General features: G+C 39.9%; 1 pseudogene; it reads right to left on the reverse strand.

Moving 5' to 3' along the window:
* Positions 1-28,787: 28,787 nt before the first annotated feature.
* On the reverse strand, positions 28,788-39,928 carry LOC123464576 (annotated as a pseudogene).
* Between the last annotated feature and the right edge of the window lie 32,161 nt (positions 39,929-72,089).

Genomic DNA, 72,089 nt, shown 5'->3' on the forward strand with positions numbered 1-72,089 from the left:
AGCATGAGAGAAGGATGAAAGACATTCACTTAAATTGTGGTGTAGTATCTTGTTCTTTGTTTATTCTTTTTAAGTGAAATTTAAGATGGAGCCTCAATATTTTAAACGAACAAAAATGAATGGGGTCCTCAGGCAATTTAAATTTTGACAGAGGCTAAAAATAAACCATTGTTTATGCATTCTATGAAGTATCTTCTTTGAACCTCTGAGGGCATCCTAAGCAAATCTGAAAACTATTTTTGGAGGACCTAATGGAAGGACAGTAGACAAGTGATAATTAGCATGAACTCAGCAATGGACGGACTAGATCCAAATTCTGGTTTTTTTTTTCAGAGATAAATTAGATAAACCATTAAATGTAAATAACAAAGTGCTAACAGATGGCAACCCATATATTTTTTAAAAACTGTTTAGGAATGCTGATTACAAGCTCAGGAATTCTAATTTTACCCAATCCAAGCTCAGTCTGCTTGCCACATGACAGACCAATAATAGAGAGATGAGGTGTTGAGGCAAGGAATAGTGACTTAACTTAGAAAGCCCGGCATTCACAAAGATGGTAGACTAGTGTCCGAGAGTACCTCTTATCAGGGTCTGGATGCCAGTTTCTTTTATAGAAAAGAGAGGGGAAGGAAGTAAGGAAGTAAAGTAAAAAGGCCATAATTCTTGCAGAATACCTTCCTTTTGGCCAGCCTCAGGGAGGGAATGTGTTGATTTCTTCTTTTCTGCAGCCTTCAAAAGTGGGCAGGGTCAGAATTTCTCCCTGTGAGCTAAACAAAGGCACTCTGGTGTAACATTCAGGCAGTGGGGCAAGGTTCATGGAGGAAGGCCAGTATGTATACTTATAGCTTATAGACAGCATCGTTTCAGTGATTATACTGACAGCAATGGAGAGCAAAGGTTAAAGTAAAAGAAACAGATCCAACATGCAGTGAGATTCTATTATTCCTTCTTACAAAATTAGGCTCTTCCATTTAGCAGCTGGGAAACTTATGGCATGTCATTTAACTTCAGAGTATCAGTTTTATCTTCTGGAAAGTAGGAATCATAACAGAATATGCCTCATGGATTGATGTGAGGATTAAATGAGATAGGTGTAAGCTTTTAGCCTAAGACAGTAAGCACCCAATAAATGGCTGCCATTTGAGTAAGTATTATTCTATAACTGTTGCAGGAAGGGGAATCTCTTTCAGGGCCTAGAGTAGGCGCTTGTCTAACACTCAGAAATGAATTGTCCAAGGAGACACATGCACTGACAAAGCCAGAAACTTTAATGGGAAGGGGCGCCCGGGGGAAAAGCAGTAGGGTAAGGGAACCCAGGAGAACTGCTCTGCCATGTGATTTACAGTCTTGGGTTTTATGGTGATGGGATTCGTTTCCAGGTTGTCTTTGGCCAATCATTCTGACTCAGAGTCCTTCCTGGTGGCGCCCACATTGCTCAGCCAAGATGGATGCCAGCCAGAAGAATTCTGGGAGGTGGTCAGACATGTGGCGTCTCCTTTTAACCTTTCCTGAACTCTTCTGATTGGTGGTGGCTTGTTAGTTTCTTGTTCCTTACCAGGACCTCTTGTCATAAAATAGCTCACACAAATGGTTACTATAGTGCCTGGCCAGGGAGGGCAGTTTCAGTCAGTGTGCTTCCTCTAACCTAACCACTGCAGTTACTTGTACCCATGAGTCTACCCAGGAGTCTAACTTCTGACAGCAACCATTCTCACCTGTTCCTCCTCCTCTTTCTCCTTCTTCTTCTGCCCTTTTCTCTCTTCCTTCTACTCCTCCTTCCAACATGATTTAAATTGAATTAACATCAAAGTTCTAGAACACACATCTTTTCACCGTGAGCATGAAAAATGAGAGTTTCTCCATCTTTGTCTAAATTCTCTTAGAGGAAAAGCTCAGATCTGGAGGAGAATGACTCATTATTATTCACAGCTCTATAAAAACTGGAAAGTAAATATTGGTCTTCTAGATGCAAAGCATTACATTTCCTCTAAAATTCGTGTGAAGTGGTTTCCCACTAAGAATTTAAAATAGATGATTTTGTTTTGAGAGCAGTTATTATTATGTAGATTAGAGATTAAACACCCAAATATCTTATTTGCTAATTCGCTATTCATGAGAAAATTAAACATGCTAAAAGAGTTCCCATTTTAGAGCAAAGAATCCTCTAAATTCTCAACTCAAAAGGAGGACTACCATTTAAAAAAGATATTTAAATGCATGCAGATCTTTCTCAAAATCTTCAAACTAGATGAAGAGTGTAATTCAGACTGCACTGCTGCTGCTTTTTGACAAAGCATTATGATTTCTTTCTTGTTTCTTTTTTTTAATACGTATATACAGACAGTCACAGTGAAAGCAGTAATTAATTTGTAAGAAAGATGAATTGAAAGTTCAGCGTTCTAAAGAGCTATTTCAATGTATCAGAGCAATGACAGCATTGTGTTTCCTTCTTATTCTTAATGGGTCTCAACTTCCTGTGGCCTTTGTTGCTAGGAAACTAACCTCTACTGAAAGCCACATTTTTGATATTACTGTTGACTCTGTGGAGTCTGAAATGAATGAGGCAGATCTTGACTCCTTCGGGATTAACCATCAGTGCCTGTGGATAATGTGAAAAACCCTGAGCTCAATATCATCTCTGGAGCCATTGCTGACAACCCCAGGAGTTATCTAGTACCCTTATAACTTCCCTTTAGAAATCTCCATTAACCTATCCTATGTGAAGTTAAACTTCCCAGAAGTAGAAAGATAAGAATCTGTGGTCCATTTTCATTTATTTCCATATTGCATTAAGGTCTAGGCCACCTTAGGAACAATGCTGACTGATGTTTATCAAGGTAAAGTTTCAAAGGAATGACGCATTCCTGTGCAAATTGCATACTTTCAATGTAGTCTTTTTGGTATTCACAGTTCAAATTCAGAATCTGAATGTATACTGGAGGCCTTTCAGCTTTTTCAGTGTTATTGAAATTACTAAAGTACATTTTCAAGATGAATAACAGTGTTTTAGACGACGTCTTGGTCAGAGGAAGAATATGATGAATAAGACTCATTTGCTCCCCAGTCCAGCTCAAAAATAGAGATTCTCTTTAATAGCATTTTAATTTTGGTGGAATTTGAAGAGTGTACATTCAGAGGCAGAGGTCATGTCTGTAAGATGCAAATCATCTGATGGCAGGAATAAAGATTCAAGGTAGTGCATTAAAATAACTCTGAAGTCCAATCGGACCAGAAATGGACCATCAGCCAGTGGCAGGATGGGGTAAGAAGCTCCTTGAAGAGCTTAAAGACTGGTTGACTCTATTCTTTGAAGCTTTTCTGATTTATTCTCAGTTCAGTTATGGTCATGCGTGTGTGTCTGTGGGTAAGACTCCACTATATTTCAAGCTTTAATTGAGCTAATGTCAGAATTTTAGAGGTCACATCTTTTCAGCATGAGCATGGAAAATGGGAATTTCCAAATCTTTGCCTAAATTTACTTGGAGAAAAAGCTCTTTCCACTCTGCCTTGATCTCCTATTGCCTTAAATAGATGGCATACAGATGGCATGCACCAATAGTTATTAGATTTACTCCAGTGGTTCCTCATAGATGACTCTAGTATGTCTAAATTATGCCCCAAGTTATGCATATCTGTTTTTAGATGAAATCAGTCAGATCAGTTGAAAGAAAACCAAATATCAGTTCAGTTTAGTTCAGTTCAGTCACTCAGTCGTGTCCCACTCTTTGCGACCTCATGAATCGCAGGACGCCAGGCCTCCCTGTCCATCACCAACTCCTGGAGTTCACCCAAACTCATGTCCATCGAGTCAGTGATGCCATCCAGCCATCTCATCCTCTGTCGTCCCCTTCTCCTCCTGCCCCCAATCCCTCCCAGCATCAGAGTCTTCTCGCATGAGGTGGCCAAATATAGACACAAATAGCTGATTATGGAACAAGCCATTTTAATATGATTGCATCAGCAGTATTTTCATTCCTGTTGTCATCAGAACATACCCTCAGTTTAGGAAGCTGGAAACAGAATAAGGACATGTCATCTTCAACTGTGACTATGAGGGATGTGCTGGCAGCTGGGTGCAGTAGCAGAACTGAAAAGACAGTGTGTATCTTCTATTCTGGCTTCTGTCATAGATGGTAGTGCTGGCTCATTTCTAGCATTCTGAATAGCCCTTGTTAGCCAAGCCACCAGCCAGTTCCTAGGTGCTGGACTCAGACAGATTAGCTCAGGATTCCTGCAATCTCATGGATCAAGAGCCCCATCAATTTTCCTTTCCCCCAATCCCTTCCCAGGGGACTGAGTAGAGTCTCTTTTTCCACCCTCAGACACAAAAGCTGTGATGTTGCTGCCTTTCCTTGTCAGTGGAGCCATTTGCTCATCCTCCTGGTACACCCACACTTTTGAGTTCTGCCCTCAATGACTCAAAGGAAACTTACTCTCCTAAAGGCAATAAGTGCTTCCAAAGAAGCTTTCTGAGATGTATCTTGTGGGTAGAAAAACAGAACTCTGGCAGGGCATCAGTCCATACTAAATAAAGGATAAAACCATTCTGACATTTCAGAAGTTATATCTGCCTTTTCATAGTGGGATATTCACAATAAGGCAATATTTCTTAGTGCCCTGAGAACTTGGGCTTTGGAAAAAAGCCAACCTGGTTCAGTCTATACCCTCCTGGGGACCATGGGCATTTACTTTTCCTCTCTAAGCCTCAATTTCCTCACTCATACAAATTATAGCAATATTTGTCTTATAAAGATTATTATGAGGATTCCATGACATAATGCATATTCTTAGCAGAGAACCTAGCATAGAGTAAGTGTGTGTGTGTGTTAGTTGCTCAGTTGTGTCCAACTCTTTGTGAGCCCATGGACTGTAGCCCACCAGCCTCTTCTGTCAATGGAATTCTCCAGGCAAAAATACTAGAGTGGGTAGCCATTCTCTTCTCCAGGGGATCTTCCCCACCCAGGGATTGAACTCAGGTTGCCCACATTGCAGACAGATTCTTTACCATCTGAGCCACCAGGGAAGCCCATAGAGTCAATTGTACAATAAACAGTTTCCATTATTATATCATCATTACATCTCACAATAGTATCCTAGGAGCACTTCTCATGCATTCACCAAGCATTCCTGGATACTAGGGAGGGAAGATGAATAAGAATAGTCACCCTTTTCTCAAGAAACTCTCGGTCCAGTGAAGAAAACAGATATGTACAAAGTAGTTACAGAGGGAAAAATACACTATCATGAGAGTCTTGAGGAAGTATAGAAGTAGAGATTCAGTAAGTTTTCACAAAGGAGAGACATGATCTGGCTATTGAAAGGAGAATAATTCGGGGAGAAAAAAACATTTTTCAAGCAATGGAGCTCCTATCTAAAGATAAAAGACTCCTACTGTGTTTGGGCAAATTATATCAGCTTGGCACTAACCTCGAGCTTGAGGGTGTATATGAGTAGGGAGTGGTTTAGAAGTGTGAGAGCCTAGACAAAGAGTCAGATCTTGGTCTATTTCCTTCTTCCAGTGGGCATTTATGGAACTTTCTGGGCTGTCTTACCTGTACTAAGACTGTCAGCTAAATAGCATAATCCAAACTTAGTAATTCATTGGTCTTCACTACTAGTGGTTCAGCCAAAGAATTGATAGGCTTTCATTGGGGTTGCTTATATTCTCAGATATTTCCAATGAATCGGCTGTTTGCATCAGATGACCAAAATACTGTAGCTTCAGCTTCAACATTAGTCCTTCTAATGAGTATTCAGGGTTGATTTCCTTTAAGATTGCCTGGTTTGATCTCCTCACTGTCCAAGACACTCAGGAATCTTCTCCAGCACCACAGTTCAAAGGCATCACTTCTTTGGTGCTTTGCCTTCTTTACAGTCCAGCTCTCACAACCATATGTGACCACTTGGGAAAACCATAGCCTTGACTAGACGGACCTTCGTTGGCAGAATAATGTCTCTGCTTTTCAAAACACTGTCTGGGTTTGTCATAGCTTTCCTGTCAAGAAGCAACCGTCTTCTGATTCCATGGCTGTAGTCACCATCTGCAGTGATTTTAAAGCCCAAGAAGAGGAAATCTGTCTCTGCTTCCACCTTTTCCTCTTCTATTTGCCATAAAGTGGTGGGGCCAGATGGAGCAAGCAATGGCACCCAACTCCAGTACTCTTGCCTGGAAAATCCCATGGACAGAGGAGCCTGGTAGGCTACAGTCCATGGGGTCGCGAAGAGTCAGACACGACTGAGCAACTTCACTTTGACTTTTCACTTTCATGCATTGGAGAAGGAAATGGCAACCCACTCCAGTGTTCTTGCCTGGAGAATCCCAGGGACTGGGGAGCCTGGTGGGCTGCCATCTCTGGGGTCGCACAGAGTCAGACATGACTGAAGCAACTTAGCAGCAGGAGCAGCAGCAGTGGGGCCAGATGCCATGATCTTAGTTTTTTAATATTTAGTTTTAAGCTGGCTTTTTCACTCTGCTCCTTCACCCTTATCAAGAAGCTCTTTAGTTCCCATTCACGTTCTTCCATTAGAGTGGTATCATCCACGTATCTGAGGTTGTTGATGTTTATCCTTCCTATCTTGATTTCATCTTGTAACTCCTCCAGCCTGGCATTTCTCGTGATGTGCTCAGTGTATAAGTTAAGCAAATGGGGTGACAACAGGCAGCTCTGTCATACTTTCTCAAGCCTGAACCCATCAGTTGTTCCATACAAGGTTCTAACTGTTGCTTCTTTACCCACGTTTAGGTTTTTCAGGAGACAGGTAAGATTGTCTGGTATTCCCATCTCTTTAAGAGCTTTCCACAGTTTGTTATGATCCACACAGTCAAAGGTTGTAGTGTAGTCAGTGAAGCAGAGGTAGATGTTTTTTCTGGAATCCCCTTGCTTTCTCTGTGATCTGGCGAATGTCAGCAATTTGATCTCTATTTCCTCTGCTGTTTCTAAACGCAGCTTGGACGTCTGGAAGTTCCTGGTTCGTGTAATGCTGAAGCCTAGCTCGCAAGATTTTAAGCATGATCTTGCTAGCATGGGAGATAAGTGCAGTTGTCTGATGGCTTGAACATTTTTTAGTACTGCCCTTCTTGGGAATTAGGATGAAGACTGACATTTTCCAGTCCTGTGGCAACTGCTGGGTCTTCCAGATTTGCTGACATATTGAGTGAAACACTTTGATAGCATCATCTTTTAGGGTTTTGAATAACTACTGGAATTCCATCACATCCATTAGTTTTATTGACAGCAGTGCTCCCTAAGGCCCACCTGACTTCACACTCTGGAATGTCTAGCTCTGGGTGACTGACCACACCATCCTGGTTATCCGATTCATTACAGTCATTTTTGTACAGTTCTTCAGTGTATTCTTTCCATCTCTTCTTGATCTCTTCAGCTTCTACTAGGTCTCTGCTGTTTCCGCATAATTATACCCCACCACCAACTCTTCACTTTTGAAAGATAATTTTGCTGGGAAAATAGAATTCTAGGCTGTTTTGTTTTTGTTTGTTTTTTTCTTTTTGCTTTCACCATTTAAAAAATTTCATTCCTCTATCTTCTTTGTTATATAGCTGTTAATGAGAAGTTTGCTATAATTCTTATCCTTTCTTCTCTATAGATAAGGTGGTTTTCCCATTCCACCTCCAGCTTTTCCCAAGGTTTTCTGTTTGTCCTTTTTTTTCAGTTTGAAAATGGTATGCCAAAGTACTATTTGTTTTTTTATTTTTCTTACTTGGTAATCTCTGAGCTTTTTATTTACGTTGTTTGGTGTCTGCCATTAATTTTCAAAGCTATCAGATATTATTGCTTCAAATAGTTCTTGTCCTCTATTCTCCTTCTTGAATTCCAATAATTTATATGTTAAAATTATCTGTTAGTTCTTGGGTGTTCTCATTTGTTTTGCTTTTTCTTTCCATTTTTTTTTTTCTGTTTGCATTTATATTTGGAAAGTTTCTGCTGACCTAGCTTAAAGCCCACTGATTGTTTCCTCAGCTGTGTTACATCTACTGAGGAGTCCATGAAAGGTATTCATTTATGTTGCAGTGGTTTTGAGTTCTACATTTCCTTTCAACTGTTCCTTAGAATTTTTATCTCTCTGCCTGTATTACCTATCTATGTTTGCATGTTGATTCCTTTTCCCATTAGATCCCTTAACATATTAATCATAGTTATTTTAAGTAATGCCAACATCTGTGTCATACTTGAGTCTGATTCTGATTATTGCTTTCTTTTTTGTACTGTATTTTTTTCTTGCCTTTTAGCATGCCTTGTAATTTCTGTTGTAAGTCAGATATGTTGTATCAGGTAGTAGAAACTTTAGATGGGGATTTTTATTAATCTACCCAGGAGTTAGGCTGTGTTTAATGTTTGCTGTTGTTACAGATGCCGGAGGCTTCAAATTCTTCTAGTGTCCTTGTTTTTGTCTCTTCTCTTGATTTTGGGCTCCCCTAAGTACTCCTTCTAAAGCTCTTTGAGCTTTAATCCACCATACCAGAGCCCTGTTATCATGGCAAGTTGCTGGAGAGGGAAAACATTCTACAATCTTACAATTAAATTAGCCTTTTGATAGGCTTATCCATCTGGGTTGTGACCTTCACATATTGGTACTTTCACACTGCCCCTACATTCTTCCTTGGCTGTGCGTTTTCAGTCTGCTTTTTTAAAGGGCTGACCTCAGTGACCGTGCTGTTCACTGCTCCGCATGCTCAGTTGTGTCCAATTCTTTGTGACCCTGTGGACTGTAGCCTGCCAGCTTCCTCTTTCCATGAGATTTCCCAGGCAAGAATACTGAAGTGGGTTGCCATTTTCTTCTCCAGGGGATCATATTGACCCAGGGATGGAACCTGCATCTTCTGCATTGCAGGAGGATTCTTTACCACTGAGCCACCTGGGAAATGCTGCCAGTGACTATGGTTTCTCCCTCCTCCCTCCCATTAAGTGAGATGAAAAGGCTGGAGGGGCCTGTCCTAGGAGGAAGGCCTTTCTTCATGCTGAGCTGATGCTGGCAAAGTCTTCCTTGGAAAGTGGGCCTTTGTTATGGAGACGGCTCTGTGATTATTTCACCATGATTACTCTTCCCTTCCCTCTGCCAAAGCCAGGAGAGGATGAGAACCTAGTGTGTTTCCTGGAGGTAAAAGTCATGAAAGTGTTGTTGTGACTCTAAGACTATAGCCCCCAACAAGACTGTTTCTTTCATGCTAATAAACATGCCGTCTTCATCTGTCCATCAAAATCACCACTAAGTGTTCCTTCCAATTTATTGTTCTAGTGGCTTCTGCTCCAGGTAAGTGGTCTGGCAGTGACTCTCTCTGTGTGCTTGTGTCTCTGTATGTTGTGGTAGCTGTTTGTCCTTCAACCTCAATTCTCTGACATTTCCAGGAAAATGATTGATCTTTAGATTGCCCAAATTTTTGTTGTGGTTGTTGTAAGGACAGGAGTGATAACTTACAAGCTCTTTGCACCTTGGCTGAACCAGAGGTCCAAGTTGGGAATAAAAATAGTTTGTGGGTCAGAGCTCTTTGGGGGAAGATCCAGTGGGATAGTACATGTGAAGTGCTTGGCACAGTTTCAAGCACAGAGTAAATGTTTAATAAATTTTAGCTTCTATTATCATCTCAGAGAAGGTTTACAATTTTATTCCTGTTAACATACAACAAAAGCAAAGTATTTTACTATGATACATTTATTTTTAAAAACCCTAAAATAAAAGAAACTATTTTAACCAGACTACATGAATCCAGCCAAGGAGTACAAGATTAAAACTGAACACCATCCAAATTCTAAATTATACCTCCAGCTCCAAATATACTCAACAAGTCAGTCTTGTTCTGCTTTACTTACCAAAGCACACTTATGATTGGAAATAAACACCTCAGTTTCTAAGATCTAATCATATTTTAATGTACATTTTATATGCCAGGTGCTAAGTGATATAAAATAGATTTTCCCTTTGCGCTTTCTCTGGAACTATTCGATATATAATGAGAGAAACAGCGAGATAAACAGCTAATTGTAATACTGTACAGTGAAAGTGAGGTAAAGATATAGGAGGAATGTCATGGAATGATTGAGGCAAAGCCTCTGAACTCAGTCTAACTGCATTCAAACCCCAGTTTTGTGATTTCACCTTGTGGTGAGATTTGGGCAAAGTATTTAGCCTCTCTTTGCCTTAGTTCATTCATACATAAAATGGGATTAATGAATCTCCTAGGTTTCAGTGCCTGTAGAATGTTTAGTATGGAGCCTGGAGCAAACAAAGTGCTCAGCAAATTTAGCTCCAACAGCTATCTACAAACAAAATGCTATGAGGAAGGGTGATGTAAGCTTGATGACAGAAACAAAATTTTGTTTTTCAAGCTCTCCCAAATGCCGAACACATAGTAAGTTCTCAGTATATCACTCAAGTCAATTAATAATTGAATGAATTAATGAGTCATGAATTCTGCAGAGTATTATGGAAGTTGTCCCAGGTCAGCATTTGAAACTGGTTTGTAGGATGAGGAGGGAATCACCAAGTGGAGAAAGAAGAAAAAAACAATTGTGGGGAAAGATACCTATCATGAGAGAGGAAATTGGGAATTATCCAGTGTGGTTAGAGCTTTGGGTACAGAGGGTGATGTTATCCATTTAGGAAACATGGAGGTTCCAGAAAAACTTTCTTAGAAGCTTTGCTCTAAATATGAGAAACAGGCTTTAAGTCAGTAGTCCCAAAGTCTTATTGTGTTTTCTTAAAATTGCCCCACCCGTTCCCCACCTTAAAGACTAGAAAACTAAACTAAAGGAACGGGGCAGTGGAATCAGCAATTAAGAACTGTGTTTAGGTTTTTATTTCCAAGATTTTTAGGAAATGGAGAATTTTAAAAAATAATAATGTCACTTAATTGTACTTCTCTGATTTTGCTGTCTCATATTCTACTTATGTGATTTTTTAATCTCAAGTAACCTAGGGAGCTGCTAAAATTCAGATCTCTGAATCTGGCCAAGATCTCTGCCAAACTTACTAAGTCAGGATTTCTGGGTATAAGGAACTAAGAACCTATGTTTCAAACATGTATCTCATCTGACATACATGTTCAGAACCTCCACAGATGTGATGAAAATGAAAATACAAGACCTGCCCACATTCTACTCTGTTTTCCCTTCTACCTTGTTGTGCTTAGCTATTCTGGGACACAGGGGACAAGGGGGAGAGGTTCTGGGGGTGGGGTGCCTGGAGGGACAGAGTATGAACTAAGATTATAGCAGAGGAAGTAGATGGAAGGATGGATGGGAAGGGCTTGTGGACATTCTATTTCTAGGACTTGTAGGTGTTCATAAATCATTTCTATTTGTTTAAAGCAATCCCATCAATATTTCCTTTTGATTTTTTAAGATCTGTTTTTTCCCTATGTCTGCAGATAAAAGAATCAAGCTTAATCAGTTCACTATGTGAATTCAGGTTCTCTTCCATGAACTTTTTCCCCAAATTCTAGAGATATGAAAAGTGTTTCTTCTTGAGACACTGAATTTCTTCCTCCTTCAGTTTGTCTTAGAATTTCTATAAATGAAGGCAGAGACTGCAAATGTGAGTATTTTCTCTTTGAAAAGATAAACTTCAAGGTTTGCAACATTTAGAATCTTACAGAAACCATTCTGACTTGTATTTATTATTGCTTAGAAAAAGGCCTTTTAGAAAATTGTCATTTTTTTCTTCTTTAATAACAAAGTGGAAGTCCTTGGCATAGGTACTGGAAATACCAAAGTGCTACCCAATTCCTATTTATGTATGTGTCTCAGTGCTTAAATAAATTCAGGCCCTGGCTCAGTGGTAAAGAATCCGCCTTCCAGTGCATGAGACGTGGGTTTGATCTGGGTCAAGAAGATCCCCTGGAGACAGAAATGACAACTGACTCTAGTATTCTTGCCTGGGAAGTCCCATGGACCGAGGAACCTGGTGGGCTACCGCCCATGGGATCACAAAAAGAGTCGGACATGACTTAGCTACTAAACAACAGCAACAAAGCACCTTATGGATGAATTCTTAGGTAGCTTTTAAAAATCAAGTTTACTTAAAATAATAAAGGGAAAAAATATTCTTCATTTTGAAAACTGGGATGCAAAACAATATGTGATGATCACAATTTTGTTAAATATTAATCACATGGGCACGCATGTACACACCCACAAACATAATATTCACACAAGAAGGAAAAAGACAGAAAGGAAATTTACCTGATTTTAATGACATTTCTCTTTCAGTAGGGTGATTATGTGTAAATTTATTATTTATGACTTTTTATTGCTATCGTTCTTTATCCTTCTCAATTTATTTTTACTATAATCCCATGGTAGTTTCCTAATCAGGAAAAATTATAGCATTTTATCTTTACACGATGAGCTTTTTTCAATCTTGTTATGAGTATATTAACTGATGGTACGATTCTGAGTTTCCTGAGATTTTTGTAGTTTTTACAGCTCACCCCTCAGTTAGCTTTCCGTGCCCTTAGGAAGATTCTTTGGAGAAGGCAATGCACCCCACTCCAGTACTCTTGCCTGGAAAATCCTATGGGCGGAGGAGCCTGGTAGGCTGCAGTCCAGGGGGTCGCTAAGAGTCGGACACGACTGAGTGACTTCACTTTCACTTTTCACTTTCATGCATTGGAGAAGGAAATGGCAACCCACTCCAGCCTGGTGGGCTGCCGTCTATGTGGTCGCACAGAGTCGGACAGGACTGAAGCGACTTAGCAGCAGCAGGAAGATTCTTGATCAGGACTCAGATACTGCCCTTAAATTTCTAGTTCTAATTCTGTTTTGCATTGGAGGACACCAAGTAGGGAAGTACTAGTTTATGGCATCTAAATGGAAGTAACCAAGCAAAGCTAACTCTTCAGGACACTAGACATCCCTGCATACAGCTGAGATAGGTGTTACTGTCTTAGATACTTCAATCTGAAGAGGGTTCATTTCAGGAATCATTAATATTTCACCTTGTAAAACAGTGTGTTTGCTGATCATGTTTCAGGAATTGGGAATTTAAATCTGTTTTGGAATGACAGCTGACTTTGAGGCATTTGTATTTTAGCATAGCACTCTAGGATCAAGCTTTTTTTCTGATAAGAAAAGAAAAACTAGATTCCTGGGTGTTGAAGCAGCTAGCCTAAACATAGAAATCCATTCAAATTACCTGGACACTCATTTCTCTGAACTCCTACTGTGGCCAGTGGATAATTGTAATCTCTCTGAGTCCCTGTGGCTAGACTTGCAGTGTTGCAAATTTTCCTAGGAAAAGCAGAAAGTCAGATCAATATTCCAGATGTTTCCAATGATCCCAACATCTGGTGTGGTGGCAAGGCCTATCCAGATGGTCACTGAATATTTAATCTTTTGTCTGGATGTTGGCTGCCATCTGTATACCCAGGCTTAGAACCTAACAGGGCATCAGTCAACACCACATTGTCTGTTAATTATAGACTTACTTGAGTACATTTTGTCCTCTGGGTGCCTGCTGTTTCAGTAATTGTCCAACCAGACACATTTACCCGAATATCCATGGTCACTTAGAAGGCACTTGGCACTCATACACTAATAGTTTAATTTCTCCCACTTATCCTTCAGCATGTGACCTTTCTGTCTATTCACCAGGCTTTTATTATTTCCTTTTTCAAATTCTGAAGATTGTTGGGAAGAATCCCATAAATGTGGCTTGGCGGTTGTACAAATTTAGGTATTACCCATCTGAGCAATTTCTGTTTGCTGGTGAATGAAGTCACCTGTTATACTATTGCTCCTATGCAGTATGGTGGCTTTTCCTGTTATCCATTCTTGGTTATCTGTCCTCCTTTGGCAGCAAGAGATCTTTTAAAATCCCCTTAGGATAACACTTGAAATCTTTACCATGGCTTAGAAGTCATCTAAGGTCTGATCCTTGATCTCTCTCTCTCTCACTTTGTTTTGTTTTACTTTTGTCACACTTCCTTTCTTTACTTCTAAAGTAGCATTTCTTCTCTAACATCTAAACTTTCTCACATTCCTGGATTCCAGCTTCCCTCTCTCTCTGACTCAGTAAATTTCACTTAGGTCTGAGATGAAACCTCCTTTGCTTAGAGAAGATGTCCTGAAAACCCCAAGCAAGGTCAGTGTGACTTGTCTATACATCATTAGTGTCCTGATTTCCCTTTATATATCCCATCCTGTCTGTAATTATTTCTTCACAGTCTTCCCTCTGGACTGCATGATCCTAAGGATCAGTAACTGTGTATATTTTAAAAATGTGCATCCTAGTATCTGGCATAGAGTAGCATTTGCAAATATTTGCAAATTAGTGAATGACAATAAAAGAGAGGTTTAAGTTGGCAAGTTTAGAATCAATGTAAGTATTGAATCAATGCTTCAATGAATCAATGATTTGATATCAACAAATATTTTCTTGAGTATTTCTCCTATTTGCCAGGCACTGTGTGAGATACAAAAAAGTAGTATTTAGTCCCTTTTGCCAAAAGATGTATCTAGTTAAAATACTTGCTATATGATGACCACTATAGGAGTATATAACTTTTGCAAATTTAATCTATAGGCATACAGTTATATTAATGACTGGATGAGTGATTTTTTTCCATTCTTTCTTTCTCCCTTGCTGGTTTCATCATGATTGTGGTTTAAATGGAGACTTATGATGTTGGGTTCTCAGACTTCTCTTCTAGGGTCTATGTATTCTCTCCATTTTAAGGAGTAATTTGGCACTTACTGGCCTTTATTGTCTCAGTCTAAGGTGCTATCTCCATGTAGTTCAGCTGTTCCACTCTCTTTATGAAGAGCTATGGGACAGGGAAGAAAAATTTCTACTGTTTTATGATACCTGGGTTACAGGCCTGCCTGCCACTTCCTCTTTGGATTGAAGATAAAGGAGGAATGGACTGAGATCAATCTATAATTGATTGATCTCCTGATGCTATAGACTGATCTCCTTATCAATCTATAATTGATAGCCTCCTGAAGCTAAGCACCTGCTAGAGACAGGAGAGAACAGTTTTACCTTGTGGTCAACCAGGCATGTGATATGGTGATAGAGGTTTTTAGAAGAACTTGACCAATCTGTTCTGCTGGCCTGGCACTTGCTTAAGGTTTTAGCTTTAAAATATTATTTCTTCACTCAAATCTAGTGTTAAATTCTGTTTTTCCAGATAGGTTAACATGACTTGATTTTTCAGGTTGATTTTTAACTGAAGACCAGTGTGAAGTTAGACCACACTAGAGGTGTTTGACTTAAGATGACCACACTTGAGGTGCTTATCTAAGATAGGGAAGTACAAAGAGAAATCAGTCAGAGGGTATCTATGGGGTGTCTGTGGTGGAGTGGGAAGGAGAATAAGGATGGGGTGGAGTCAGTTACTTGTAGCTGAAGAATCATAGCAAGAGCACTGTGCTTGAAGGTAGACAGACCTGCTTACTCTTGGCTTTGCTATAGATCAGCTGGGTGATCTTGAGTACATCCCATCTCTGAGGCTCAACTTCCTCCTTCATTGTATAAGAGGCATCCTCCTTGAAAGGATGGCAGTGAGGCTCCAAATAGAAAATATGAAAAATGTTTGTAGATGGTGGCAAACAAAACCATTCATGAGGTGTTCTACTGACAAACTGTGGCTGGACCACTTACAGCAGGCTGACCTTGAGTAAGGCACTTCCTTTCTTTGTCTATAAAATGAGGATGAAAAAAAAAAAAGGATGCTATGTTTATTTGTTTTATAAGAGTGTGAAAATTAAACACATTCATATACATAAAGCTCTTGAAGCAATCCTGAAAGGCTGTGTTTAGCTCAATAAAAGTTAGATGTGATAATAATAATAATGATGATGATCAGAAGGATGATGGTGTGGGTGGTGGTTAGCAGAAGCAGCAGCATCAAGAGGCACTGAGTGGTCAAGTGTGAAAACTCAGGAGATACCCAGCTGAGTTCAAATCCTGGTCCACCCCTTGTTAGTAAACAAGATGCTCCATGTCTCTGCTCCATTTCCTCATTTGTAAAGTGGGGATTTAATACTGACTATTCAACAAAATGTTTAGGAGATTAACATAATTCATACTTAGCTCACACAGTGCTTGGCACATATAAGTATTCAGTACATTTTGGCAATTATTAATGAAAGGTCAATGTTAACAAATAAATGAGACTTAACAAGACTGGGGAAAAATGAACATAAAACCATGAAAAATGAAAAAGACGTTAAGATAATTTCCCAGGGATACCAGCTTTCTCTAGTTTCTGGATCTTAACTCAGTATGTCTTGTGGCTGTTCCTGCTCTTTGCCACCTCTTCTATCCCCTTTTTGTCTATTTAGGTGACATAATTTGAATGTTTACCACATACCAGGCAGTGGGGCTCAACATTTTACAAGTGTTATCTCATTTTATCCTCTCAGTGTCTCTGTACCATTATCACAGTTTATGAATGAGAGGTGTGAAGCACAGAAAGGTTTAGTTACCTTGTCCAAGGACACAGAGCTAAGAAAAAGTTGAGCCTGGAGTAGAATCTGGCCCTAGCAACTCCTCATCATAAGGCCACACTGCCTTCCACTCCATATTCCCACAGAGCCTATGACCCTGTGGGGCCATCAGGCTGGCTTCTTCCAGCTCAAACTTCACTAGCAATATTTTCTGCTCATGCCCCAATATGGCTTGGAGCCTTTTCGAGGCTGTCTAGGCCTTGCCAAAAACCTAAGTAGGTGCTTGAGTTAACTAATGACTAAGGCACTCTGGGGTTACAGAACAATAGTCATTCTATTAGAAGTCAGAAGTGCACAGTTCTCAAAAGACTTCCAAAGTAGACCACCCTAAGATCTCTTTGACATTCTGAAAGTGAACTATACTGAGCCCCAATGTCTCATCTATAAAATGTGGATAAATATACTTGTTCAAGGGAGTTGCTGTGGTCATCAAATAGTCTAACATGAGTCAAGTGGTTAAGCCTAGTATTACCACCATTTATGAGGCACCCACTGCACAGCATGGCAAATCAGGTTAATTTATCTTGCTGCCAGATAGTGTCCAAGACTAGAAATCCAGAATTTGGCCTAGGTTTGGGTGTTAATATCTTCTTTGGGGGGAGGCATTGCAGAACTTGTGTCCCCAGTTTGTGCTTTCTAGCCTCTGAGCCTGTCTTCTGGTTCAGTGATAGGACTCTTGCATGCCCTCAGGAATGTTTCCAGATGTCCAAAACAGTCTGTCTAACACTGATTCAATGTGGCTTCCTGCAGGATTCATGCATGCTTCAGAGCCTTGTACAAGGTGAGGGGCAGAGGAAGAGATCAGCCTGGGAATCAGGAGTTGGGACAACCCCAGCTTGGCCACCACCAGCATTGTGTCCTTGTGCCCATTTCTCCATCTGTGAAATGGACAATGAGGAAGAAAAAAAACTTCCCAGAGTGACGGCAAGCAGTTAACTCTCAGCAAACATTTGCTGAGCACCTACTGTATGCCCAGGTACCATGCTGGGCTCTAGAGAGCCACACAGAAAGGAAGCATTCTCTGCACAGTGGACAGCAAGTGCCCTTCACTGGTAGGGAAGCCACGTGAAACACCACTCTTCCTGCCAGACCCACATGGTCACACCTGGAGTTGTAGTATTTTGGCTAAATCATTAAGTGCACAGGAAAATTAATCTGCTTTGTGGTTTTAAATGTGGCATTAAGCCTCCCCATCTCTTAGCTAACTCATCTATAAATGCCACCTCTTCCTTAGAGCTTCCATGAAAACTTTGGGGGATAATGTGTTTCACAGGAGCTATATTTTTAAATGATTAATAAATTTTTCCTTTTAGCTTTTGAGAGTACAAGACCTTCTTAGTTGCATGGACATCTATCTTGGGAAGTACTCATGAAGCAATGTGAGCATGAGGAAGGATGTATTAGCATTTGTTTCAGAAAAAAATACAAAGAGAGAAGGGTGATATTCAACCTCTGACATTTAAAATAGGGTTTTTCAGAATGGTTTGATTTGCTTCCTGGATGTTGCAGGAACACTACCTAAGGGACAGTTTAAATTATTATTATTATTAAGCTCAAAATGAAATTGGAACAAGAATTGTTATTTTTTTCTTCTTAAGCAAAGCATTGGGCCTTGGAAGGAAGACCAGATAAATTGTAGACAAATTGAATAAGTTATATTTGCTCTGCACATCTGGTTTGAAAACTGAATTAAATTTGTACCTAGCACAGTTTTGGGAACATAGTCAAGAGTTACAATTATTATGTTTGCTCTCTGAATTTATAATAATTACAATGGAATTATGCAAAGCAAAAAAAATGATGCACAGTCCAAAAATCATTTATATTTAACTTTTTCTGGTAACATATAAGGAAAGGAAACCATGTAGGCTGAGAGCTCGTTGAAGGCAGGAGGTGTACCTTATTCATCTCTGTATTTTTATCACCCAGCATAGTCCTTAGAATGGAGTTGGCAGTCAATAATAAATGAAAGAATTAATAAATTACTCCATATGTGGGCATACTCCATATGTGGAAAAGTAAAACTACTAACTTACTCAGCTTCCTTGGGATGGTATTTGGCAGTTATAACAAAAAAATCCCAACCCCTGGTGGGTGGTCCTAAGTCTCTGAACTAGTTGTTTAACCCTGGCCAAGCTATTTAACCACTCTGCAGGCCAGCTGCTTCTATCTGCAAATGGAACAGATTATCTGCCAACCTCATAGGTTCCTCATGAGAACTGAATGAGAACATTGTATGGGAAAGCAGAAAAATGCTAGAAACATGAAATGCTTCATTCCCAAGAAACCTTAGGATGAATAGACCACCTGTGGAACTCTGAGACTTGGCTGTTGTTTCATTCCCAGGAGGACCAAGGCATTTTAAGAGATTATTTCATTATTCTTCCCTACCTAAGATTTAGAAAAGGTGCAGTCTTTTTTTTTTTTTTTTTTTTTTCAAATTACAACTCTTTTATTCAGAACACAAGTCGGATATTCTTGAGCTTATTCAACAAATATTTATCAAGTATCCTCATATGGTTTCTGTTTTATGTACATGTGCCTTGTATAATATCTGTAAGCCTTTCAGCATATGTGTCCTTATTCAGTGACATTGGTTGGGTAAAAATCACCTAGCTTTTGATGACCACCTCATGCCAAGTCCCTAAGGATGTGCTGCACGCGTAGTGTGTGGTTTTACTGATTACTCACTACTTGTGACCCTGCCAGTTTTCATTAATGGGAATATTTCAATCAAAACTTTGCATTCCTAAAATGATTTTTTGTGGCTCTACTATGGAGTCCTCTTTGCCAGTTCCTGATATCATACGTTTTTTTAACTGACCTCTGAGCTCTTGCTCTGTATTCCCTTTTGTCTCTTGGATATAAACATGGATTCATTAGATGTTAAACCAGTCTTTCGAGGTGAAGCAATGCTCCCTTAACAGAGTTTTAGAAGGGAAGAATTTTCTTCTTTTCTGTTCTCCTTACTTATTTTAAGATACTCAGACTATATTTCTCTATTGGTTGAGATTATTTTGTACAGTTGGACTGACTTGCCAATGCACAAAGAATGTGTTCGTGGAAACTGGCTCTAGAGCAGTGCTTCTCTGATTTGAATGTGATATAAATTGCCTGGTGATCTTATGAACATGCAAATTCTTCTATTCAGTAGGTCACTGAATTTTACTGAATTTGTGCAATGCAAGCAGTCCCTTCCTGAACTCTGACCCCAAGGATCACCAGCGTTACCTGGAGTTTGTTAGAAATGTGACACTTGGGTACCACCCACATTTACCAAATCAGAATCTGCATTTTAACAAGATCCCAGGTAATTTGTTTGTACATCAAAGTTTGGGAAACATCATCCTAAAAATCACAGAGAATCTGGCAAAAGCACAATTATTAATATTATAACCTCTTTCATTGTATCTTTACTGAGTCCTTCTCTGAATATTCCATGAGGACATGGCTGCATATAGTATCATTAATTCAGTTCAGTTGTGTCCGACTCTGAGTTTGAGTAAGCTCCAAAAGTTGGTGGTGGACAGGGAAGCCTGGCATGCTGCAAAGTCAGAAAAGGTGCAGTCTTAATGACACCTGTTTTTATTTTTATTTTCCATAAAATTGAGTGATTAACATCCCACCCCCTCAAAAATCCATGAAGTCAGCTAGAGAGTACGATTTGAAATTGTTTCTCTTATTTTTAATCAACACTCAATTCATACTAACAGTTCCTAAATTTCTGGCCTCAGTTGGGCGTCTTTTAAAACCAGACTGAAATGAATTTTATGACTTCATGACAAAGCCAAGTGTTCATTCTTGTCACTTCAGTCAAAAACAGCTGAGGCAGTTTGAACAAGTTTCAATGCAGACATTGGTCTGGAGCTAAAAGTCCAACCATTCTCTGACATCCACATAGCATCTGCCTTCTCCATGTCTGCGGCTGAACTATTAGGTTGGTACAAAAATTATTGTGGTTGCATTGTTGAACTTTGCCATTTGATACTGGAATACATTCTTAAGTAAATGTGGTTATATTATACATCATTTTAATGCACATTTTTTGCTGTAATTTTTTTTTCTAATGATTTATTACTTGCTATAATTTTATATTTATTTTAAACTATAGAAGTGATGTTAGACAAAAAGCAAATTTGAGTGGTTTTTTTATTCAAGTTCAAAATGGGTCATAAAGCAGTGGAGACAACTTGCAACATCAACAACACATTTGGCCCAGGAACTGCTAATGAACGTACAGTGCAGTGGTGGTTCAAGATGTTTTGCAAAGGAGACCAGAGCTTTGAAGATGAGGAGCACAGTGGCTGGCCATTGGAAGTTGACAACGACCAATTGAGAGCAATCATTGAAGCTGATCCCCTTACAACTATTTGAGAAGTTGCCAAAGAACTCAGTGGCAACCATTCTACAGTCATTTGGCATTTGAAGCAAATTGGAAAGGTGAAAAAGCTTGATAAATGGGGGCTTCATGAGTTGGCCAAAAAAAAAAAAGAAAAATTGTCATTTTTGAAGTGTCGACATCCCTTATTCTGTGCAACAACAATGAACCATTTCTTGATTGGATTGTGATGTGCAATGAAAAATAGATTTTATATGACAACGAGTAATGATCAGCTCAGTGGTTGGACCAAGAAGAAGGTCCAAAGCACTTACCAAAGCCAAATTTGCACTAATAAAAATAGGTCATGATCACTGTTTGGTGGTCTGCTGCCCATCTGATCCACTACAGCTTTCTGAATCCCATTAAAGAAACTATTACATCTGAGATGGAGAAACCATTACATCTGAGAAGTATGCTCAGCAAATCGATGAGATGCACTGAAAACTGCAATATCTGCAGCTGGCATTGGTCAACAGAAAGGGCTCAATTTTCCATGACAATGCCTGACCACACACTGTACAACCAATGCTTCAAAAGTTGAATGAATTGGGCTATAAAGTTTTGCCTCATCTGCCATATTCACCTGACCTCTCTCCAACCAACTACCACTTCTTCAAGCAACTTTTTGCAAGGAAAACACTTCCACAACCAGCAGGAGGTAGAAAATGCTTTCCAAGAGTTCACTGAATCCTGAACCGTGGATTTTTACGCTACATAAACAAACATATTTCTTTTTGGCAAAAATGTGTTGATTGTAATGGTTCCTACTTTGATTAATAAAGATGTGTTTGAGCCTAGTTATAATGATTTAAAATTCACAGTCCAAAATCACAATTACTTTTGTACCAACCTAATACATACAATGCCTTTGCCCAGTAACAAAAATGAGCAATTGAAAAATTCAGAAAATTTCACTGTGAAGCATAGTAAAAGCAACAGACGATCTCTGAAAAACTATCCTAAGATCAACAGCAGCCGTGTTACTCAATTATTGATGTGCCCCCACCATTTCTGCCCAGCTCTGTTACCCATCACCCTTAAGTCAACTGTCCCTCCCATCAACATTCCCTCTCCCAACTACAACATTTTCTAAAGCCAGTACTTCTCAGTGTATCTATTCTCCATAATACTGGCTCAGGGATAGCACCAAATTTTGTTGCATGAATTGTTAATGTATTTATTGGTTTCCCAGAATCTACTTTTGTCTACTTTGGCGTTTTCTTTGGAGGAGCTGCCATGTCTTCTCTCTTAGTTCCTGTTGTTTGGGTGGCCTTGACCCCAGTCTTAGATGCATAAGTGGGCATGTGACCTATGCCTGTGCAAACCAGCACTTCTTTCCTTTTAGCTCAGGATTTGGTTTAAGAATAGGTGCATGACCCATCTTGGACCAATAAAAACTAGGCCCTTGTTCAGATTGTTGGGAATAGAAGAGAGAAGCATAACTTTTTTTTTTTTTCCTACATTTGAATCTGGGAGGTTTTTAGCCTGGGACTGACATGCTGCTGTGTGGGATTTGAGATGAAAACCAGTATAGGGTGGGAGGAGGGAGGGGGTAGGGGACAGAACCAAGAAATGGAAAGAGACTACTTGGATGATCTTTGAGCCTCTGGATCTAGGCATTCCCAAAGCTGCATGTTTCCCCTTCTGTGTAAGCTCATGATTTTCCTTTTAAATTGAGCCAGTTTGAATTGAATTTCCTATCTATAGTGAGGGACTTCCTCATTTTGTCATTTAAAGTCCTGCATCCCAGGAAACCTCTCATTTCTGGGCAAACTGGGATGACTGGTTATTCTGTTCATTGGCAACAAAAGAGCCCAAGCTGATGCAGATGTATATAATATAGTTCCTTACAGTTGAGGTGATGCAACATTACAGTGCTGTGTATTGATACGATGGGATATGGGGCAGGGTTTGGCACAATTTGATGTAAGAAATAAGATAGTAGAACAGAGTCAAAGAGGGCAGAACAAAGTCAAGGCATGAAGGAGAGATTGCCTCTTCCCTAGAACCTCTGAGAACTTTGCTTCTGATTATCTGAAAAGGACAGGGTCAGGCAGTAGTGTTCTGATCAATTGGCTGAAACTGAAGAGTTGACAGGAAATGGTAGCACTATTCTGTGAGTGTGTCCCCCATACACTTATAGACTCTTTTTCTGTGCTATATTATTGTAGTTACTGCTCATTTATTTTGATGTTACTTTGAATCTTTTCGTCAAGCCATTAAAAATTCTAGTTTTCAAATGCGTGAAATGACAATTAAAAGATATAGAATAATTACCCTGAACCTTGATAGTTTCTCCCGTAATGTATAGTTTGTGTGTAGACTTTACTTCTTAATTTTAAGACTTTTAAGTGCAGACATAAGTCTTGCTTAAATTACATTCTCCTTCCACACCAAGTCAGTTTGAATGTGGGTGGCAGTCTAATATTTTTGGAACAAATTAATCTGAAACCTTTTAGAGCATAGTGATTTTACATATAGAATTTGAAGGAGTTTAAAACACTCTACTGAATATGGGTTCTTTTCAGATGTTAAATTCTCAGGATTTTTTGAGATGACTGGATTGAATTTGCAGGGGTTCAAGTTATCCTATCCGTTGGGAGCTGGAAAAGCTGCAGATGATTTTTTAGCCTTTGATTCTTAATGTGCAGAAAAGGTTTGTGTCTGCAACAAAGAAGCATTTCAGAAGTGGCAGCTTTGTTTGATGCCAGTGGGGGTGAGAAGTGTTAGGTAAAGGAATTATAATAAGATTTCTTTTTTTGGAGAGAGGAAAAATAAAGATGGATAGAGACCCAGGGAGGAAAAAAGAAATACTGCAGTTTATAAAAAGTCAAAGATCTCTCTATTCTTATCAGCTCAGTAGATGATCTGAAGCTGAAAATCAGAGACTGTAACTCTGTGCCTAGAGGGGCATTTTATTTTTATTTAACCTTCAACTCAGTTCAGTTCAGTCGATCAGTCTTGTCCAACTCTTTGCAACTCCATGAATCGCAGCACGCCAGCCTGTCCATCACCAACTCCCGGAGTTTACGCAGACTCACGTCCATTGAGTCGGAGATGCCATCCAGCCATCTCATCCTCTTGTCCCCTTCTCCTCCTGCCCCCAATCCCTCCCAGCATCAGAGTCTTTTCCAATGAATCAACTCTTCGCATGAGGTGGCCAAAGTACTGGAGTTTCAGCTTTAGCATCATTCCTTCCAAGGAACACCCAGGGCTGATCTCCTTTAGAATGGACTGGTTGGATCTCCTTGCAGTCCAAGGGACTCTCAAGAGTCTTCTCCAACACTAGAATTTAAATGAGTCAGCTCTTAATACTTTTAAATTTAATCTTATGTGATATTTGGATTATCATGAAGTCTCATGATACTATACATAGCCATATAACTCACAGCATAAGACATTTATGCATATGTTATACACATATATGTATAGGGCTATATATATCTATTCATATAAATGCATTCACATAAATACCTGTATATATATTCAGAAGGATTTTGAACAAATGCCTATAGATAATTGTATTTAAGAACTTAACAAAAAGCTAATTTCATCAACATGACTCAGTAGTATTGAATCTTTCTATGATTCTAGCAACTCATTGTCCATGATGACTTACGAGTCAGATAATTCTACTTCTTGGGGTTTCACATCACATCAGGGTTTAACGTAGTTCACATAGACAGAGACTTTGCTTTCTTCAAAGACGTACACCCTAAAGATTTTTCTGAATAAGAAAGATTAATCATTCCTCCCTGTCTACAGTCCCCTTCTTTTAAATCTGCCTTTACTTCCTTTCTGACAGTCAGCTTCCTTCCCAAGGGTGAGATTGTGAGGAGCCAGTTAAGGCCAGGGGTCTTTGCTCAAATTCTGGTTCAGCTATTATTATTTTCATGACTTTCAGTTCTTCATCCTAATAGGCCCTCATTTTATAAGTGAGGTTATTCGTAGTGACTAGTTTGAAGTTTTTATGAATTAATACATATCAGTTCCTAGAACACTGCTTGTCATGCAATTGTTAGGTAGTTAGAATAGGGAAAAGGAGTCCAAAATGACAGTGGCTAAAAGACAAGGAAGGGAAAAGCCTGCGAAAATAGAACAAAGGAAGGTCAAAGGAAGGTCCGAGGACTGGAGTGAGAACTTCAGGCAGAACAGGACTCCTGACTAAGCCCAATTTGCATAGGGCAGGCCCAGGGAGAAGAAAAAATATATAAAAGGAGGAGCCAAGGGCGCTCTTTCTCTCTCCCACACACTGGGGCACTCTTCACGTCTTTGGATCAACGTACCCTCACACCTCGAAGATGGATTTTCCTGCTATCTTCTAAATAAAATAAAGCTGTAACACTGAGCTGTAACACTGATTTGTCTAAGAGCTATAATGTGGTCCATTCGAGACCTGAGAGCTATAACACAGTCTATTCGAGACCTGAGAACTATAACACGGTCTGTCCAAGACCCGAGAGCTGTGACACGCCGAGGGGGCTTTAAGGTCCATCCCTTCAAATCTTTGTTGTGACGAGACAAAAACCAAGGAGCATACACTCGCATCACACAGTGATGTATTAGCTTCTGCTAATATGGCTCCAATGCCACCCCCTTTAGCGAGTGACAATTGGACTAGAATGGCTACCTTCCCGGGAATATGGAATTCATAGTATTTAAATCATAATGTCATTTCAGAATTCAGTTCTATAGGTTCTATAGTATTTGTTTACTCTGATTAGTTTCAACTGGTAAAAAAAAAAAAATCTAATTGTGATTTAATACCTGGTGGGCTGCCGTCTCTGGGGTCACACAGAGTCGGACACAACTGAAGCGACTTAGCAGCAGCCGCAACAGCAGCAGCAGAGTTTTGGTTTTTTTTTTTTTTTTTTTTTTTTTTTTTTGTCACTTAGTATACCAGAGTCAATTAACAGAGAGCTCTGGACTTTATAAAAACCAGAACAAGGATCACTATGCTTTAGTCATGAGTACTGATAAACAAGCAGAGAAAGCTTAGTTTGAGGGGAGCTTAATAGATACAAAGTGTTGAGCAAAACACTTTATATGTATTAACTCATTTAATCCTTATAACACCTTGAGGTAGATGCAAAAGAGCTGACTCATTGGAAAAGACCCTGATGCTGGGAAAGATTGAGGGCAGGAGGAGAAGGGGATGACAGAGGATGAGATGGTTGGATGGCATCACCAACTCAATGGACATGGGTTTGGGTGGACTCCAGGAGTTGATGATGGACAGGGAGGCCTGGCCGTGCTGCGGTTCATGGGGTCACAAAGAGTCAGACACAACTGAGCGGCTGAAGTGAACTGATGTACTATTTTACAGAAGAGAACACTGAAGCACAGATTAGTTAGAATGGAAAGCTAGAAAGTCGAGTGCCAGAGTCCACACTCTTGCCTACTAAGTATACTGATGTTGAGTACATGAGCAAACGAGTGAGAGAGGTGAAGAGAGAGAATAGAGGTGGGGAGGGGAGAGCCTGTGTCTGGCCACGTCTCCTAAGGTCCACTTCCTACTTATGGATTCAGTGATTTACTATTACAAAATTTCAAGAAGTGTTGTTCCGTTCTATCTAGTTTGAATAGGTTCAGTTCAGTTCAGTTCAGTTGCTCAGTCATGTCCGACACTTTGTGACCCCATGAATCGCAGCACGCCAGGCCCCCCTGTCTATCACTAGCTCCCGGAGTTCACTCAGACTCACGTCCATCGAGTCAGTGATGTCATCCAGCCATCTCATCCTCTGTAGTCCCCTTCTCCTCCTGCCCCCAATCCCTCCCAGCATCAGAGTCTTTTCCAATGAATCAACTCTTCGCATGAGGTGGCCAAAGTACTGGAGTTTCAGCTTTAGCATCATTCCTTCCAAAGAAATCCCAGGGCTGATCTCCTTCAGAATGGACTGGTTGGATCTCCTTGCAGTCCAAGCGACTCTCAAGAGTCTTCTCCAGCACCACAGTTCGAAAGCATCAATTCTTCGGTGCTCAGCCTTCTTTACAGTCCAACTCTCACATCCATACATGACCACAGGAAAAACCATAGCCTTGATTAGACGGACCTTTGTTGGTAAAGTAATATCTCTGCTTTTGAATATGCTATCTAGGTTGGTCATAACTTTTCTTCCAAGTAAGAGTAAGCGTCTTTTAATTTCATGGCTGCAGTCACCATCTGCAGTGATTTTGGAGCCCAGGAAAATAAAGTCTGACACTGTTTCCACTGTTTCCCCATCTATTTCCCATGAAGTGATGGGACCGGATGCCATGATCTTCATTTTCTGAATGTTGAGCTTTAAGCCAACTTTTTCACTCTCCTCTTTCACCTTCATCAAGAGGCTTTTTAGTTCCTCTTCACTTTCTGCCATAAGGGTGGTGTCATCTGCATATCTGAGGTTATTGATATTTCTCCCGGCAATCTTGATTCCAGCTTGTATTTCTTCCAGTCCATTGTTTCTCATGATGGACTCTGCATATAAGTTAAATAAACAGGGTGACAATATACAGCCTTGACGTACTCTGTTTCCTATTTGGAACCAGTCTGTTGTTCCATGTCCAGTTCTAACTCTTGCTTCCTGACCTGCATACAGATTTCTCAAGAGGCAGGTCAGGTGGTCTGGTATTCCCATCTCTTTCAGAATTTCCCACAGTTTATTGTGATCCACAGAGTCAAAGGCTTTGGCATAGTCAATAAAGCAGAAATAGATGTTTTTCTGGAACTCTCTTGCTTTTTCCATGATCCAGCGGATGTTGGCAACTTGATCTCTGGTTCCTCTGCCTTTTCTAAAACCAGCTTGAACATCTGGAAGTTCACGTTCACGTATTGCTGAAGCCTGGCTTGGAGAATTTTGAGCATTACTTTACTAGCATGTGAGATGAGTGCAATTGTGTGGTAGTTTGAGCATTCTTTGGCATTGCCTTTCTTTGGGATTGGAATGAAAACTGACCTTTTCCAGTCCTGTGGCCACTGCTGAGTTTTCCAAATTGGCTGGCATATTGAGTGCAGTACTTTCACAGCATCATCTTTCAGGATTTGGAATAGCTGAACTGGAATTCCATCACCTCCACTAGCTTTGTTCGTAGTGATGCTTTCTAAGGCCCACTTGACTTCACATTCCAGGATGTCTGGCTCTAGGTCAGTGATCACATCATCGTGATTATTTGGGTCATGAAGATCTTTTTTGTACAGTTCTTCTGTGTATTCTTGCCACCTCTTCTTAATATCTTCTGCTTCTGTTAGGTCCATACCATTTCTGTCCTTTATTGAGCCCATCTTTGCATGAAATGTTCCCTTGGTATCTCTAATTTTCTTGAAGAGATCCCTAGTCTTTCCCATTCTGTTGTTTTCCTCTATTTCTTTGCATTGATTGATTGCACTTTTTTTTTTGAAGCATCAATATCTTATTTTATTATAATTAATGGAAGCATTTGATGCCAAATAAATGAAGGTTATTTTACAAACTGAATTTTGGCAAGTCCATGGAATTTTCATTTCATTACAATTTTATATCACATTAGTTCAAATGCATTTCTCCAAGCTACTCCAACATTGCTCCTTTGGAATTATTTCAGTCATTTTTAACATGTGACTTTACCAAAGACTTTGAATCTAAAATAAGCATAAAATTTAAAATTGAGAACTTTTAATTATGAAGGGGTAAGTCATCAGATAATGGTTGGGGCTGTTAATTTCCAAGGCACTTTGTTGGAATGTTTCTTCTGATACCTGAGGTATAAATGACAACCTTCAAAAAACATGGGCAAAACCAAAGTACAATGAAGAAGCCTCTGCAGCTTAATCCTCCCATAGTCCTTAAGCCTTTGACAGAAGTTAGCCAAAGTATCTTTCCTGCAAATTAAGTGGGTTTCCAATATTTCCATGTAGTTGAGCTTTCAGAGATAGACATTCAAACATGCCATTAGGATATACCAGCTTGGCTCTGATTGCATTAATTATGCCTGAAAAGTTTAATACCCATCCAAGTCCAAAGGTGGAAGAACACATAAACAGGTATGGTAATCAGCAAGAGCAGACTGTAAAAGCACAGCGCTAGTGCAGCCCCATGGGGACTTTTCTTTCACAGAGGCCAAGTAAAACAGTCCTGCCAAAGATTACCAACGGAATAAAAACAGTCAACATAGGAAGAGACAGAAATGTTCTCCTCCACTTATTACCTGCCACTCTGACTTTTTAAAATGTAGATGGTATTTAGAATATTCAGTTGCGTGTTGTTGTTTTTAAATATGATCTAATGCTCCATTTCTTCTTGCTTCTTATTTTGATGTGTCATCCTAGCTGCCTGTGGTATCATGTTAGGAATCCCATCAATAATTGAATAGGCTATTCCTGCCTCTTCATTAATCAATTCATTTGTCGATGCTTCATATCTGAGTGGCTTCTTGGAGAGCAGGCACACTAGGAGCTCAAGTAGCACTGGGTCAAAGGTGTGGGGTGGTTTCTCCTTCCTCTCGTTCTTGTCTTGCAGATTGCGATGACCCTGGTGCATACAGACACCTGGGGTGGGGGGCAGAGAGTTGGTGACCATGGATGGCAGCGGGGTTGTCCCTCACAGCACAGAGGCAAGCTGACCGCACATTCCATTCAGCATGGTCTGGTAGCCCGTGACAGGGCCTCTGCACGCCCTCGGCTACCCAGTGAATGGCTTACTCTTATTTGCTGATTTCTGGCTCAGAGATTTCTTTATTTCTTTCTGCTTAGGGACAGTTGGAGCCTATATTGACCAGGGGGACCCAAACTTACTCATGCATCAAACTGTCATGGAGGCACCTATAGACTGTGAACTAACCCTCCAACATGGCCAGCTGGAGAAAGAGTTTAGGTGACTGGTGTCAGTTTAAAGTTAGGCTTAGGATTCATGCCACAGAAGGGATGAGAGGCACAGGTCATTGTTGAAAGTAGGGTGGCATACTTTATAACTAAGGTTTCTTAAAGAGCATGTGAGGTACTGCCAAGAGGCAGTGGCACCACTGCCACCTCAGATGATTTGTATTCTAGCTTTTTGGCTCCTTAATATTATCTCCATGCCAGCTTTCACTGTTTAAGTAAATGGGTAATTGGAATTGGACAGAAGATATTTTATATTAGGAATCCAGGCATCTCCATGGAGATCCAAGTCACCAAAATAGGTCAGAGGCAGACTAATTTTTTTTTTTTTAAGTCACTGGGAAGTTAGGGGGAAGAGGAGAGAGACAGCTGTGATGTCCCAAAAAGAAAGAAAGAAGAAGTAGCCTCTTTTTCATATGAAAATGAGATTCCCTGAAAGCTTTTAAGCATGGAAAGTACCTCTAGTGACCTGACTGCCTGTTAATGGTGACACACATTATTTGAAGAAATGCCAGAGAGAAAGAGGAGAAAATTACATTTGACCCGTCAAATATAGGTAGCCATTGAAGGGAAAACACTAACACAAAAGTCTCTTGAGTCTACATAGTTCCTTCTGATTGCCCCAATATTTTACTTTTTATCTAAGCTTTGCTCAAGTCCTGGTTGCACTGAAAATAGCTGAATTCCAGGCCTGCTGGCAATGAACTGGGCTTCATTCTTCAAGTGTGAACTCAATTTCAAAATGAATCTATCCCAGTGAAAAGAAACAAGCAAAGAAACAGTGGAAATTTGTACAGTTCAGCTTGTGTACAGAATAAGGCAAATAGACTCATGCATCTGGAATAACAAGAGAGATTTTTCCCTCTGCTGCTGCTGCTGCTAAGTTGCTTCAGTCGTGTCTGACTCTGTGCGACCCCATAGATAGCAGCCCACCAGGCTCCCCCAGTCCCTGGGATTCTCCAGGCAAGAATACTGGAGTGGGTTGCCATTTCCTTCTCCAATGCATGAAAGTGAAAGTGAAGTCGCTCAGTCATGTCTGACTCTTAGCTACCCCGTGGACTGCACCCCACCAGGCTCCTCCATCCGTGGGATTTTCCAGGCAAGAGTACTGGAGTGGGGTGCCATTGCCTTCTCCTCTAGGCAATGTAAAAAGGACAAAATTGATGACAACAATAAAGGAAAGCTAATTAACTGTAACAAAATACTATTCTTACTATGGATCTAGTCCCTTATATGAACAAAACTAATTGGGAGGATTGTAGAGATATCAAAATATCGGAATCCAGGGATTTTAAAGCCCTGGGTGATTGTTACCTGCCACAATGTGAGCAAGCATTTTTATTTTCTGCCTGCTAGGCTTTGTGTTTCCACCCCCATTCCCTGATTTTTCAAGCTTCCAGCTCCTTCTGCCCATGATTCTCTCCACTCTAACGTTTCACCTTTCACACATTGGATTAATGTTGTATTGGGGACAGGAATCAAGAGAGAGAAGTCAGAATGGAGGAGAGATTTAAAGGTGTGTTAGAAGATGCATCAGATACAGAATACAGGAAGCTTCGGGCTGGTGCACTGGGATGACCCAGAGGGATGGTATGAGGAGGGAGGTGGGAGGGGGGTTCAGGATTGGGAACACGTGTACACCCGTGGCGGATTCATGTTGATGTATGGCAAAACCAATACAATATTGTAAAGTAATTACCCTCTAATTAAAATAAATAAATTTAAATTAAAAAAAAAGAAGATGCATCAGAAAGAAAATGAGCCTGATGTCAAAGAAGGGCCTAAGAAACTAACTTCAAAGGTATGTGACCTATGAGTCACCAGAGTCCTGTATTTAGATGGATTCACTCTTGGTTTAATGCTCTGCTGTCACCATCTTGAAGTCCTTAATAATTTTGAACAAGGAACCTCACATTTTCATTTTTCATTGGGCCCCACATATTATATAGCTGATTCTGAGGCCTGGCTGGAAGGATGCCCCAAGGAGATGTTCAGAGGAATGGCAGAAAGATAGCAAGTAGAAAGTTTTCCCAGATTATGGTGAACTGGGTTGACGTGGGAGGTCCCAGTCATGAACTTACCAGGACTGAATTTCCACAAGCAGAAAAGAGAAGGTAGGAAGCAAGAAAACCAGGAAAGTGTATGTGGTCTGACTGGTCCAGCCTAGGAAGCTACTATTCTTCCCTTTCTCCTTCATCAAACATAATGACACCCTCATTTCCATTCATAAAATTAAATTCATTTAGGTTAAGACTTTGCCTGGCCTTTAAAAAAATTGCACAATGCAGTTAGTCATAGCAGTCATTTACGTTTATTCAATCAGACAAGAAAATCGAAGGCCACTCTGCAAGAATCTAAGAAAAGAATGCTTCAAGAAGAATCTACATATGGAAAGACTCTCAGAAGAGAACTTGTTTGGTGTGTTTGAGGGGTGGCCAGAAAGCCAATTTGACTGAAAGCTAGTGGATAATGAAGAGATTAAAGAAACGTGAGATCAAAAAGTCAGTAGAGGTCAGATCACCTTGTAGTCCAGTGGAGGAATTTAGAGTCTATTCAAAAATAATGGAGACCATTATAGAATTTTATTGTAGGGGAGGGGAATGATCCGGTTTACATTTTAGAAGCCTTATTTGTAGACGATGGACTGTAGTGGTTATACTGGCAAGAATGGAGACAGGAAGATGACTTAGAGCTGTGGAAGCGACCCAGGGGAGAGGTAGCTGCAACAAGAGAGGTGGCATGGAAATGATAAGAAGAGGTGGGATTTGGGATAGGTTCTGGGGAAGGACTGATATGACTTTTTAATGAAAGGATGTAGAATGTTAGGAACAAAAAGGAAATCTGAGTGACTCCTACATTATTGATTTGTGTAACTGGTGATGTGGTGGCCCCATTACTGAACATGGGATGGCTGCAAAGAAGAGAGTTTTCCTGTATTGAAGGTGGGAGTGGGAAGCACAAATTCTAATTTGGTCCCTTTCCATTTGAGAAGCCATTCGGCATCTAAGTGGAGATGTTAGATAGGCAGTTAGATATATGAGTGTGGTCATGAGAGAAGAGATGTAGGAGAATTATGAATGTCAGAGTGGTTTTTCAAGTCAAGATGGGATGAGAATTACATTGAGGATAGAATGTAAAAAAAGATGATGAGAGAGCCAAGGACAGAGCCATGGACACTCCAAGATTGGCAGGCTAATGTGATAGTAGGGGATTGAAAACAGGAGAGAGACTGTCACAGAGCCAGAAATTAAAACATTTTTTAAAAGGGGGAACAATTGACTTTGTAAATATCCAAGGAGAATTCAAGATAGAGCAAAAAAATTAACCATTGACTTTGGCAAGATGAAAATTATAGTGACCTTGAAAAGGACCATTATGCCCAATCAGAGTGGATAGCAAAGGATGAAATAAAGATGGACACCAAATATGTACAGTGCTTTTGTGACTTGAGAGAAAGTAAATGGGTGAAGAGGGATTTGGAGGGGAGGAGAGAGAAAAGAAATAGAGCAGCAGCAGAAGGACATGGGGCCAAGGAAGGGTTCATTTTAAAATCTTTTCTAAAATATTATTTTAAACCACATTTATACAGAGATGTAACTCACTTAGTAAAGAGGAAAAAACTGCTAATGTAGATACAGTGCTGCTGCTGCTGCTAAGTCACTTCAGTCGTGTCCAACTCTGTGTGACCCCATAGATGGCAGCCCAGCAGGCTCCCCCATCCCTGGGATTCTCCAGGCAAGAATACTGGAGTGGGTTGCCATTTCAGATACCCTAGTATGATTGAAATTCTCTTAATCAACCTCTACTTCAGATTGGATTAGCAGTATTTGTCCATTTTTTTTCAGGAGTGGGAGGTAAAGCAGTGATCCCCATGACTGGTATTTCACACTCTGAAGCCCATGAATAACTGTGTTTTCCAGTTTGATCTATTGTTTACAAAGATGCAGTTGTAATTCATCTTCAAAACTGCTAAGCCTAATTTATAGACTGAATGTTGCCCTCCACCTCAGTCCACTATGTTGGAGTCCTAACCTCCAATGGATTGTAATTGGAGATAGCACCTTTAACGATGTTCTGAAAAGTTAAATGAGGTCCTAAGTGTGGGGCACTAATATAGTAGGTGCTGTGCTCAGTCATGTCTGACTCTTTGCAACTTTATGGACTGTAGCCCGCCAGGCTCCTGTGTCCATGGGATTCTCCAGGCAAGAATACTTGGGTCAGTACCCATTCCTAAACCCAAGTCTTTTGTGTCTCGTGCACTGGCAAGCAGATTCTTTACCACCGTGCCACCTAGGAAGCCAACAAGACTGGTATCCTTTTAAGAAGAGGAAGAGAGGTACCAGGAACATGCATACTGAGGGAAAATACCTTATGTGACAACAGCCAGAAGGTGCCCATCTATAAGCCAAAGGCCATCGTCTCATCCTGTCCTGTGACCTCCAAGGAAACCAAACCTGATGATATCTTAACCTTGGATTTCTAGCCTTCAGAACTGTAAGAAATAAATTTCTGTTTTTCAAGCCACTCAGTCTGGGTGTTTTGGTACGGCAGCCCTAGTCAACCAGTACAGCCTATTGTATTCATTACTATAGTTATGTAATGTAATGAAATACTACATAAAATGAATAAAGCATTGAAAAAATTGCTTGAAACATTAGCTGAATGCTTTGAAAAGACTTTTTTAGTAAGTTACTAAAAACATTGATCTATTGTTGTGAGCAACACAACTATAAATAATTGGGGAACTCATAACAATCAACGATGTTGGCCTCAGATCATTTTTAAGCATCTTTCCATTCTCCCTGAACTGAAAAGAAACAAAACTAAAATTTATAGATGACACAATGTATGCAAAAGGAGAACCAGAACTGCAAGTTTTGTCCTGCAAAAGACTGGCAAATGAATGAATGGTATATGTTAGTTATAATTATTTTAATGATACTCAGCTTTAATTAGCATTTTGATTTATGGACCAAGTGTGGGCCCCAGCTGTGTCACATTGGAAGACACTTGCCTCAGAGTACTTGAGAAGTTGAGATAAGATGGGATCCAATACACAAGGAGAAGTGTTTTCTTGGTTAAGAACAGGGATACCGCTTTCATTTTCACAAGCAGGGATTTAGAACATATGCTGTGGATAAGTTGGCAGAATTGATAGTGGGAAGATGAGACTGTTCTGATCTCACTGCACCTTTTCCCTTTGAAGTCTGAGGCAAAGTTATCAGCAGAGAATAGACAGAGAAGATTGTGGTGGAGATTTGAGAAAAAAGAAAAGTATGAAATAGCCATTTTGAAGAGTGGGAAAGTTAATTTACTGAAGAAGTATATAATATCGCTATACAATATTGAATGCCCATGTCAGATTTGTGGTCATAAATTTTAAGTGAGTCCAGTTACTACATTCGCCTAATTTTCTCCAGTAAAATTTGTCTGCATAGGAGACTATGTACAGTAAAGGTATATTTGAGTGTAATTATGGTCGTTATTTGCCAGGCAAGTGTAACAGAAAGAGACTGGGGCAAAGAAAATAAGGTGTTTTAAAAGCAGTTATTTAAGTGGTGCATTATGGGATTTGGGCAGGATAATAAGAGGAAAGTTAGGACATGAAGCAGAGACAATTTATAAAAATGATAGAACAGTCTTATGGACTCTGTGGGAGAGGGAGAGGGTGGGAAGATTTGGGAGAATGGCATTGAAACATGTAAATATCATGTATGAAATGAGTTGCCAGTCCAGGTTCGATGCACAATACTGGATGCTTGGGGCTGGTGCACTGGGACGACCCAGAGGGATGGAATGGGAAGGGAGGAGGGAGGAGGGTTCAGGATGGGGAACACATGTATACCTGTAGCGGATTCATTTTGATATTTGGCAAATCTAATACAGTTATGTAAAGTTTAAAAATAAAATAAAATTAAAATAAAAAAAAATAAAAATAAAAATAAAAAAAAATAAAAAAGAAAAAAAAAAAAAATGATAGTAATGTTATAGAGAATCAGTGGGGTTAAAGAACTGTTGGAGGGGGAATACTAGCAAGAAATTACTGTAAAGGGTGAACAGCAAGTTCAAAGTATGAACTGGAGATTTTACAAGTGGCACAGTTTCTGATGATAAAAATATGTCTAGGAAGTGACCACGTGAATGGCTGTCTGAGGTTAAAGTGGTTAAACAGTCATTTGAGCTAAAGAACTGAGAGGCCAAAATGGCAGATGGGCCATCATGTGGAGGCTAAGGTCTACAGTCATGATGACAGAAGTGGTCCCAGAGGAGAGGTGAGTCAGGGCCCATTACTGATGCATGAGAAAGTCATGAGAAGTTCAGAGATAACAGAAATGGTAGGGGTCATCAAGTCTTAGTGTGAACGATTTTTCAATACTGAAAGGAAGTTTCAGTTTAATCATTGGAAAAGGAACTGGGCAATGTAAGAGCATTACTTAGAATTGAGGGCCAACCCAGAATGCAGGAGGGAGGGGAAGGAGTCATTGAGGATGAATTTGTTTACATGCAGACAAGCAGACTGGCACTGTGTAGTCTTATGTGTGTACGTGTGTGTACATGTGCATGCATGCACATAAAGACACTCTGGGGATGGCAGAACCCATCTCCAGATGAAACCAAATAGTTCACTGGGTAGTAAGAGTCCACTCTTAAATCTCATTCCCAGAATGTCTACCTCAAAGCAATGGTGTAGACATCCTCTGAGATGTTGATCCTAAGAATAGATGTAATGGCCATTCCTAGCTCCTGAAAGCTGGGCACTGGAGGGTTTCAGAGCCTGAGCTCAGTTTCTGGTCTTCATCTACAAGGCCTTTCTTTGCCTTCAGCATCTTCTCATGTTGCCAGGTGGCATCTATGTCAGCCTACATTCATAAAATGGGAAGATAACTTGTTGCTCGGAAAGCAAATGTGGTCACTGAATGGGAGCCAGAAAATTAGAGCCCACAGTAAAAATACCTTAGGGAAGCAAAGGGATGTGACCTCTGTGTTACATTTACTGTGAAATGCTACCCAGGGCAAAGGACAACAATTCAGAGAGAAGTCTATAATTATAAATATACAAAGGAAAATTTATGGAGAAGCTTTCTAGACCTTGGGCAAGTTAGTCAATAATTCATTTGGAGAAACTGCCTAAGGTTCAATTTGGAACAGTTTGGGTTATACAGTTTGTATTATTGCCAGGCTTGGCTCTTTTTACCATTTCTGTTTGAGCTGCTAGATATCACCTTGTCAGTGAAGGTGATAGTGATTGGCAGAAGTGAAGCTCCAGACCAGCTTGTCTCAGGAAAATGCCTCATAAGATTGTTATGTCTGCCACTTTCTGGAATGGGCATTTGGGATGAACTTCTCCAGTAAATGAACAACTAATCAGTACAGTCAGTTTATAAAGGGTGCTCAAATTAGGTGACGTGTAGACAAAACAACTGGTTAATGTCATGCTTTGCTGCACACTTGTGGCAAAAAGCAGGCTCGGGGTAAGTTCAGCTTTAGATGGATTGCAAATATATCAACATAAGCATTCCCAGTGTTGACTTTCCATATATCAGATGAGTGGTTGAGCTAGAAATTCTTTAAAACCCTACCCTGCTCCCCACTACCCAGTTCCAGGATTCCAATTCACTGCATCTCTTGGCCCAAATTAGCATATCTTTGCAAATAGAAAAGTTGGGGGTAGACATAGTCTAGTGAGTGTAACTTTCAACTGAGAATGAGGAAAGCATTTGTATTGCCTTAGTGAAGTATGATTGGGGTCTTTGAGGAAGACAGACTCAATCTCATAAGGTTATTGTGTTAATCAAGTAAGATATGATATGCAGAAACTGAAGCTTAGAGAGAGTATATGACTTCTTTTGATAACTAGAGCAGAACTCAAATCTAGGTGGCTTGTTGGGGGCAAAGCAGAAGCCATCCTAACTAGTTTAAACATAAAAGCAGTTTATTTATTTAAGACTGTTAGGTAACTCTTAGGTACAGAGACTACACTGAAGGGGAAAAAGTCTCAATAGAGCCTCTTGGTGAAAGTGAAAGAGGAGAGTGAAAAAACTGGCTTAAAACTCAGCATTCAAGAAATGAAGATCATGGCATCCAGTCCCATCACTTCATGGCAAATAGATGGGGAAATAATGGAAACAATGACAGACTTTATTTTCTTGGGCTCCAAAATCACTGCAGATGGTGACTGAAGCCATGAAATTGAAAGGTGCTTGCTCCTTGGAAGAAAAGTGATAACCAACCTAGACACCATATTAAAAAGCAGAGGCATTACTTCGCTAACAAAAGTCCATCTAGTCAAAGCTATGGTTTTTCCAGTAGTCATATATGGATGTGAGAGTTGGGCCATAAAGAAAGCTGAGCACCAAAGAATTGGTGCTTTTGAAGTGTAGTGTTGGAGAAGACTCTTGCGAGTCCCTTGGACAGCAAGGAGATCAAACCAGTCAATCCTAAAGGAAATCAATCCTGAATATTCATTAGAAGGACTAATGCTGAACCTAAGGCTCAAGTACTTTGGCCACCTGATGTGAAGAACTGACTCATTGGGAAAGAACCTGATGCTGGGAGAGACTGAAGGCAGGAGGAGAAGGGGATGACAGAGGATGAGTTGGTTGGATGGCATCATCGATTGGATGGACATAATTTTATTAATATGAAGTTGTGAGTTAATGAAATTAACATGAACAAAATCTTTAGATGGATGTTCAAGGAATCTTTATTATTACTATCCATTATTTTATATTATGATAATTCATTCTTGACTCATCTTTGAAATTTTTCTTTGCTCCCAATCATTTCTTATTCTAATGCATTTGTTCCAATTGCTCTATCTTGCTTCTTGAGATCCCTCAATTCTTGGGTATCTCTCTGTTCTTTCTTCCTTCTGCTTACTTACCACCTTCTTTCATCTCTTGATCTTTTAGTATTTTCTCCTATATCCTCAGAAAGCATTTCCAAGTTACGGATATAATTTTCTGTACTGACAGGCCTTATTCTACTACCCTGAGGTGGATTTAGATGGTCTTATTATAAGTTTACAGTCTCCTTGCAATTTGTAATAATATTATCCAGCTCCCTTTTTTTCTTGGCTCACTCTCATTACACTATACTCTGTTTATATCTCAGCTTATTCTCATAATAACTTTCTTCTCCTGTTTCATTTCAATCATATCTTGTAGCAGCGCACTAATGACATCACATGATATTGTAAAATTTTCTTCTGAGTTCTGTACAGATCATTTTTAGAGGTCTGTTCTTCCAAAGCTTCAGAATGACTTTTTTTTTCTTTCCATTGTTTTGCAGTGTGTTTTCATAAGACCCTTGGGTGTGTTTGGGGTCCTTTTTATTCGTCTTCAAACAAGGGGAGATCTTTTGGAAGCTGGCACTTGTCCACAGACTGATTGTATGGATCTCCCCTGACCCTATCATCCCAGCTTTGGGTGTGGATCAAATTCTTTTCTAAATTCTTGTGGTGGTTGTTTCTAACTTGCAGCTCAGTTCTCAGTGTCAAATAGCAATGCATCTAACGTGGCTCAGTCGTATGGGGCTAAGATTTTCCCCCACATACACTGTCTGGTTCTTTGATACTTCGAACTACTCCAGTATTTGGAAAACCATAATCCTAGCATGCATTCTTCTTAGGGTTTTTCTATCTTTATAGGAATCATATTTTGGGATGTGATGTAAAAAGAAAAAGTCCAAACCACTCGTTTCTAGCAAGTTATTTTATATAAGTTGTTTCTAAATGGGTATAGAAAATTGGGAGCAGAGAGGATCTTCAAAAGTTATGGCCATGCATTCAAGTCTGATCAGTTTTCCATTAGGTAGAGATTCCAGAGATTCTTTGGACCAGGAAGCTGGCAGTGGTAGAAGGGTAGTTCTTTCTGCCATCTTTCTGTACTTGAAAAGGCTGTTTCAAAAGGTAAAATACAGATACAGTTCTTCTTCCTGATTGAGTTTCCTAAGCCATTTCCATTGACCTTAGGTGTAGTGCAAAGTCATTCTAGATTCCAGTCATGGACCTCTTTCCAATATTAATCTTCAGTGTGCCTAATTTTCATCTTTTCTCTCTTCTTAAGTACCAGAGTGGAGAGTCAGGACTAGTTGCATCAGGGACTGCTGGCTATATCCTTTTTACAAGTGAAAGTTGTACCTGCTTATCTTTAAAATGTTCAATGCAAATACTTTTTTAAGTGACAACTCACCTTGATGTGGCAGTCTCCTCTCGCTGTTAGTTTTACCTCTTTGCTGGCACATGATCACGGTTTGCTGTATCTCCTATTTATCTTTGTATGTGTTCCATCTTTTTTCCCACCAAGTAGTGAATTTCTGGAGGGCAACAACCTTGCCTGGGTCATTAGTATATCTGTTGCCCTGCCTTGAAGAGAGTAGTGCTCTGGAAATCTCTGGGTGAAAAATAACAAGGGTGCATAGAGACTCTTCATGGATGTCCTTTTGGCAATAGAAGAAAAGATTGGGCATCGGCTCTCCTTAGGGTCCCTCCTAAAGGGGTTTAAAAGCAATTTGAGCTAACACAATTGCAAAAATATTTACTATGCTCCTACGACATGTAAGGTATTTGGGATTCCCAAATGACTAAGCCTTGCCTGCTGCCTTCTCCAATATGGATAGAAAAGAGCCCAGGCATGAGTAGCTCTAATAAAGGACAGACAATGGCTCTGGTTTATTAGAGGTTCAGATCAAGCATTGAACTCCAGTGAACTGAATTATTTCCACTTGCTCACCCAACAAACATTTACTGAAGACCAACTCTAAGGCAATGTGATGAGCATGAAACATTCTCTTAATTCTGAGTAGCAGACTCTGTCAGAAGGAGCCAAAGGATTATACTTGATCTGATTGAATAATGGAGAGGAGCATCCATATTCCCTTGTAGTTCCCAGTTGTTGGGAAACCTTTGCTCTGGATCCTCAACTCACAATAAGGCAAACAACTATAGCTCTGGAATCAGGTGTCAGCCTAAACAAATCTAGTGTGTGATCTCTTCTTGCTTTCCACCCAGTTGAGAAAATACCTTTTTTTTTTTTAGCAGTAATATTGTTCATTACAGGATAAACTAAGGTACCACCAAGGCATCTATGTTTATGTGTTACTGGAAATAGCCTGTGCTTTCTTGAGCAGTTCTTAGTTGTAAGTTTCATTGCTGGAAACAGCTTTGCCTATTTTTCTGATGCCACAATTTACTCCATTTATCATTTAGCTGATTTTTCATGGTTTCTTCTTTCTAATTAAAAGATGAAAGATTTTTTAAGAGGCCTAATTCTAGCTAATGATGTAAAGGCAAGGCATGAATGATATTATCAGGAAAATATGGCATATGAATAACATAGTAGTTTTTAATCACCCTGAATATTTGTAAAGGAAACACATAGTGATACCTTGTCCATTTTAAAGATCAGTAAACCAAGGCACAGAGCCGGAATAGTACAGATCATGAGTGAATCAGTAAATTAGAGAATTAAAACATCATGGTTTTATTTCACACTCTTTCAGCTGCATTATCTGATTTTCTTTTATGTTATAGGTGCCACCCATTTCCTGAAGTACAAGGATGCATAATATTCTAATGTTGATAGCAGTAACCAACTGGATTGAGCTCTTATGATATGTCAGGCACCGTGCTAAGTGCTTTTTATACCTTGTCTCATTTAATCCATACAACCATACTGAAAAGTAGACATTTTGTCCATTTTAGTGGTAAGGAAATAAAGGCTTAAAGTTGGTGATTGTCCTGGCTAGTAGCTAGTATGTGGTAGACTTGAGATTTGCCTCCATTTCTGTCTGACTTCAGAGCCCATGTATAGCCCTGATGTGCTGTCTTAAGACCATCAAATCTCAACCTGTCATTTTACTTTTGCTACATCTGTGACCCAGAGAAATCATGGCTCATGCAAAGCCTCACAAAGAGTTAGTGAGACAGGTAGAACTAAAAATGCAAATTTCATGATTTCCAGAGGTTCCTCTTCCTGAGAGTGAAGGAGGGCATTTCTTATTTGTAGTTAAGTGCTCCAGTCAGCACTGCTTTGCTGAATGTCAAAGCAAAAACAGGGTATATCTAGCATTTTTACAGAAAAGATGTGGAATGTCTATATTTAGGAAAGTTACTTCAAGCTAATCAGCTATTTCAAATTAAAAGAGATGTGACTTGGCGGCAGCAGCAGCATTAAAAAAAAGTGGGATTTGAAGACCACTTATTACAAACTAAGCTAATTTTCTTATGTTGACTCTGATATAAGAAATTTCTAAATAACAGAGGAAATAGAACCACTAATCTGATCAGAATGTATATCTCTGAGAACTCTGTATAGTGAAAAGGGCTTGGAATTTGGGGTAGAAGTCTGGAACTAAAGCCTCATTCTACTTCGTCCTCTCTGGGTGAGCTTGGTAAATTGGTTTAACCTCTCTAGCTGTTGGTTTTCTCACTTTAGGATAGATATAAGTTCAGTTCAGTTCAGTTGCTTGTCGTGTGTGACTCTTTGCGACCCAATGTACTGCAGCACTTGAGGCTTCCCTGTCCAGCACCAACTCCTGGAGCTTGCTCAAACTCATGTCCACCGAGTCGGTGATGCCATCCAATCATTTCATCCTCTGGCATCCCCTTCTCCTTCTGCCTTCTATTTTTCCCAGCATCAGGGTCTTTTCCAATGAGTCAGTTCTTCACATCAGGTGGCCAAAATATTGGAGCTTCAGCTTTAGCAGCAGTCCTTCCAATGAATATTCAGGACTGATTTCCCTTAGGATGGACTGGTTGGATCTCCTTGCTGTCCAAGGGACTCTCAAGAGTCTTCTCCAGCACCACAGTTCAAAAGCATCAATTCTTTGGAGCTCAGCTTTCTTCATGGTCCAACTCCATCCATACACGACTATTGGACAAACAATAATTTTGACTAAACGGCCCTTTGTTGGCAAAGTAATGTCTCTGCTTTTTAATATGCTCTCTAGGTTGGTCATAACTTTTCTTCCAAGGAGCGAGTGTCCTTTAATTTCATGGCTTCAGCGACCATCTGCAGTAATTTTGGAGCCCCCCAAAATAAAGTCTCTCACTGTTTCCATTGTTCATCCAACTGTTTGCCTGGAGTGATGGGACCAGATGCCATGACCTCAGTTTTCTGAATGTTGAGTTTTAAGCCAGGTTTTTCACTCTCCTCTTTCACTTTCATCAAGAGGCTCTTTAGTTCTTCGCTTTCTGCCATAAGGGTGCTGTCATATGCATATATGAAGTTGTTGATATTCGTCCTAGCAATCTTGATTCTAGCTTGTCATCCAGTCTGGCATTTTGCATGGTGTACTCTGCATATAAGTTAAATAAAATGGTGACAATATACAGCCTTGATGTACTCCTTTCTGTATTTGGAACTAGTCTGTTGTTACATGCCAAGTTCTAATTGTTGTTTCTTGGCCTGCATACAGATTTCTCAGGAGGCAGGTCAAGTGGTCTGGTATTCCCATCTCTTTCAGAATTTTTCACAGTTTATTGTGATCTGCACAGTTAAAGGCTTTGGAATAGTCAATAAAGCAGAAATATATGTTTTTCTGGAACTCTCTCGCTTTTTCGATGATCCAGAAGATGTTGGCAATTTGATCTCTGGTTTCTCTGCCTTTTCTAAATCCAGCTTGAGCATCTGGAAGTTCACGGTTCATGTACTGTTGAAGCCTGGCTTGGAGAATTTTGAGCATTACTTTACTAGCATGTGAGATGATTGCAATTGTGCAGTAATTTGAACACTCTGTGGTATTGCCTTTCTTTGGGATTGGAATGAAAACTGACCTTTTCCAGTCCTGTGGCCACTGCTGAGTTTTCCAAATTTACTGGCATGTTGGGTGCAGCACTTTCATAACATCATCTTTTTGGATTTGAAATAGCTCAACTGGAATTCCATCACCTCCACAAGCTTTGTTTGTCGTGATGCTTCCTAAGGCACACTTGACTTCACACTCCAGGGTGTTTGGCTCTAGGTACATGATCACACCATGGTGGTTATCTGGGTCATTAAGATCTTTTTTGTATAGTTCTTCTGTGTATTCTTGCCACCTCTTCCTCATATCTTCTGCTTCTGTTAGGTCCATACCATCTGTCCTTCTTTGTGCCCATCTTTGCATGAAATGGGTGAATTTAATTCAGATGACCATTTTATCTACTACTGTGGGCAAAATCTCTTAGAAGAAATGGAGTAGCCCTTGTAGTCAACAAAAGAGTCCAATTTGCAGTATTTGGGTGCAGTCTCGAAAATGACAGCATGATCTCTGTTCGTTTCCAAGGCAAATCATTCAATATCACAGTAATCCAAGTCTATGTCCCAACCAATAATGCCAAAGAAGCTCAAGTTGAATGGTTCTAGAAGACTTACAAGACCTTCTAGAACTGACACCAAAAAAGATGTCCTTTTCATCATAGGGGACTTGAATGCAAAAGTAGGAAGTCGAGAGATAATGGAGTAACAGGCAAATTTGGCCTTGGAGTACAAAATAAAGCAGGGCAAAGGCTAACAGAGTGTTGCCCACAGAATGCACTGGTCATGGCAAACACCCTCTTCCAACAACACAAAAGTCAGCTCTACACATGGACATCACCAGATGGTCAACACCAAAATCAGATTGATTAGATTCTTTACAGCCGAAGATGGAGAAGCTCTATATAGTCAGCAAAACAAAACCGGGAGCTGACTGTGGCTCAGCTCATGAACTCCTTATTGCAAAATTCAGAATTAAATTGAAGAAGAAAGTACGGAAAACCACTAGATCATTCAGGTATGACCTAAATCAAATCCCTCATGATTATACAGTCGAGGTGACAAATAGATTCAAGGGATTAGATATGATAGATAGAGTGCCTGAAGAACTATGAATGGAAGTTCATGACATTGTACAGGAGGCAGTTGAAGACCACTCCCAAGAAAAAGAAATGCAAAAAGACAAAATGGTTGTCTGAGAAGGCTTTACAAATAGCTGAGAAAAGAAGAAAAGTGAAAAGTAAAGGAGAAAAGGATAGATATAGTTATGGCATTTATGGATCAGTAAATTAAGGGATGGTTAAAATAAGGCATGTGAAAAATGAAATGAAAATTTGCAAATGGGAAAGGGTATACAAATGTTAGTTTCTATTCTTAAGAAGTACCATTTTCATCCTAAGTTTTAAAAAAGCCATACTTGTTTTAACTATGTTTTTTTTCTGCTTGTAGTCCTTGATTCGTTCATTTTTACACACATCATTTGTTAAGACATCTGCCATACCTCACACTGGGGGAAGTTATAAAGAATATATAAAAATTAGAAGGTGGAATCTAGCTGCCTATTCATCCTCTACTCTTATACCTAATAGATGTCTCAACATATTCAAAACTGAACTCCTGATTTGTGGCCCAAATTTGTCCCCTTTCTCTCTTCTTCATCCTAGTTGATAGCAACTCCATCTTCTGGGTTCCCATAACAAAAAACTTTGGAATCAAATCTGATACCTCTTTTTCTCACATCCAGCCTTTCAGAGAAACTTACTAGCTCTTTGTCCAGAATATACTGAGTCAAAATGCATTTTTCCATATCCACTGCTGCTACCCTGGTCAAAGCTAGTAGAGTAGATTGAGTTATGTCTCCCCCAAGGATACATTTAAGTCCTAACTCCCAGTACCTGTGATGTGACCTTACTTGGATAGGATCTTTGCAGAGGACATTAAGTTAGGATGAGGTCATTCTGGATTGGGTGGGTCCTAAACCTCATGACTGATGTCTTTATAAGAGGAAGGAAAGGGACATTTGGAAACAGAAGGAGAAGGTCCTGGAGGACTTTTGTTGTGTGAAGAATACACCTTTAGTTGTCTACTGCCTGTACAGGTGGCTGTACCATCTAGTGCAGACATACTTCAGTATTTTAACAACCTGTTTGGCATTACTAACCTTCCTGGATGAATGTCAACTTTGCCTCTGCTATATTTTCTGATTTTTAAAGAAACTTGTAAGGTTTTATCTCTTACTGCCTTTAGGTCTTTGTTCAAATGCTACCTTCTCTGTGAGTCCCATTCCAAGCACCCTATTTTAAGTCGTACCCCTACACTCCTTACACAACTCCTTGACTTTCTGTTTTTCTGTGTAACCTTACTGCCATCTGACATATATAGATATATTTTTGCTTATTTATCTTATTATATAATATTATATATAATAGAATATAAACCACACAGGACAGAGGTTTTGTTGTTTTATTTTGTTTGTTCTGCTTTGCTTTGGTTTTCTTAATTCTGTTCAATCACTTGCTATGACTTCCCTGGTGGCTTAGATGGTAAAAACATCTGCCTACAATTCGGGAGACCCAGGTTTGATCCCTGTGTTGGGAAGATGCCCTAGGGAAGGAAATGGCAACCCACTCCAGTACTCTTTCCTGGAAAATCCCATGGACAGAGAAACCTGGTAGGCTATAATCCATGGGGTTGCAAAGAATCAGACACAACTGAGCTACTTCACTTTCTTTCTTTCCATGATCTCAGCACCTAGAGAAGGGCCTGACAGGTCAAGAATACTCAGCGTTTGTTAAATGAATGAACAGAGGCTTTCAAACAGCTTACAGAATGGCTGCTTGTACATCTGTGGAAACAGTCAGGAGTCCTGAGCAGCACATATACTACAGGAACTGTTGACTGTATCAGCATCTCATCCGGAAAGTTGGAGCCCAGGCCAAGGGAAGATGCTCCCTCCTCCTCCCCCTCTCCCTCTCCAGCCTCTCTTCAAGGGGAGAACCAATTCTCAGTCCTCCCACCCCCATCTGCTCCTCCAGTCTCTCTTCTCGGGGAGAACCAGGTAAACATGATGGGCCCCGATGGATTCTCTCCAGCAGTCCTCTTCATTTTTATAATTATGATTAAAATGCCTTTTGTGACACAATCCCAACATTCTCCTTCGCGGCAAAATAGTTTTATTTCTTTTTTGTCAGGTAAAGTGTCATTAACAATTTGCCTTGTTTTGATAGCATCGGGCTATAATTAGTTTCTACAGGGAAAATGCTGCAATTAACAGTGGTTGCTTCTTGACTTGAATCTAAATGGAGACTGGAGGAAGCTGAGTAAATTTTAAAGTATCATCAAGGTTAGCGAGAAATTCACCTGCAGGTGAATTAAGATGCTATGTAATAGCTTAGCTACCTCTTTCTTCAAGGAATAATGTCCTGTCTCCCTGTCAACTCCTAAGAGATTTTACCCGTGCTTATCTCATCTGTGATCTCTGCATTCTCTGAAACCCTATCATTTTTATATTATCATTTATAACACTAGTCTTTTAAAATTTTTCTGTTTCCTAGATAAGTTGGAAAAATAAGAATATGTATTTACATTTTCTTATCCTTGTGTAAAGAGGCCCTGGAAGGATATACAGAAAACTATTAATGAGTTATCTGGAGAGGTAAGGTGAACTGAGAGAATGAGGATGCTATAGGCATAAGGTTCTCAGTTGTTGTTCAGTCGCTAAGTTGTCTGACGCTTTGTGACTCCATGGACTGCAGCATTGCCAGGCTTCCCTGTCTTTCACTGTCTCCTGGAGTTTGCCCAAATTCATGTTCATTGAGTCAGTTAAGCTATCTATTTGAAGCAGGTAGATACATTACCTATTCATTTTTTGCTTTTTGTTTTATGAAAGGACTATGGCATTAGACATATGCAGGATCTAATGCAGTACTGACGACACCAAACGCTGAGGCTGATGGATGGCAAATAAAACAGTTAGGACAGGGGTAGCTAAGTGAGGTAGTTAAACCCAGCACATTACTGTGTGTCCATGTGGACATCCTTCCACAAAAAGATGAACTCATTGTGTTTGCTGAGATGCTCTTTTCTCAGGTCCCTGTCATCCTGAATCTCCCTTTCACTCCACGTGTCCTATCAGTTCAGTTCAGTTCAGTTCAGTGGCTCAGTCGTGTCCGACTCTTTCCGACCCCATGAATCGCAGCAAGCCAGGCCTCCCTGTCCATCACCAACTCCCGGCGTTCGCTCAGACGCACGTCCATCGAGTCAGTGATACCATCCAGCTATCTCATCCTCTGTCATCCCCTTCTCCTCCTGCCCCAATCCCTCCTAGCATCAGGGTCTTTTCCAATGAGTCAACTCTTTGCATGAGGTGGCCAAAGTATCAGAGTTTCAGCTTTAGCATCAGTCCTGCCAATGAACACCCAGGACTGATCTCCTTTAAAATGGACTGGTTGGATCTCCTTGCAATCCAAGGGACTCTCAAGAGTCTTCTCCAACACCACAGTTCAAAAGCATCAATTCTTATAGAATTACATAAAAGCTAAAACTTTATGCCTTATTCTTCCCGTGATGATAATAATTAGCAGGTATACACTGCTTCACAGTTTACATGATTCTTTTCTAAAAGTGTTCCTTTGGACTGTTACCTGTGGAGCCTACGCCTTGTTCTCTTAAACAGTCAGGTGTCATTGATGTTCTGGGCCAGGCTTAGAAAAAATATGCAACAGAGCATAATCAGTTAAGTGGATAAATTCTGAATCAGGAAGACTTTGACTGGAATCCCAGATTTACTGTGTATTTGCTGTGTCATCTTAGACAAATTCCTTAAATGTTCTGAACATTTGTATAGGCATCTATAAGCTAGGTATCATGAACCTACTTATTAAGATTTTTGTGATGGTCCTATATGGTAAGAGAAGTCAAACATATATCACTATATCTCATACATGTGAATACCTAATAATTCAGATTGACTTATTATTGCTTTTATTTATATGTATTCATTTCAAGTGCATCTGGAAAGTTGTCCCCTACCACCCTAAATATCTCTTTCTCGCTCCTTGGCATGATGCTCATTAGGTCATTAAAGATATATTACTTTGGGTTGAATATATTATCTGACTAGGTTTTCTCATTAAAGTGCAAATTTACTTAGCTTAACTTTGATATTGTCTTTTTTCCCCGGGAGGACTAAATAAAAGCAGGCACTAAATTGAATGGAAACTGAGAGGAGTTACAATGAGTAGTTTCATAGCATGGTCTTCTCCTCAGGAATACCAGACCTTGGACTCAGAACTGTGGGACTGAAGGGCATCTGCACAGCTTGGGAGATCGATAGGCAGGAGGCACTTGAAGACATGACTAAAGCTGAGAACAGGACAGGAGCAAGGGGCTGGAGGATTTGAGAGAGAGTCCTGCTCCACAGACCTGCCAAGCCACCATACAGGCATCATGCTGTGAAATGTGTCAGCCCAGACCCTTGGCACCTGTGTCTCTGCCTGTCAGAGCATACCTGGTCGCAGGTTTTGGTCTTGCCACTGGATCTGAGCAGGTGTTACTGCAAGGCTGTGTACCATGTATGTGCCTGCCTTTGCCTTTGTAAATCACAAGCTTTGGAACAAGAGTGTGACATACCATATTACTCTGGGTGCTTTGGTAGGATGAGCTGGAATAAAATGAGGCTAAAAGCAGGGACCAGGATTGGAACGTTCTGTCCTAATCTAGGAGTAAGGTGAGGAAGGTCAGGTAAAATAGGACATCTTTACTATCTCTTCAAGGGTTTTACAAGTCTGAGGCCATATTTCTGCATGACCAAATTTACAACCCGTTGATTCATTTTTGTCATCATCTTGAGAATTTCCACATAATAATTAGCTTGGTCTTAAAGCTTTTTTATTTTGGTGTTTTGGATTGATGGCTATAGCCACAATTTCTCACAGTTAATTTAGTTTTAGTGTCATTTCAGACAAACAGGTGACTCTCATCCTAAGCCAGCAGGTGTCACTATTGATCAATTGGAAATAAACATGGTAGCCTTACCTGGTAGGAGTAGATCCATCTCTGATTAGGGAAAAAAAGAATGAATTTGTCATTTCAGATTAAAAGGCTACTGCCTCAGATCCACTGGCTTTGTGGTAGATAGCTGAATTCTCAAAAGTATGTATGTTTCTTCAACACTGGTTGCCTGCAAGCACAAGGCAAGTAGAGGTCTTCATGGAGAATGGAGTTGAAGGAATGGCCCTTTCACTTTCTAGTATCAATGCTCTTAGAGTTACTGATAGCCTTTTTCCTATACTCTTTTTTTCTCCATATAGTTAAATGTAGCCAAGTTCACGAAATGAAACTTTCATAGTACATGATAGCTCCAGAATTGCTTTATTCCTTTGGTCCATCCTCAGTTATTAGACTTGATTTCAGAGAAGTTTATGCCAGAAACAATCAGGTGGATAAATCATGGAGTGCACTTCAAAATCAAAAAGTAAACTTTGGGAGAGGTATTTTTTGACTATGCATCATCCAAGGCACTGTTCTTTCCTCCAATACATAACTCAGCATAGTACAGTTTGTTAAATGTATCCATGCTTATCTTTCTCCACCACAAATTCATACTGAATTTATTATATGCAAACTATGGTGATTCCCCTGTGAAACCTATACCTTTTCCTCTAAAGAATTAATTATCTTATATGAGAGTCCTCCATTCTTAGTATTTATTTTCTCTCAACAGTTCTCTTGTTAAGTTTGTTGTATGTGTATTTTTCTATGGCTGAACTATGAGTTTTGTTTTTTTAAGAAAACCAAAGATGTTAGATATTATGTACCCCAGACCCTCCTCATTTAACAAATGGGTTGTAACAATAGCTAGTATTACTTGAATCAGTTTTATAATTGAAACTTTTAGAATATGCCTTGCATAGAAGAAATACTCAATAAATATTTGAGTATCGGGCATTTCAAATATCAGTGGTGTAACAACAAATACCTTTCCTCTGCTCCCTTAGTAAGAAACTTATAGTCTAGTAGGGGACATAAAACATTCATCAAATATGATTTCCTGCCTTGTACTAAGTCCTATAGCAATAATGCGCATAAAGTATATTGGGAATTCAGAGAGAAAATGTTTCTGAGTGACTGGTCATAGAAAGTTTGTGGAAAAAATGGTTTTTAATCCATAAATATATGTATGTAGAAAAAGGGGGTAAGGAAAAGTAAGATGAAAGTATTTGAGATGAAGCAAACAGCTAAGCTGAAATACAGGGAAAGGGAAGTCTAGAAGATACGTATGTTGTTCAGTTAGATGAAACCTTGATTAGGTTAAAAAAGAATGAAATATGACAGGAAAAATAATTTAGACCTTGAACACATTACATTTATGTAAAGAGTAGGAAATTATTGTTTGAATCAGGAAAATAACATCTAGAGAATCAGATATACAATGTTCCTTGTTTTTAGAAAATGCAATATAATAATTAATTGTTTGAAAGGCACTACATTATCACTTTTGAATTTTTTCTGGTGCTTCTAATAACACAACTCAGACTAATTGTAGATAATTGCCTGGGAAAATGATAACACTTTCTAGTTAAACAATGCACTCCCAAAGATTTGGGGGACAAGAATTTCAGATAAAGGGAAGAGCAAGTTCAAAGGCCTTAAATATGCTTGAGAAACTGGGAAAAAACAACTGTTGATGGAAGGTTGGAGACCTACACTTGGAAATGGGAAGGAAGCAGGAAGTACAGGAATGGTCTTCTAAGAGGGAATAGCAGTCTGGCCAGGGAGTCACCACTGATTGGCTGGGCTCTGGTCGCTTGTCTGTCTCCTGGCTGAATCAGAGTAATGAGAGGAAGAATTCATGAGAAAGGGCTTCCAGGGACCTCTTGGGGCTTCTTTTGTTGGTGGCAAGTTTCTTTTGTTGTGGGTTTAGTTTCATCATAATACCCAATGGAGAATTAAATATCCAATGGAAACTGAAGCATTGTTAAGAAGAGGGAAGGACTTCTAAGTGGCCTGAAAACAGCAAAAACCCACTTCAAGGGGGGAACATTGACATTTTCAACAGAAGGAAAATGGCTAGTGGAAAATGGCTAGTATAGAGGAGTGGAGTAGAGTGGTTTCTTTTTATGAAAGATCCTATTACTCAAGAACCATATAAAAAGATTCTTGACTTTTACCTGCTCTTGTTGGGACCCGCTCAGGCTCAGTGTATTCAAAGTAAGACATAACACCATGTGTTCAGAGCTCATGTATATTTGAAGAGTGAGGATAAAGAGAATTTTTAAGATTGAGAGGCAGTGAATAACTGGAGTTTGGAGGAAATTTGTGACAATAGTATGGATATACTATGAAATTGTAAACCTTGAGGAAATTGTGTGCAATGCTGATTCAGAAAAGAGCCAGATGGTACTAAATAAAACCTGAGTTCCTGACCACTTCAGCTATTTTCTCCCTCCCTGACTTGTAGAATGCGCAGGATTTATATGTGTGGTGAATGATTATTGACCAAATATATCCCAGAAGAAAATTCCTCACCTTGAGGGTTCTAACACTCAATCCAAACCAGACCTCTTATGACATTACCAACTGATTCATATCTGCATATTGCCATGTCTTTACTCACATAATTTTCTGTCAAAGACCTCAGCTTGTCAAAGTGTCAACTTCCTTGGGATTTATTCTATAATTAATCTCATCAGCTAGAAACTATTTTTTTTCCTCTAAATTTCCTCTAATTTATAACATAGAGTTATAAACATCCTTCTCATAAAGTGCTCACTGTATGTTTGGTTTTTTCTAGTTATCTTTTTAACTCTCACATTTCCCAAGAATAAATATCAGAAACAGACTATTCACAATCTATACTTATGAGAAATTTGCACATTTCTTTAGCTGTGTAAATGTACATTTCTACAGTAGATCCATTTTAACTCAGTAAACAAACAGGTCAATATCTCAGTATGAAACATCTGCCTTCAAGTAAGTAATGATGTCTTTTTGTTTGTTAATTTGTTTGTTCATTTGTTTTAAAAGAATTGTTCAGTTTCACTGGGTTGACTTAAGAACCCAATATGGTGGCCTCCCCAAAGCAAAGTGAGTTCCATAGTGTTTCCATGTATGATGAGTAAGAACTGTTGACAACTTTTAAATGAGGCTTCTTCCTCTTTTACCAAGATACAAGTATATTCTAGACTAAAGCCCATTAGGAATAGGGACCAAGTCTGCATTCACTCTATACAGTGCCATCATATGGCAGCAACTTGCCTCAGAATTGATGAATCAGTTCACTTCAGTTGCTCAGCAGTGTGTGACTCTTTGCGACCCCTTGGACTACAGCACGACAGGCTTCCCTGCCCATCACCAACTCCCAGAGCTTGCTCAAACTCATGTCCATCAAGTCGATGATACCATCCAACCATCGCATCCTCTGTCGTCCCCTTCTCCTCCTGCCTTCAAAGTTTCCCATCATCAGGGTCTTTTCCAGTGATGTTCTTCTCACCAGGTGGCCAAAGTATTGGAGCTTCAGCTTCAGCATCAGTCCTTCCAATGAATATTCAGGACTGGTTTCCTTTATGATTGACTGGTTTGATCTCCTTACTGTCCAAGGGACTCTCAAGAGTCTTCTCCAACACCACGCTTCAAAAGCATCCATTCTTAGGCTTTCTTTATAGTCCTAGTCACTAATGTTTCTGAGGAGGACTCTGTGTTTATTATATAGTAACTAGAACTTTAAGCCCTGTCTCAGAATGGGGATAGGTTCTAGTAGAAGGTCCATTAGAAGCCTGAGAGTATTGGAGAAGTCCTGACAGTAAGGTTAATGGCCCCACTTTCCCTAAGGAGGGTTAATTCTTTCTTGTATGTCTTTCCTGGAGAGCCTTTCAGAACTGCTGGACTCATTTCTAAGGAAAGCTCTAGAATATTTCTTTTTAATTCCTCATATTTCTTTTGTTTAATTGAAGTATAGTTGACTTACAATGTTATGTTAGGTTCATGTGTAGAGCAAAGTGATTCATTTATGCATATTAATAACAGATGTCACCTCATTTGATCAGCCATAATTGCATCGCACACCCATTCCTGAGCCAATCACTTGCAAGGGGAATGGGGAGACTATTGTTGGTTTAGACCAATCAAAATTCACCCATCTCTCCTGATGCTCATGGCTGATCAGTACTTGAACAAAGATGGAATTTTCTCAGCTAGAAATAAGGAAGGCCAGAAACACCTGTTGGGTAAGCAATCTGTATTGTCTGCCACTGAAATCAAATAGATAGATCTTAGTGATCAAGGGCATGTTACTGCTAAGGAGTGAAAGATGATTCCCATGCTTCTGGCTTAGGCCACTCAAATAAGTCTGTATTAATAATTATCTTTATAGACATGTTTCAAAAGGTTTAGATTCAGAAGGACTGTATTACAGTGCATTTGCATGTTCCTAAGAGACAAAGAAAAGCCTTGAAATGTAAATTTATCTTAACTGCTCTATGGAATTAATTCTGTTTTATATGAAAACTGAATATTCAGTATATTATTACCCTAAATTGAGCACATTTGGGGACAATACATGCATATCCAGTGGTTTGATCTCATTTGTCAATAAAGTAAACATAATTATGAATGTAAGCCTTAATGCAAAATAAATATTCTGCTTAGGAATAAATTCTTTTTAAGACAGGAAAAATTTGAGTTTTCTTTTAATATGTGGTCTCTCAATAAATATTGTACATATTATTTTCTCCTTCTACACTCACTCAAAATTCTTAAACTTGAAACAGTTTATTTACCATGAACTAAAATGTCCAGAATTCTTTTTCCAAAGCAGTCAATCTTTGCAGTCATTCTCATAAGAGTGACTGAAAAAATGATCTTCAATAAGGGCATATTTGGTCTCTCCCTATAGTGAGAGGCCTGTCTGTTTCTAACAGTAGGTTGCTATGTTACAAATGCACCATCCTTGTATTATAGGCAGGAAGATAGCTGTTTGCAATTAGCCTATACAAAGCCAATAATGGGAAAATAATAAATCTGAGAGTTCTAAAAGCACCAGGCCTTGTTCATGTTCTTTTCCTTTTCAGACAAATTTAATTTTTTCCCCTTTATCCCTTCCTTCTCTTTCTTTTTTTTTTTTTCCAGGAAAGTATATTTAATGTTCTTCAGTAGCTTAACATAAAGAGAACTAGACGATAGATTAAATTTCAGGTCAAAAGCCTTCCTGACCTGTGAATTTTCTACCACATCTTCCATAAAGGAAAGTTCAGCATGTTGTAGGTAAAAAAGTATGCCCAGCAACAATGTTAATTTCAACTTGTCATTCAACCAGTACAAGAGACATTCTGAATATTGATTCGTGTTGGAAGCAAACTCCAATTAGTGTAAACAGCATGGAGACATTTGACACTAATTTACAACAAGAGTATTAAAGCTTAGAGGAAGCAACGAGCCCTATAAAGTAAGATTTCACAGTGACAGCCCAAAGGACCAGTGATGTGTTCAACATGATTCTGAAGTAGATGAAATGGGACAGTATTCCACTATATCTCTGGCATGGAGAAAATAAGTTATAATTCTATAGTTTTCTAACTAAATAGCATTATAATCTAGTTTGTAGAATATCATATAATCTTCTCAGAACATAATCAATCTGGAACATTTATGTTTTTAGGCATAAAAACATATGTCTAAAGGTGCTTCATCCTCTTAACATTTTCCAGCTACCTACTATGCAAAAATTTATCCCAGCAGTTTATGACCCCTGCAGCAGCCTCCTGGTTGGTTTTCCTGATCATCTGCTCTTACTGAGACTGAATCCACCTTATGCTTTATTATTATAGGGTAGCATTGATCATGTCACTCAGATGTTTTGTCCCTTAGCAATGCCCATCATTTGCCTGATAAAGTCCATGCTCCTCAGCCTGACATCCAAGGTCCTGTGGTATATGGCCCCAATCTAACTCTCAGCACTGTATGCCATTGTTCTTCTACTTCTGTTATTGACATCAAGGCCCTCACTTGAGGAAGGACTTAATCACGCTACTCTGATTTCTGCTTCTTTGATGTAACCTGTAACTAAGGGATCATTTGTTTTCTTTGACTTCACTACATATTCTTCCTGCCTCTGCATATGTTCTTCATTCTGCAAGGGGATAATCCCCATCTCACTCTACCTCCATCTTTTCTGAGTTTAAGGACTTGTGGCATCTCTGCTTTCATACCTAGCAACTCCTACATCTTATTTCCCTAACAGTAAGCATAGTGGTTCCTTATTCATGTTCATCTTTATGGCACATATATGGCTGGTACTTGGAGCAGAGAAGAACATTGAGAACTCACTAAGTCTTGATGGTGAAAATAGCTCAGTATTATTCTTCTGTTTATTTGGTAACTGGATGACAGAAACTGGAGAATTCTAACAGATTTGCAAGCATATATCCAGCTCACTGCACATTTTTGGAGAAGGAATATGAAGCAGAGATTCAAAGCTTGGTCTCTGAAATCATTTAGACATGAGTCAAATCTGGCTCTACCACTTACTACCTATCTGATCTCAGGAAAGTATTTTTAATATTCTGTAACCTCTATTTTCTGATAGAGGAATGAGAAATGAAATTATATGGTTGTTACAAAACAGGGATGTGATTTATGGACAAATACCAACAAAAATACTTAAAGGATGAAAAGTCTCTCTATGGAAAAGAGAATAGAAAATTATGGATATTACATGAAGTCAGAGATGAGGCAGTAGTCTCCCAGTTGGAGATATTGACTTTTCAGGTCTTCAGCTCTTGATGATATTATAAAAATTGCCAAAAATTTCACTCCCACAGAGAGAAGATTCTTCAAAATGTGACATATACTCTTACCATTATCATGAAGGTTTATACATCTTTCACCTGACTTTTCTGCCTTGATTGTGTCTGTCTGTCTGCTAGTTGTAGGTCATGGGTGTAAAGCAACAACAGCCTATTCCTAAGTGTTTATTGTGATATTAAATAGGTTATTTTCCCTTGGATATCCCTGTCTATTTCTCTTCTAATATTGCCTACTTCATTTGTTAGAGGAAAGAATTAAGTGAGATATTATGCATGTAAAGCATTTACATGATACTGGACATAGGGTATATGCTCTTAAATTATAGCTGGGGTTATTATTTGATCTTTTGCATATTATTTGTTTCCCTCCAGTGGGTAAATCAAGTGGAATGATTTAAAGTAAGCCATCCAAATCTTTTGTCAGGTGGAACTGCTTTGGATTTCCCCTAAGTCTTACCATGACCAGTGGAGAACAGAAAGTAGAATGGAAGATATGATATTTTAATGTTAAGAACTAAAGCTGATCCTTGAACAGCATGCAGGTTAGGAGAATCGACCCCCAGGGAGTCAAAAACCCACATGTAACTTTACAGTCTGTTCTCTGTTATCTGTGGTTTTACATTCAAGAAAGGATTCAGTTAACCTTAGATCATATAGAATGTATTTATAGAAAAAAAAAATCTGTATATAAGTGAACCTACACAGTTCAAGTTGTGTTGTTCAAGGGTCATCTGTACATATTATTCAGGAGGAGTGTGGAATCAGTGTCATCCTCACTTGCCCCTTGAAGAAACATGTTCTTTGTTAAGGTGGAACCAGAAGAGGTAAAGAAAGGCAATGAAAAGAGAGGCAACTGTAGTAATGTGGTTTATAATAAGAGATACATTTTTGGTCTTCATCCCCATTTCTGGCACAGAGCTCCAAAAAATTTGGAATTTCCTGTGATGAGAGCTGTAAAGGTGTCTTTTGTTATGTTGGTGAGGTGATGTTTTGGATCACACCCAAGGATGGGGGCTCAATGCCAAGAGAACCAACCATTTGATTAATGAGTTGGAATTTTTAGTCCCGCCCTTTGACCTCTGGGGTGGGGAGATGGGTTGGAGGTTGAACCAATTTCCCATAGTAAGTGATTTAAGCAATCAAGTTTATGTAATGAAGCCTCCATAAAAACTCAAAGGACTTCTGGGATGGTGAACATGAGGAGATTTGGGGAGAATGGCAGTCTCAGAGAGAGCATGGAAGCTCCAAGACCTTTCCTCATACCCAGTCTTATGTACCTGTTCCATCTGGGTTTCCTGAGTTATATCTTTTTATAATAAACTGGTAATGAAGGAAGTTAAATGTTTCTCTGAGCATTGTGAGCCACTCTAGCAAATTAGTTGAACCTAGGGAGGGCATCATAGGAACTTCTAAATTATAGCCAGTCAGTCAGAAGTACAGGTAACAATTTTGATTTGTGACTGGTATCTGAAAGGTATCATCTGCATGCAGATAATACCACTCTAATGGCATAAAGTGAAGAGGAACTAAAGAGCCTCTTGATGATGGTGAGAGGAGAGTGAAAAAGCTAGCTTGAAACTCAACATCTAAAAAACTAAGATCATGGATCTGGTCCTATCACTTCGTGGCAAAGGGGAAAAAGTGGAAGCAGTGACAGATTTTATTTTCTTGAGCTCCAAAATCACTGCAAACAGTGACATCAGTCATGAAATTAAAACTTGCTCCTTGGAAGAAAAGCTATGACAAACATATACAGTGTATTAGTAATAAAAAGCAGAGATATCACTTTGCCAACAAAAGTCTGTGTAGTCAAAGCTATGTTTGTTCCAGTAGTCATGTACAAATGTGAGAGTTGGGCCATAAAGAAGGCTGAGTGCTGAAGAATTGATGCTTTTGAATTGTGGTGCTGAAGAAAACTCTTGAGAGTCCCTTGGATTGCAAGGAGATCAAACCAGTCAATCCTAAGGGTAATCAACCCTGAATATTCATTGGAAAGACTGGTGATGAAGCTCCAATATTTTTGCCACTGGATGTGAAGAGCTGACTCATTAGAAAAGACCCTGATGCTGGGAAAGATTGAAAGCAAAAGGAGAAGGGAGCAGCTGAAGATGAGCTGGTTAGAGAGCATCACTGACACAACAGACATGAATTTCAGCAAACTCTGGAAGATACTGGAGGACAGAGAAGCATGGTGTCCTACAGTCCATGGAATTGCAAAGAGGTGGACACAATCTAGTGACTGAACAACAAATCTGAAAGGTAGGGAGCAGTCTTGTGAGGCTGAGTCCTTAACCTATGGGATGGGATCTGTTGCTATTCTCCAGGTAGATAGTGTCAGAATTAAGATAAATGGAACTAATTCAGTCTTTACTAAGTATCTTCAACTAAAAAAAAAAAGCAGATGGAAGTACATTCTTAAACATCAGCATTTTAAAAGAATGTTCTTTTCCTATTCTCTCAGTCTCTGTCACTCTCACAAACATAATGGCTATTCCATTTCCTCTCTCCACCTCATTCTATTCTCTCCCCTGGAAAAAAAACAAAGCTTTCCCACTCCCATTTATACTCTGTACTATTTCCACCTCCTCCATCTCTACTCTTTATTATATGAAGCAGTTTAACTTCTCTGGATTCCACAGTTTTGTGTTTTGCTCTGCCAGTTATTTAATATCTGACCTCCAAAGGAAACCCATGGTCCTAATCCAGAAAATAGACATATTCACTCTTGGAAAAGGAATATTACAAGCACTTAAAATTTATAAATCTTTCTTTTATCTCATTTGGCTGAATGTCAAATGATATAGTCAGGAATTTCCATGAATTCAATGGGAACTGAGCTGGACTTTGAAAGCTTGGTAGAATCTCAGAAGTAGGGATCCAAGTAAAGAAAAAAGGATAAAGTTAAATGTGAATGGATAGGGTAGGTCACTGAAGAACAGCATGATAAATTCAAAGGACAATGAATCAGGTTGAGATAAGAACTAAACTGTCTGATTCTTAAAAGGTGTCTGAATCATACCTTAACTTTAACAAGAGTTTCATCAATTGAACTGTTGTTGAGGTATTTGTAAAAGTGGTACTCTGGTCATTTGAGTGTTTTATGTATCTCAGAACTTTTCTTTCCCCAGTATTCTTGATTCCAGTAAATGGCAGTCTCATCATTCTAGCTGTTTGTGTCAAAAGCCTTGAAGTCATTTTAAAGTCTTCTTTTTCTCTCATAATCCCTTTCAAAATCATCAGAAAATACTATCTTCTTTACCTTCGTAATATGTAAGAATCCACTTATTTCTCCTACCTCTTCAATTGCCATGTGGTCCAAGCTACCATCATGTCTGATCTGGAACATTGCCATGGATGTCTAAATGGTCTTCCTGTATCTACTCTTGCCCCTTTTCAGTACATGTTCAGCATAATATATATACATATAGGCTGTCTGAGGAAGCTGTACAAATAGCTGAGAAAACAAGAGAAGCCAAAGGCAAGAAGAAAAGGAAAGATATACCCATTGGAATGCAGAGTTCCAAGGAATAGCAAGGACAGATAAGAAAGCCTTCCTCAGTGGTCAATGTGAGGAAATAGAGTGAAACAATAGGATGGGAAAGACAAGAGATCTCTTCAAGAAAATTAGAGATACCAAGACACCACTTCATGCAAAGATGGGCACAATAAAAGACAGAAGTGGTATGGACCTAACAGAAGCAGAAGATATGAGCAAGAGGTGGCAACAATACACAGAAGAATTATACAAAAAAAAGATCCTCATGACCCAGATAACCATGATGGTATGATCACTCACCTAGAGCCAGACATCCTGGAATGCAAAGTCAAGTGGGCCTTAAAAGCATTGCTGTGAACAAAGCTAGTGGAGGTGTTGGAATTCCAGTTGAGCTATTTCAAATCCTGAAAGATGATGCTGTGAAGGTGTTGTTCTAAATGTGCCAGCAAATTTGGAAAACTCAGCAGTGGCCACAGGACTGGAACAGGTCAGTTTTCATTCCAATCATAAAGAAAGAAAATGCCAAAGAATGATCAAACTACCACACAATTGCACTCATCTCACACGCTAGTAAAGTAATGCTCAAAATTCTCCAAGCCAGGCTTCAACAGTGCGTGAACCGTGAACTTCCAGATGTTCAAGCTGGATTTAGAAAAGACGGAGGAACCAGAGATCAAATTGCCAACATCTGTTGGATCATTGACAAAGCAAAAGAGTTCCAGAAAAAATATCTACTTCTGCTTTATTGACTACACTGAAGCCTTTGACTGAGTGGATCACAACAAATTGTGGAAAATTCTTGAAGAGATGGGAATACCAGACCACCTGACCTGACTCCTGAGAAATCTGTATGCAGGTCAAGAAGCAACAGTTAGAACTGGACATGAAACAACAGACTGGTTCCAAATCGGGGAAGGAGTACATCAAGGCTGTATACTGTCACCCTGTATATTTAACTTATATGCAGAGTTCAATTCAGTTCAGTCACTAAGTCGTGTCTGATTCTTTGCAACCCCATGAACTGCAGGACACCAGGCCTCACTGTCCATCACCAACTGCCGGAGTCTACCCAAACCCATGTCCATTGAGTAGGTGATGCCTTCCAACCATCTCATCCTCTGTCGTCCCCTTCTCCTCCTGCCCTCAATATTTCCCAGCATCAGGGTCTTTTCAAACGAGGTAGCTCTTCACATCAGGTGGCCAAAGTATTAGAGTTTCAGCTGCAAAATCAGTCCTTCCAATGAACACCCAGGACTTATCTCCTTTAGGATGAACTGGTTCGATCTCCTTGCTGTCCAAGGGACTCTCAAGAGTCTTCTCCAACACCACACTCCAAAAGCATCAATTCTTCAGCACTCAGCCTTCTTCACAGTCCAACTCTCACATCCATACATGACCACTGGAAAAACCATAGCCTTGACTAGATGGACCTTTGTTGACAAAGTAATGTCTCTGCTTTTTAATATGCTGTCTAGGTTGGTCATAACTTTTCTTCCAAGGAGTAAGTGTTTTAATTTCATGGCTGCAGTCACCATCTGCAGTGATTTTGGAGCCCCCAAAAATAAAGTCAGCCACTGTTTCCACTGTTTCCCCATCTATTTCCCATGAAGTGATGGGACCAGATGCCAGGATCTTCGTTTTCTGAATGTTGAGCTTTAAGCCAACTTTTTCACTCTCCTCTTTCACTTTCATCAAGAGGCTCTTTAGTTCTTCTTCACTTTCTACCATAAGGGTGGTGTCATCTGCATATCTGAGGTAATTGATATTTCTCCCAGCAATCTTGATTCCAGCTTGTGCTTCCTCCAGCCCAGTATGTCTCATGATGTACTCTGCATATAAGTTAAATAAACAGGGTGACAATATACAGCCTTGACGAGCTCTTTTTCCTATTTAGAACCAGTCTGTTTTTCCATGTCCAGTTCTAACTGTTGCTTCCTGACCTACATACAGGTTTCTCAAGAGGCAGGTCAGGTGGTCTGGTATTCCCATCTCTTTCAGAATTTTCCACAGTTTATTGTAATCTACACAGGCAAATCTTTGGCATAGTCAATAACAGATATGCAGAGTAAATCATGCAAAATACTGGGCTGAATGAAGCACAAGCTGGAGTCAAGATGGCCGGGAGAAATATCAATAACCTCAGTTATTCAGATGACACCATCCTTATGGCAGAAAGCTAAAAAGACTTAGGAGCCTCTTGATGAAAGTGAAAGAGGAGAATGAAAAACCTGGCTTAAAACTCAACATCCAGAAAACCAAGATCATGGCATCCGGTTCCATCACTTCATGGCAAATAGATGGATGAACAATGGAAACAGTGAGAGACTTTGTTTTGGGCTCCAAAATCAGTGCAGATGGTGACTGCAGCCATGAAATTAAAAGATGCTTGCTCCTTGGAAGAAAAGCCACGGCCAACCTAAACATCGTATTAAAAAGCAGAGACACAACTTTGCCGACAGAGGTCCATCTAATCAAAGCTATGGTTTTTCCAGTAGTCATGGGTCGCAAAGAGTCGGACATGACTGAGTGACTGAACTGAACTGAAGCATTCCTCTATGGATATTTAACTGCTATGGCAACTGACTTAATCCACAAACTATGTGACACAATCCAAAATCATGTTATCAGGATAAAATTAACAACCTTTCATTTAATAGCAATATGAAAGATATTATATAATTTAATGAAAAAAATAGTGTAAAGTAGTAATGCAAATACTGCAACTGATTCCAATAAGTTGAGGTGCCCATAGGAAACAGATAACTCAGTTGAGGAGAGTAATTAGATTGGACAGAGTTAAATGAAGTGACTGATTATAAAGGTGCTAAGATTAAGGAGGAGGTGAAGTACCCTGGGGTAACAATAGTAGAGCTGCTTCCTTTCTAGGTCTCAAGAAGGGAGCAGTCACATGACCCAGTTAGAGAGAGTTGTAGCAGTGGCAGGCCATTCCCTGTTGTAACTGTAACCATGGGAGAAGAAACAGGCGCTCCAAAACAGAGAAAAGCAGGAAGAGAGACAGGAACTAACCCTCCAAACTTGCCCTGCTCCCATGGTGCAGTTTCTGCCACTGCCCACCATTGTTGAACCTAACTAGAATCTAGAAGGCCAGGGGCCAGAGTACCTGTGTGAGGCAGTTCACATCAGTGAGTCTCCCAGGGTACAGAATGGGTATGGAAAGAAGACAGTGAATATGGAGGGGCAAAATAAAATCCAGGATAAGTTAGTATGTAATGGCTCAATGATAAGTACCATGGAGAAAAATAAAGTAGGGTAAGAGATATAGGGAACATGGAGCTGACAGGGCATTACTATGACGCTTTATATAGGAAGGTTGGGGAAAAGTCCCATGTGGATTTGACATGATTGGAGGAAGCCTATAGCAAGTGAGAAATTGAGTCATATGTTGAACAGGAAGAAGAAGTTTTCAAGCTGAGGGGACAGCAGATGCAAAGATCTGGAGTTTGGAGCATGCTCAACATAATTCAAGGAACAAAAAAGAGGTCAGTATGGCTGGAGTAGAATCAGGGGAAGGTGAGGGAGAATTTGATCAGATTCAGATCACATACGGCCTTTTGAGTTTTTGCCTGATTTTGATGGGAAACCATTAAAGGAGGCTAGCAAAGAAAGAAAGTAACTGGCTTAGAATTATATATATATATATATATATATATATATATATTTTTTCAGTTCAGTTCAGTCGCTCAGTTGTGTCTGACTCTTTGTGACCCCGTGGGCCACAAGCAAGCCAGGCTTCCCTGTCCATCACCAATTGCCAGAGCTTGATCAAACTCATGTCAATCGAGTCTGTGATGCCATCCAACCATCATCCTCTGTCATCCACTTCTTTTCCCGCCTTCAATCTTTCCCAGCAATAGGGTCTTTTCCAGTGAGTCAGTTCTTTGCTTCAGGTGGCCAAAGTATTAGAGTTTCAGCTTCAGCATCAGTCCTTCCAATGAATAATCAGGACTGATCTCCTTTAAGATGGACCGATTGGATCTCCTTGCAGTCCAGGGACTCTCAAGAGTCTTCTCCAACACCACAGTTCAAAGGCGTCAATTCTTTGGCCCTCAGCTTTCTTTATAGTCCAACTCTCACATCCATACATGACTAATGGAAAAATCATAGCCTTGACTAGATGGAACTTTGTTGGCAAAGTAATGTCTGCTTTTTAATATGCTGTATAGGTTGGTCATAACTTTCCTTCCAAGGAGTAAGCGTCTTTTCATTTCATAGCTGCAGTCACAATCTTCAGGGATTTGGGGGCCCAAAAAAACTAAGTCTCTCACTGTTTCCACTGTTCCCCTGTATATTTGCCACAAAGTAATGGGATCAGATGCCATGATCTTAGTTTTCTGAATGTTGAGTTTTAAGCAAGCTTTTTCACTCTCCTCTCTCACTTTCATCAAGAGGCTGTTTAGTTCTTCTTTGCTTTCTGCCATAAGGATGGTTTCATATGCATATCTGAGGTTATTGATATTTCTCCCAGCAATCTTGATTTCAGCTTGTGCTTCTTCCAGCCCAGAATTTTGCATGATGTACTCAGCATATAAGTTAAATAAGCAGGGTGACAGTATACAGCCTTGACGTACTCCTTCCCCAATTTGGAACCAGTCTGTTGTTTCATGTCTAGTTTTAACTATTGCTTCTTGACCTGCATACAGATTTCTCAGGAGGCAGGTTAGGTGGCCTGGTATTCCAATCTCTTCAAGAAGTTTCCACAATTTGTTGTGATCCACACAGTCAAAGGCTTTGGCATAGTCAATAAAGCAGAAGAAGATGTTTTTCTGTAACTCTCTTACTTTGTCAGTGATCTAACAGATGTTGGCAATTTGATCTCTGGTTCCTCTGTCTTTTCCAGCTTGAACATCTGGAAGTTCATGGTTCATATCCCATTGAAGCCTGGCTTGGAGAATATCGAGCATTACTTTGCTAGCGTGTGAGATAAGTGCAATTGTGTGGTAGTTTGAGCATTCTTTGGCATTGGAATGAAAACTGACCTTTTCCAGTCCTGTGGCCACTGCTGAGTTTTCCAAATTTGCTGGCATATTGAGTCTAACACTTTCATAGCATCATCTTTTAGGATTTGAAATAGCTCAGCTGGAATTCCATCACCTCCACTAGCTTTGTTCACAGTGATGCTTTTAAGGCCCACTTGACTTTGCATTCCAGGATGTCTGGTTCTAGGTGAGTGATCACATCGTGGTTATCTGGGTCATGAAGATCTTTTCTGTGTATTCTTGCTACCTCTTCTTAATGTCTTCTCCTTCTATTAGGTCCATAACACTTCTTTTATTGTACCCATCTTTGCATGAAATGTTCCCTTGGTATCTCTAATTTTCTTGAAGAGATCTCTAGCCTTTCCCATTCTATTGTTTTCCACTGTTTCTTTGCATTGCTCGCTGAGGAGGCTTTCTGATCTCTCCTTGCTATTCTTTGGAACTCTGCATTCCAATGGGTATATCTTTCCTTTTCTCCTTTGCCTTTAGCTTCTCTTCTTTTCTCAGCCATTTGTAAGGCCTCATCAAACAACCATTTGGCCTTTTTAAATTTCTTTTTCATGGGGATGGAATCACTGCCTCCTGTACAATGTCATGAATCTGCATCCATAGTTCTTCAGGTACTGTCTATCAGATCTAATACCTTAAATCTATTTGTCACTTCCACTGTATAATTGTTAAGAGGTTTGATTTAGGTCAAACCTGAATGGTGTAGTGGTTTTCCTTACACTCTTCAATCATAGTCTGAATTTTGCAATAAGGAGTTCATAATCTCAGCCACTGTCAGCTCCCAGTCTTGTTTGTGCTGACTGTATAGAGCTTCTCCATCTTCAGCTACAAAAAATATAATCATTTTGTTTTTGGTATTGACCAATTGGTGATATCCATGTGTAGAGTCTTCTTGTGTTGTTGGAAGAGGGTGTTTGCTATAAGCAGTGTGTTCTCTTTACAAAACTGTTAGCCTTTGACCTGCTTCATTTTGTACTCCAAGGCTAAGTTTGCCTGTGACTCCAGGGTATCTTTTGACTTCCTACTTTTGCATCCAGTCCCTTATAATGAAAAGGACATCTATTTTGGGTGTTAGTTCTAGAAGGTCTTGTAGGTATTCATAGAACCATTCAACTCAGCTTCTTCAGTATTAATGGTTGAGGCATAGAATTGGATTACTGTGATATTGAATGGTTTGCCTTGGAAACAAACAGGGATCATTCTGTCGTTTTTGAGATTGTACCCAAGTACTGCGTTTTGGACTCTTTTGTTGACTATGATGGCTACTCCATTTCTTCTAAGTGATTCTTGCCCACAGTAGTAGATATAATGGTAATCTTAGTTAAATTCTCCCATTCCTGTCCATTTTAGTTCACTGATTCCTAAAATGTCAATGTTCACTCTCACCATCTCCTGTTTGACCACTTCCAATTTGCCTGGATTCATGGACCTAACATTCCAGATTCCTATATTATATTGTTCTTTACAGGATGGAACTTTAATTCCATCACCAGTCACATCCACAACTGGGTGTTGGTTTTTTTTGGCTCTGTCTCTCCATTCTTTATGGAGTTATTTCTCTACTGATCTCCAGTAGCATATTGGGCACCTACCAACCTGGGCAGTTCATCTTTCAGTGTCATATTTTTGCCCTTTCATACTGTTCATGTGGTTCTCAATTCAAGAATACTGAAGTGGTTTGCCATTACCTTCTTCAGTAGACCACATTTTGTCAGAACTCTCCACCATGACCTGTTCATCTTGGGTGAACATCTGGCCCTACACGGCATGGCTCATAATTTTATTGAGTTAAACAAGGCTGTGGTCCATGTGATCAGTTTGATTAGTTTTCTGTGACTGTGGTTTTCATTCAGTCTGCCCTCTGAGCAACAAGGTTAAGAGGCTTATGGAAGCTTCCTGATGGGAGAGTCTGACTGTGGGGGGAACTGGGTCTTGTTCTATTGCAAGATGTTCTTGCCAAGATGGCAGAGTAGAAGGATGTGCACATATCTTCTCTTATGAGAACTCCAAAATTACAACTTGCTGCTGAACAACCATTGACAGGAGAATGCTGGATCCCACCATTGAAAGATACCCCAAGTCCAAGGGCAGAGGAGAATCCCTAGCAAGATGGTAGAAGATGTGAAATAGCGTTTAGAATCAAACCCCATACTTGCCAGAGATGCTTGGAGGACTCGAACAAAATCTTTTGTGTGCCAGGAGACCCCACAGAGACTAAGCCAGACCTGCCTTTGAGTGTTTGAGTGTCTCCTGTGGAGGTATGGATCAGCAGTGGCCTACTTCAGGGGCAGGGGCTCTGGGTGCAGGAGACCTGAGTGTGTCATAAGCCCTCTTGGAGAAGGTCATAATTAACCCCACCATAGAGCTGCCAGAACTTACACAGGACTGGGGAAACAGACTTAGATGGCACAAACAAAACCTTGTGTGCACCAGGACCTAGGAGAAAGCATCAGTAACCCCACAAGGGACTGACCCAGGAGTCTTGCCTGTGAGTGTCCAGGAGTCTCCGGCAGAGGCGTGGCTCAGCAGTGGCCTGGTGCAGGGTCGGGGGCACTGAGTTCTGCAGTGCATGCCCAGGCCCTTTTGAAGGAGGTCGCCATTGTCTTCATTACCTCCACCATAGTTTGGTCTCAGGTCAAACAACAGGGAGGGAACCCAGCCCTGCCCATCAACAGAAAATTGGATTAAAGATTTACTTTAATTTATGAGAGGAATGCCTTAGCTTTAAGTATACAGTAGAAGGCTTGCTGAGCCATCAACCAATAAAGAGAATATATTTTAAAGCCAGCACATACATTAAATCTAAACCATATGTAAATGTCCTTGACTGATAAGGCTGTTTCTGGAGCATACTGCTAAAACTGCTTCAGCAAAGTTGTTTTAAGTCTCTATCAGATGAGAGATGGTAGTCTGGGCCAGAGGAATGGCTGATTCAGAAACAGCTAGCAGAAAATGCTTTCAACTCTGAAATGTGCCGATATAGGCAAAGAGGGACCCAACTGCCACAACAGAAAGCAAGGACTCTAGTCCTTGCTTTGTGCCACACTAGCTAATTCTGAGGGCCATGATCCATGTTCCTCTGCAAATCAAACATTTTATACTCTTACTCCTCTTAAGCTACCAAAAATACTCTCTTCTTTGAGCCTCCATAACAGCTCAGCCTCTGAAGATGTGGGATGGTAAGAAAAATGTGCTAGTGGTTTAATATGTTTTGAGGGAAATAGATGAAGAAAATCATTAAAAAAAAAAAAAAAAAAAAAAAACACCAGGTAACTACTGTGCATGCAATTTGCAAATTAAGATAAGCAAAAGGTCCTTGTTATTAAGGGATTAAGGGAACATATTTTTCAGGACCAGACTGCTCTTCTAGGACTTGGGCTACTAAACCTATTAAAAAGTGACTATTCCTTTCTCAGTTGCCCCACAGGAAGTGAAGGAGTCATCATCCCAGCATCTTTTTCACATAAAAAAACCCCAAAAAAACAAAAAACAGAAAAGTGGATAGAGGGAAGCTGCTTCAACCAACTACCAAATGCCCACTGAACATCTGTCATGTTCCTGGTGGAGCACAGGGTAGAGAGCATGTCATGCTGAGCTCACCATGTGTGGACCCTACCCACCAAGGGCTTATATCTTAACTAGGGAAACTTATATGAAATAAATAAGTGACTTACTTCAGAATATGCAAAGTGGTATAGTGGAGACATAGAGAATCTTGTTAGAGCTTATTAGACAGGAAGCTCATTTGGTAAGCAAAGTCAGGAAATCCCTCAGAAAAGGATGAGCCTGGAAAGATGAATAGATGTGGAAGGCTGTGGACTGTGCCTACTGTGTTTGTAATTATAAACCAAAACTAGCACCAGACATGGCAGATACTCAGTTTGGGTTATCATTGCTATGAAACAATCCATTCTTAAAGCTAGTAGCCTATAATGACAACTTATTCATCTTTCATAATGCTGTGGATTGGTGAGACTCCACTGAGGGTTATTCTGCTCCACATGTCATTGGCTTGAGCTGCAGTCATCTAGGGCCTCAAATGGGCAGACATGTCCAAGGTGGCTCACTAGTATGTTAGGAAAGATGGCTGGAAGTCTTGGGCTCGGTGGGGATGGCTGGGACCATGAGACCTCTCTGTCCATGTTATTTCAGGGCCTTTCCTTATGGCCTATTCATTTAAGTTCTCCAGCAGTGTCCCTGGACTTCTTACTTGACAGCTGAGGTATCCTCTAAGTGCAAAAGTAAGAGTTGCCATGACTTTGCAAGGCTTAGGCATATTTCTGGAATGGAGCCACTGTTGCTGTATCCTGTTGGTTGGGGGTGAGTCCAGGGGCCAACTCAGACTCAACGAGGGAGAGGATCACACAAGGGTTTGACTCTCTGAAAGTGTGGTTTACCAGGGCTGGGGGTCATCTTTAAAATCTAGGCACCCCTCTAGATGCTCGATAATTTTATTTTTATTAATGGGGGAAGCAATGAGTAGGAATCAGGCAATGTGGAAGGAGAGGCATAAGCAGCATCTTTGATGACAGAAAGGCAGGCACAATAAGTCTTTTTGAAGGACCTGGGAGAGGTTCAGTTTGGCTGAAGCACAGAGAGAGAGGAGGAGGGTTGTGGATGAGACTGGAGAGGGAGCTGGGGACAGGCTGAGCCTGGAGCCTGACTACCCTTGAGCTTTTCAGCTTTTCAGTTATATATAATACAAACCAATCAGTTCCCTTTCTTCCACTGCCAGTTTGAGCTGGGTTTCTGTCTTTAAATGAAGAGGCCTGACTAATGGTAGGGAGGCGGCAGATGATGCTTCCTAGGAGGGGAAGGCCCTGGAGGTGACCTCACCATTGAATGCAGAGCCATTTGGAAACAACCTGTTCTGCACAAATGTGGAGCCTTGTGATTATCCCTGATGTGCAGACTGAACGTAGGATAGGCTCTGCCCCTGACATCAAAAAGAGAAAGGTTTGTGGGTGGATGTTCCAATGGCTTCAGAAATCCCTTTCCACAGCATAATTAACGTCAACAGCCAACTGCTGCTCAATACTCCTACAGTAACTGGTCAAACATTTCAAAGGCTCTTCTCAAATTCCCACAATGTAAGTTTGCTTGTATCAGTTTCCACAATCCACAGTTCCAGCTTTCTGAATCCTAGACCCACACTGCTTGAGGGTCTACATTACAATTTGTTGAACAGATTTAATGAGATAATTCATCCACAATGCTCAACACAGCACCTAGTCAGAATCTAATAAAACCCCAGAAAGGGTTAATTTTTATTTTTATTATTGTTATCTTGATTTCTGGAATCCCAAGTGCTTTGATAAATTTGGTTAAAAAAAAATCTCGGCCTTTAGTTTTACCAAAGATCCAAAAGGATAAGGGAGCTAAATCAAGTGGAAAGAAAACTTCTCTTGAGCCCCTTCTGGGCCAAGCTAAAACCCAGGTACCCATCCTCACAGACATGAGGTGCTAGAGAGCCTCAGAATAAGGGTATGTATATGGCATCCCTCCCTGACCTCTGTGTTCAACCAAGGCCTATGCAGGGCTGTGTGGACAGTGACCAGGGTCCTTGTTGAGGGCTGCAAGCCCCGCCTGCCCTGCCCCAAGTGGTCTGACTTCCTCTTGTCTCATATTATGTGTTCCTTAGGTGTGCCGTGCTGCCTCCTGCCATGTGGTCTTGGCACGGGCTATCCTCTCTGCACGGAGTAATCTCACTTCTACCACATTCAGATCTCAGTTCAATCTCACTTCCTTGGCAAAGCCTTCCCTAACCCCAGTCTAGGCCAACTTATGATCCTACATAGTGTCATATTGCTCTGGTCTGTTCCTTCAGAGTTTGACAACACAATTTGCTAATATACTCTTCACTGTGATTCTTTGATGAATAATGAACTCCCTCACTTGACTGTAAGTTTCATGAAAGCAAGATCCAATGGATTTTTTTGGTTTCTTTTCCTTTTTTTTAAGCACCCAATATTGTGCCTCCCTGGTGGCTCAGTGATAAAGAATCTGCCTGCAGTGCAGGAAACTCCAATTCTATCCGTGGGTTGGGAAGATCCCCTGGAGAAAAAAATGGCAACCCACTCCAGTACTCTTGCCTGGGAAATCCCAGGAATGGAAGAGCCTGGTGGGCTACAGTCCATGGTGTCTCAGAGTCAGACACTACTTAGTGACTAAACAGCAACCTAGGAGGCTGCACAAAATGTGTGCTCAGTAAATTCTGGTTGAATCGATAGAGACAAAGAACAATGTATGCTATCCATTGGGATTAGAAAATGAATTCATCAGTTTATTCAATTCAGAAAGGCCATCCCAGAGAAATCATTGAGTTCCCAGAGGAATGGGACATCATTAATTCCAGAAACAATCCATTGTTCCTTGTCTAACCCTGAAATCAATTGATTGTCCTTTGGGAATTGATCTCTTTTTAAGTGTTCCTCTCCCTAAAAGATGGGTTTTCCTACAAGAGTACTTCTTTCTTGCAGGAGAGATATGTGCAGAAGCTAAGACCTTCTTTTCTTGTCAAAACGTGCAAATCAGAGTACACTGTATGCTCCATACAATTTATACCCCTTTTCTCTGAAGCACTTGAAAAACAGACTATATAAGGATTAATAAACTCTGGTTTAAATATAGCAGCTGTCTAAAAGGAGCGCTCCTTTGTGGCTGTTTTTCTTTAGCTGCCTGCTTCAGGATAGAGGCAATGAAGTGTAGTGGTTTAAAGATACACTTTTCAGGACAATGTGGATGTGATTCAAACCCAGGAGTTGGTTTTCCCTATCTGTTTTATTGAAGGAAAATGAAGTTACCCCCAGTTTCCTGACTTTAAAATGGAGATATTTACTTGATAGAGTTTTTTGATGGGTTGAGTGAAATACTAACTATGAAGCAATCTATGCCAGACACACAGTAAAGGCTTAATTAGCAAAAGTTATATCATTATTCTTCTAGATGGTTCTGTTTTTCGTATCATTGCTAAAGAGTGGTAATGAGGTTGTGAAGGGAAAAACAGAGTCAATTAATTCCCTCCTAGAAAGACACTTTTCCCCCAAACCAAGAAGAACTTCTATGAATAAGCTAGAGTTGTTACTACCTAAATTAACCAATGATATTTGCAGTCATTGTATCCTGAGTATTCTAATATGATAGTAATCATGTCTCTCATTTTACATGTCTAGTAGAAAACTGCTTCTGTGTTATGTCTGGTGATTCACATCATGATCTTTTCAACCAAGACTTTGGTACTTCCTCTGTTTATTGGAAGCAGCATGTAATCATGGAATTCTCCCAGGTATGAGTCAGAAAAACCTGAGGTCAAATTCAAAGTCTACCACTTGGTAGCTGTGTGACCTAGGACACATTGTGTTG

This window comes from Bubalus bubalis, chromosome 9 (genome assembly GCF_019923935.1).
Source record: "Bubalus bubalis isolate 160015118507 breed Murrah chromosome 9, NDDB_SH_1, whole genome shotgun sequence".
Lineage (NCBI taxonomy): Eukaryota > Metazoa > Chordata > Mammalia > Artiodactyla > Bovidae > Bubalus > Bubalus bubalis.